At 40.4% G+C, this 72,089-nt stretch overlaps 1 protein-coding gene across 1 annotated transcript; it reads left to right on the forward strand.

Annotated features, from left to right (window-relative positions):
• The first annotated feature begins 14,891 nt into the window (after positions 1–14,891).
• LOC146703494 (heparan sulfate glucosamine 3-O-sulfotransferase 3A1-like) lies at positions 14,892–53,418 on the forward strand. Its single transcript, XM_085466746.1, has 2 exons — positions 14,892–15,755; positions 52,609–53,418. The coding sequence occupies exons 1-2, from the start codon at positions 15,187–15,189 to the stop codon at positions 53,228–53,230; spliced, it is 1,191 nt and encodes a 396-aa protein (XP_085322872.1). The 5' UTR covers positions 14,892–15,186; the 3' UTR covers positions 53,231–53,418.
• The last annotated feature ends 18,671 nt before the right edge of the window (positions 53,419–72,089 follow it).

The following is a 72,089-nucleotide window of genomic DNA, read 5'->3' on the forward strand; positions in this document are numbered from 1 at the left end:
CAGTGATGTCACTATATTAGATTTCTACTGCACAACTATTACAAACTACAAAAACATTTATGATAATAGGATTGTTATGTTTACTAGAAACCTAAAAAAAACCCTCAAAAATAATTACTATCAGTCAGAACCATCCATTCACATTAACTTCATTAATTCAGTACATGCAGTCTTTACCTGCTTACAATGCAATACAATGGAATTGAAACAGCAAACAACCCAAGATCATCACACTACCACCACCGTGTTTCACTGTTGCTATGATGTTCTTATTATGAAATGCTTTGTTACTTTCACAACAGACATAACAGGATGCAAACCTTCCAAAAATGTTTACTTTTGTTTCATTAGTCCACACATTATTTCCCCAAAAGTCTAGTTGATCTTTTTTTGGCAAACATGAGCCTTTGAGTTCTTTGGTCAGCAGTGGTTTGTACCTACTAAATTCTTTTTGAACTTTTGTGTTGCATTATGTCTTTCCACATATGTTTGTCTGCATATTTGCAACAAAACTAATCCAGAGAAATTTAGTAACTTTTAGTTACTTGCATAAATGTACCATACTCTGGACTAAGCATATAGTGTGCACTCATCAGACACTTACATTTTATTAGTTCTGGGATGGACTTCCTTTCGCCTTCAAAACTGCCTTAATTCTTAATCTGTGAACAGACGTGGAAAGATGGGTACACAGTCATAAAGGGATGGAACTGTTGATACAGGGCAGGAAGACTCCACGCTTTTTTCATTTTATACACCAAATTCTGAACCTACCATCCAACTGTCATAACAGCAAATGAGACTCGGACCAGGTAATGTTTTTCCAGTCTTCTATTGTTCGATTTTTGTTAGTTCGTGCAAATTGTAGCCTCTGTTTTCCGTTCTCTGCTTCCTGTTGCTGTTGCCTTCCTATCAGCTTGAAGCAGTCTGGGCATTCTCCTCTGACCTCCGGCATCAACAAGGCATTTTTGTACAGAAAACTGCCGCACACTGGATATTTTCAGACCATTCTCTGTAAACCCAAGAGATGGTTGGGTTTTATAGTTTCCACTTCCACTTGTGGACGAGAAAACCACTTTAACTGATCCTGTGTATGTCACTCAGTCTAATTGGCAAGTGAGTCTCCTGGTATTGTTCCCACAGCAGCAGGAAAGTGTGCCCCGTTAGCCATGAAGTGTGTAGAAAAGCTTAGACTGCAACATAGTAGCTGAAAGTCTAAAGTCTTAGAAAGCCATAATAGTACTCATACTGGACAATTTATGACATCCTTATATGCATAATTAATGATGATATCGTTCATGGTTATGTTAAATACCAACACTGGATATCACGACTTCCCTGGAGGCAGCTTTCCTCAAGATGTAACAAAACAACAGTTAATTGTAACCATGTACTAGGGCATACAGTTAAGATTGAATCATGATCTTGGATTCTATTTATATCAAACTTGATTAAATCTCACAATGTTTAGGTGCTTTTAGGAAAGGACATCAGATCACAAAACACACTATATGGACAAAAATACTGGGCCACATACACATCACGCATACCAGAGATTATCAGCCATGGAAACCCATCACATGAAGCTCCCGGTGCACAGTTCTTCTGCTGATGTTGTGGTTTGGAACTCTGTAGTTATTGAGTGTTGGAGACTTTTATGCATCATGTGCCTCGGCACTCTGCATCCCTGGTCTGTAACTTTACATAGTCTGCCACTTAGTGTTTCCTAAACGCTTCCATGTTGCAATAATGTGACTTACAGTTGCTCGTGGAATAGCTAGGCGGGAAGAAATTTAACAAAGTGACTTATTGTAGCGGTGGCATCTAATTACCGAACAAATGCTCGAATTCAGTGAGCTCTTAGAAACCTTCACAAATGTTTGCAAAGGCAGATTGCACGGCAAGGGAACTGAACATATGTGAGGTGTGCCCCAAGACTTCTGTACATGAAGTGAATGTTGAAATGCAGCAGCGGGAAGCCAGTTGCTAAGATATTACACTGGATATGTGACTGTTTACACCAAAGTCATTAGGGTTCATGCTTTGGGTGCGATTGATATCAACAAAACATTTCATGGTAGTTTTGAATTCATACAAACACCACCAATCAAATGACTGACAAGAAAATAATATGAGGCCCTGCAACCCCACAATAGTGTCGGTGAATATATTGTCACAGCTTGTTATAATCAAAGCATCGCCAAAGTGGTGCCATCACAGACTAGAAGTCTGGCATCGAATTTCAAATTAATATATGCTTCTCTGTATTGAACAACAGTGTAGTAAACAGCACAGGACAGATACTGTACACTTCCAGGTGAATCCATCATGAAGTAATTAGATGTTAGAGTGAATCAACCAGCACTGTTAAAAGTTATTTTTACTGTCTGAGGTGATACACGACCATCCTAAAATAAAAGTCTTATCCTTCCTTTGCCTTGCTCGGTAAGTATATGGCTGTCCACATTTTCAAAGGCAAGATGGTAAATCAGCTGTGAAGACTGTGACAGCTGAGGATGTTGTGTGCGTCTCTTTATGTGTGTACATTTATGCACTGTACACATGTGCTCAAAGGTCCATATTTGCTTGTGTGTGTTTGAACTTGGCGTGGCGTCTAAGACCTGCAGACGAGACGGGGATTCATCCTGTCTGACTGCAGCTTATCACCGGATTGGCTGTCACTTAATGAGATATCAGCAACCCAGCATTTAAAATGTGGAGGACAGAAAATACATGCATACACAAACTGACTGTGGACTAACCAGTGATGTGTTTAGACAAGTTCAAAGTGTCTCAGTTAACAATGTTTTAGTCGAGACTGTCTAACATTGTTCCGCTGCTGATTCGCAGCTGTACCGAGTAAAGGAAAAAACAGATGGGCTATTCTATTCTGTTCTGCCTTACTTGCTTAAGACATGTTTTTATTTTCACTGTTTGCAGGATGAATTTGAGATCCATCATGCTGAGGTTCCTCTGAGCTCACTCTGACTTTTGTCATTACAAAGGGAAGAAGCAGGACAACAAATGGTTGTAGTTCAATGAGCCATGTAGTCCAATGATCTTTCTAATAGCAAAGAATGCCCAAGCCACAGTGACAGCGGGTGACAGTCCACATTCAGAGGCTCATCCCCATTAACCCTCACTCTGCCTGTATACTCCATTCCTCTGTAGGCTGGGTGTCAAGCCTATGTGAAATGTGATGTATTAGGTGCCAGCAGGTAAGCATAGGCTCTCCAAAATGTTATTAGGGCTCACTGCAGCAGGATTTAATGGGGGATCCAAGTAAAGAATAAACGCTAGGCATGCTGGAGTTGGTGGATTACTGTGGAAGGACATTCTTTCCAAAGAATAAGCAACTAAAAGAAGGATGCTGACAACTGCTGCGAGATCCCAGTTGATGCAAAAGGCCCTAAAGAGTGAAGAGAGCTAAAGGCTTTGTTTGAAGAATGGAAAAATGCATGTGTGTGTTTGTAAAGCTGATGTTTTTCCAGCCCATGTGGAGCCGTCATAGTCCTGTCTGTGACCTCTGTCGTGAAGCAAGTGACTGCCTGCAAAATTGATGCAATGCCAGGAGACAGCAGATGTTTGACTGACAAGGGGGACTGGTAGCTGTAGAATAGAATAACAGCGGTTAGATTTTGGTTTGAGATTGCTCAGGGTTTATGGAATAGATTCTCAAATATTCCAGTAATTTTCCACAAGGGTCAGACAGATATGAAATACTTCTGGTATATGTTAAGACTAATGTTAGTTTTGCACAAATACTCAAATTTGCTCAGTTTATGTAAATGCAAAATTATATTTGTTCAACCTTTGCTGTTATTAATGACCATAGCTGACAAATCAGACAGCCTTGTTACCCTTTAAATTCCACATGGCCACCCATCATCCTCATGAATCATAGCTAACAAACTCTAAGCTGTCCTAAATGCACTGGACATGTAAGACACCCATGAAAAGCCACATCCAAACACACACTGACATAAAGTCCCAGGTGCCTGTGCAGAATGACATCACATTGCCTGAACACAATGAGGACTTTCAGAGGTGCCGGTGGGTGAGAACCGTCAGCAAAACAAGCTCCGAACCATACATCAGAAATAAAGAAAGGAGAAAAAAAAAGGTCCCTTCTAAATAGTATGGAAAGTGGAGATGAGAGCCAAAGCAGTTCACAAGCAGCTGAATCCAGTTAACGCCTGGAAAAAATTATAGAAACATTTGACGGGAGAGGAGGGGGCACCAGTGTCTGACAATTTGGAGAGGTGTGTGTGTGTGTGTGTGTGTGTGTGTGTGTGTGTGTGTGTGTGTGTGTGTGTGCTGACAGCTGAGGGGGGTATACATATTCAAAGAAACAACATTCTTTCTCACAACGTGACTCTGTGTAGTCACGGACTTCTGGCCTTGTCTATTTTTTGATTCCGAGTCTCTGGAAACAACCGGGTGTTTGTGTGCGAGCCATAAGCTGTCAGCTTTACCTTATTAAAATGTCATTGACTCTTAAACTGCAAATTTATGCAGTGTTAACCAGCGCCTGATGGCAGAGCTCACATATAGTTTCGTTCTGGCGGGCAGGCTGAGTCAGACAGACTGTGTCAACCAGAGATAAGCTTTATTACACAATGTATGCACAGGGCCCGTTTGATTGATGCTTCTCCATTATTATTATGTTCTGGCAAGGTAATGTATTCCAGACTTCCATAAAAGACCAGCTTTAAATTAGTTGTGTCAAATTGTGGCGGCAGAGGTGTTGGCCCTATCTCTCCCATCTGTACTTCGAAATGAGGTTGTGCTGACATTGTGGTGGGGGGCAGAGGTGATGTTCGATGCAGTTCAGGAGCGGGAGATTCAGCTATCCTGGATTTCTTTCCCATTAAATGATAGCCCCCCGCCCTACCCGTCTCTATGTAAAGTAGTCTTTCACTCCTTACAATTTTTGGGTATCAATTAAAAAAAAAAAAAAAAAGAGCATGTACTTGTTAGCTTCCTCTGAGTGCTTGCTGATATGCTAAGGCTAATAGGAAAGATAGGTAAGGTACATTTCAAACACTAAAACATCCAGTTTTGCTTATTCTTTCCTGGGCATCACAAGCATCTGAATTATCCCACTAATTAGCAATGCGACTGATTCCTTTCACCCATCTGGATTCCCCCATGCTCATTACAAATGATGGGTAGCTGACACAACCTTGGCCAGACTTTGATTTTATCTCTCCCTGTCATCTTACCAGCAGTAATAATGATCGGAAAGGCTGTGTTACAAGACTATATTTTATTCTCATTTCACCCCTTTGGCAACTCATCAAGGTTAGAATGGATCTAAGATACTGTGTATGTGTGGAATGTAACAGTTTTGCCAGATTGAGAAATGGAAGAAAACTGAGATTCCCCCAGTACCCAAATGCACAGATATACACAACGCATTGTTGTACCATTGTAGTCTGTGTGAGTGGACATTTGGGTTGTTGAGGTGAATGCCACTGGGAAACCTCCACATACCTAACTTTTAGCCCAGATGTGCTCGAGTTGTCAGAGTGATCACATCTGTCTTGATGTGTGGGTGTTTAAATGTGTCTAACTTTGTATAAATATGTCTCTGTGTTAGTTTCCCAACATATGTGGCTGTCTATATGTTTGTCTGAGAGTATACTATTTGTCCCCAGTCTCATTGCTGCTGATGGATCTCAGTTAATGTTTAGCAGCAAAGGGACTCATCTGTTAATAGCCTTAGCAGTTTCACCACTTTAAGTGTCTAGCCTTTAGAGGGGTGATTACAGTTCGGCTGAGCAATATTTAATGCTTTAATGCATTTACTTACTCAGCAGTGATTAACTTTAACTGACTTTGTTGTAAAGGTAGGCATTTAAAGACGCTATTCCGCTTTCTGAACCACTGGATGAAATGCTGAAGCATAAGCACTGCGTCTCCCCACTCTCTTCCCATTGCATTTATAACTAGCAAGGTGGTGCACATGAGTACCAAAGACAAAAAACAAACAAACAAAAAAACCCACAAAAAGAAAAATAGTTCAGTCTATGTAGACAATGTAAAAATGCTTCAAATGGTTGTGATGTGCATTACGCCATGTGCCAAATCTGCAGTTCTTCCCTTTTCTTGTTGATTCACTGTTTGTATCTCTGCCCTGCAAGCCCTAAACCTGCTGTAATATAAACTCTTATCTTAAAAACATCCCAAAATGTAAAAATGTGGACCCAAAAGCAGACTTAATACTCAAAGTAAAGCAAAGAGAAACAATCCAGCAGTACAAGACTGCAAACAAACTAACAGAACCCAGGAACTTGCTCAGGGACACAATAAAGAGAACAACATATGACCTCATGAAGACAGGACTACTTACACAGAAGGGGCAGATTGTGGATGTGGGGACAGCTGGAAGAACGACACACAGGTGCAGAAAATCAAGACAATCAGAAGTGGCATGTAAAACTCAAAGCAGCTCACAAAGAACAGCTAACTTTCAAAATAAAACAGGAAACAACCCCAAATATAACTACTAAACCCAGTAACAAATAACTCACAACAAGATGAAGTGATAGGAAAGGAGAGGATGCTGGGATTTAAACTTGAGACGGAATTTAAGCAACACAGTAGTTTGTAACATAATCATGACCTCTATCAATTTGTGTTTCTTGACATGGATTTCCCTGTGTTTCCCAAGATTAATTTCATCCCCTTAAATAAGATTTTCCATCTGTCTCATATATACTGACTCATGTCCATATAAAATTATGCTCCACATTGAAAACACAAAAAGGTCCATATTTGGAAGCTGGAGGGATCAGTGGTGGAGTGATTAATTTTGCCACTTACAGCATTGTTGAAGTGATGTCACTCTGATTTAAGTGATATGTATGTTTATGTCGGGGGGAAGAAAAGGGGATTTAAATTATTTTGAATGTGGCACGGTTGTTGGCGCCAGTTGGGCTACTTTTGAGCATTTCTGAAACTTCCGATCTTTTGGGATTTTCCCACACAACCATGTCCAAGGTTTCCAGTGAATGTTCCAAAAAAGAAAAAAAAACAGCAAACAGTTCCCTGTCTGAAATGCCTTGTTGATGACAGAGGTCAGACGAGAATGACCAGACTGCTATGAGCTGATAGAAAGGCAACAGTAACTCTAATAACTACTTGTTATAACCATAGATACAGAAGAGCATCTTTGAACACATCATACCTTAAAGCAGAGGGGCTACAGAAGCAGCAGAAGAGCACACCGGCTCCCACTCGTGCCAGTTAAGAAACGGAAACTGAGACTACAAATCACACAGACTCACCAAAGACTTTATTTCAAACCAGTTTTTAGGTTAGTCATCAATTATTTAGTTTTTACATACAACATAACTGGAGGTCTGATATTTTAGTGGCTATTGTACGCAGCAACTCTAATAGGATGTGACACTCAATAAAAAAGCAATAATTTTTAATCCAAAAGTATCATTTTCAAGCGGTGACGCTAAATAGATAATAAAAAATGATTATGCACAAAGCTAACAGGGTGTTTTTCATGCTGCAACTCTTATTAACGAGTCATTCAAGGCAGAAATTTAATTAGACTTTTGAGGTACCTGGGGGGAAAAAAGACGTCATTTAATAGCAAAAGCCTGAGATCATCTTAGGAGGCACCACCAGGCCAGCTACTGACACTAACAAAGTAGATTTCATTCCAAGATCTTCTTTGATGTATATATTGCCAGTGTTGGGTTAGAGGTTACCTCTTCACCTACGCATGAAGTATGAAAAAAAAAAAAGCACAGCCCTATGAGCAGTGGGAAGTTTATTGTTCAACTGACAAAGAAAAATCACCTCGGAACAGATTTCCTCCTCATCAACCCTCCTAAGTAATTTAATTTAAAATGGGAGTTTGTGGTTATATGAAATATTTAGTCATACTTACCTCCTTTGACTTTATCTAATGTGACATATAATCTGATAGCTGCCTCGCAGATACTGTTTTAATCATTGCCAATAAACTTTTTAATAAATTTAAGATGTTCTGTATAAGTCTTCAACAGGCCCACCCAGGACATCTGGTGGCGACATCAGAAGTAAGCTGATCTCTTTAAACGTCACCCCAAAACATACTCACGGACACGCTCTCACTGCCAGTCATCCCAGTTCTCATGACCTTGCTGACGAGGAGTACCAAACTCAGGTGTTTTCAGAGTGTGTGGTTTCCAGCCGGGCTGCTGCTCAGATGAAGAAAAAAAAATGTCTTCTATATAACAGCTTTAAAACGTTTACTTTAATATATGAGCACATCTCACAGATGGCTTAGGAAAAGATGGAATATTTGTGGAGTAAAATGTTAAGAGATAAATATCTTTCCAGTTACTTCAGCCGTCCATTTGTCATTAGCAACTAAGCTCTCTCTAGAGGTAAGGCAATATCCACCATATCCAGTACTGCAGGCTTGTCTGTTGATGCATCTCCATTCATAAACTCTTTAGAGTGCTCATTAATGGGACGGCGGGTGGGCTACGATCTCCAAACCAGTCTTTTTCCATACATCAAGCTGCACACCTTCAGGTTTTCTGCCATGACAGCAGCCTGTCACCCTCTGCTTTGCTTTCACAAAGAATTAATTTAACTATGCACAATAATCACACAACCTGACGTCTTGTTTGTTTTGGATGTTGTTCTGACTCTCGGATGTCCATTGGGGGAAAGGCTGGGTTACACTCACATATCATGTGGGTTGAGGACCACACAAAACCGAGCTGATTCATAAACAGAAGTGTCAAGACTGATTGATATCACTTCCAAGGAAAAACAGGTGAGAGGGAACAAGAACAGGCACAAGATGATATTGCTAGTGATTTGTATCTACTGTGCAACTCTGAGAATTGCTTAAAATGGGTGTGATTGCTATGACATCATCAAAAACATGAATTAAGTCCCAGTTGTGGTTGCACAACATGCCTTAAAACCACAACATTGCATATTCACTCCTGGTGCTAATATAATTTCCATATGTTCCGTGATACTGTATTTTGTCAATTACTTGACATGAATCATGGTTGAGTGCCAACAAAAAGACAGATTCTGCTCTGCATATATTGCAAATACATCAGGTCAGAGATATTCGGTGGGACACGAAAAAAAAAAAATAGAAAAGTCATACCATTGTTGCACCCATGCAGAAAAACACCTGATTCAACAAATGGTTTCTTTAATTCTTTTTCTTGGGTTCCATCATGGCGTTAAGACAGAAAACAGCATGAAGATATTTTGGCCAGATTGTAGGCCCTAACCTCATATTCCACACAATTTCAAGCTCAGTTAGCAACATGGTTAATTCGTACTCACAGTTGGTAGAGCTATGCTTTGTGATTACACTGCCCTGTGGAGGCTAAAACAACCCACAGCTTAGCTGTCGTCTTTGAATGTATGAGCAGATACTAATCTGCAGGAAATGGCAGATCAGACTTTCACATATTGCTTTTTAATGAACACAGCATGTTGTCCAATGATGCTCTAATGGGCTCATGTGATGCATCATCAGTGCTGGTCATTTGGACACCAATATCAATCCCATATTACCCAGCACCATCTCCACATTTTGGCCTCATCCCAGGAACTAAGCAGTGTCAGGACATCAACAGAGTAAGACTTTGTGAGTCTTTTCTATATCGATGTTGTCCACCAGAATGGTTGTAAATGGTAATGCTGAGGAATGAAAAAGAATAAAAGACACCTAAAGTGTCAGGGAACACTTTAAGAAATAAATATCACAAAGTGCTTCAGAACAGAAATACTCCAAAAAACAAAAGAAAGAGTTAGTAAAAAGTAAGCAAGTTTCAAAAGATGTAATTTTAGCTGCTTTTTAAAAGAGATCAAAGAGTCCAAAGATCTCGGGCTCATAGCGAGCGAGTTCTAGAGTCTCGGGGCCATTGTTGCAAAAGCTCTGTCTTCTTTAGTTCACAGCCTTCCATGATGCACAGCAAGCAGGCCCTGATCACATGACCTCAGGGACCTGCTGGGGTTGTATGGATGTAAAAGTTCACCGAATGTGCTGGTGCTTGTAAGTCAAAACCAAAATCTTAAGTTAAGTAGACTCTGAAGTTAATGGAGAGCCAGTGCAGCTAAATGTATGAAGTGATGTGCAAATACGATCCGAGATCATGCTAAATACACTCATCTCTGTCACTTAGAACAGCTTTGGTCATTCCAGGTTAATTCCTTTATTTGTGTTTAGATTCTTGCTTGTCTGGCTGGTTTCAAGTGAAATCTACTCAGTTAATAAACTATAAGACTGCATACTTCTTTGTGTATAGTAAACTGAATTTGATGTGATTTGTTGGAGTTATTTACTTAGTTGCAGGCCGACTGCCACATCTGCAGAACCTTCATCTGACCCCAGCATGCTTCAGTTTTTGATTGTTGCTCAGTATTCAGTGTTATAGATAAATACTGGAGATTACAAACCAAGTCTTCAGGGGCTTTAAGTACTGAGAATACACCTCATGTTGAAACAGTGGAGAGTTTAATCCCTGCTACAAATTTCCCATGTGGAGCATTTCTAGGTTATATTTCATACTCAGTGCACTGACATGCCTTGACCATGATTTTATTTTCCAACTGAGCAAAGATTATTCTGGACAGTTGTTCTGGACAATTAACCTTGTTTTACCCACACCAGCCTGATTACCGAAAGTCAAGAGATCTGGACACGCAGCCACGCAACTGTCTGACCCTGTCAGTCCCCTCCCCTCCCCTCCCCATCCTGCCTGCCTCTCTCATAATCAGTTGCATCCTGCTGCCTCTTGGAGGAAGGAATGTGACACAGAATGAAGCGCTCCATACACAAACTCCAGGATGAGTTATTTCAGTTAGAGTGCACGTCGTTAAGTTTGAATTTATCACCTCCCATTGCCCAAATGTTTGTTTGGCTTTGTTTTAAAATATAAATGACGATAGTTTTGTAGGATATTTAAAAACCTGAGTTTTACAATATTCCCTTTAAAATAATGCTAACATCTATAAATCAAAATGCATTTTTACTGTACGTGTGATGTCCTCCTTTTCTGCTGCTGCTGCTCCAAACATTATCAAACAAAGCTCTGACAATAATGCTTTGATGAGTGGAGAGTAATTACTCGTGTGCTTTATTCAAATTGGATGTATGTTGACATTTTGAGTCTGTTCAGAGAAATAACCCACTTCAGATGAGCATTAATCTGATTAAGAGCACAATTTATTTGGGTTTCCGTGCTCAATAGAAACCCTTCCTGCGCTGCTCACGGCCTGCCAATAGACCAGAAGAGCCCAACCACTATGAATGGCCAACAGCTGTGTATATAGAGGGAGCACATTTCCCCTCGCGCTGAGGAAATAAAACACCCTGTTTCAGGTAAACACTGAGTCAGAGCTCACACAGCATACACATATGTGCAAGGACAGCATTTTAAATTTGCATGCATTATGTAATATTAAAAATGTGTTGCTTATGAGAATTGGTGAATGTCGCTATATTTGAATATATACAATAGGTTGTCATTATATTTACAGTCTGTATGTTTTATGTTTCTACTAATTTATCTAATTGAGCCCCTAAGTGGGTAATGCCACTTCAGTTTCTCTCAAAATGAGATGGTTTTAGGGGACAAACATTTGGTGCCAAGGCGCTTTGCTTGTGTGGAAACTTTTTAACACCGGTTGCAGTTCAAGCACGTCATAAATTATCTCCATACAATTTCCACTTGTAAAACATTTTTACTCACTGCATCTGCTTGTAGCCGTGTTTGCCTGGTGAAACATTATACTTTTGTGACAATATTTCAATATCTATCTCACTCTCTTATCCATTAAAAGAAGACTTCTAATTCCAGTCTAAAAAGAAATATTGTACTGTGAATTCAAAATTAATTTAAAAAAAAAGAATTTTATCACCACAGGTTTCAGGTCAAAAAAATGTAAAGCTGTAATACTGGCAGTAAAGATGTCTCCTCTAAACTGGCAGCCCCCAAACCTCAATTCATAAACCTGTCTTGAGATTATGTGTATGGTTGAGACACACAGTCTAACTACTTGGCCAGCTAAGCAATGGAAACAGTTCCTGCATGAGTATATTCTCACCGTTGATGGTGCATTTGAGAGAGCTAATGCACTAGCCTCGGTATGGTTAATACATTTCTATGAAACAACAATCAGAAACACATAGCCCCGCCATTCCTTATTTGGTTTGTCCCCTGGCGCATGCTAGCTTTCTCACAGCATTTCTTGGGAGTTTATCCATTATGCAAAGTAAAAATGCAAGAATATATTCAAAGCATAACAAACAGTTTGTGTTTGTGCTCCCTTTTTAAACTTGAAACCCTAAAATCTACATCCAAGATTCCACAAAGGCTGCGTCAGTGCAACCATAGTGGTGCAATTTGGATAAATGGTGAAGATGAAAGCAGAATTACGTTTTTACATGCCTTCCAGACTGCTTGCACATTTTTCTAAAAGCACCAATGTCTGGGTGTGTAATTACACACCAAATGCTGTTTTTTGGGGTTTTTTTTGGCTTTTTGTTTTTTTTAATGGAAGTATGTGTCGGCACACAAACATTAGTCCCGACTCAAAGTAGGCACAGGATACGCCCATGAAAGAGCTCTTGCTCAGGAGCTGCTGATGACAACAGCAGTATCAGAATAATCAACGACTTTGAATTAGTGATTCCTAGCTTAGTTGGTTTAATGAAACATGATATGCCTTATGAAATGTATTTCCCCTTGTCACAAGTTTAATATGTGTGATGTATTGAGCTAATATGAGCTCCCTTCCTCAAACTGTGTAGTAACTTAAAACACATAAAACCTTGGAAAAAGACATTTTTAAGAACTGCCTTGACTGTTTTTGTTCCTTTTATTCTTCTCCCTTGTCTACCTCCATTAAAGCTGATATAAGAGAACATCAAATAGTCATCTTTTAAGAGCCCATTAAAACCAAATAATCAAAATTATCGTGTCAATTCAATTCTATCGTATTCCATAAATAAATTATTATTCCAAAAAATAGTTAATTATTACTTAAGTAAATGTGTTCAAATTGTATCTATGGTACCTTTAAGGGACACATTCACATACATTAGTTACATGAGTTTTTCTGTTTTATGCCATTATTTTTGCCACATTTCAGCAGGAAGTATAGACTTTACTCTATTGATTTCACAATGATCCAAAAAAAAAAAAAAGAAAAGAAAAAAAATACAAATATTAAACCATTTGATTGTTTAAGGATTAACTGCCCAATATTAGATGAAAATATTTTTTAAAAAATAACACTAAAATATATATTTTTTTACACATTAATGAATCAGTGCGAAGCTGCTATTTTATATATATATATATATATATATATATATATATATATATATATATATATATATATATATATATATATATATATATATATATATATATATATAAATTATTCCAAGGGGACATTCTGCTGTATTTTGAGAAAGCAAATTATTACTTTGCTAGTAGTACTTTTACACTTTGTGTTTCACTCAAACACTAAGTAATGTTTTGAATGTAAGATTTTAGTTATAACAATGTTTTCTAACATATGATTATTTTTTTACTACGATTATGGATCGTCTAACTGCTGCATAAAACTGCTGGACTAAAAGTGTGAGACTACAGATTTTATAAGCACTGCTTTGTGTGGACATGTATTTTGGATTATCTATTTTCCCATTAATCATGTGTGACCCCTCGGATTTATCTTGTGACCTCTGGTCTTGGAGCAATTTTGGGGAGGTGTGTAAATAAATAAATCTAAAAACTTTGAGCATTTTGATTGTCCTGAGACCATTCTCTATTTGAGCATCATTATTTTAACAGTGTCCGTCTATGATAAACAGAAATGTGAAGCCATTTGACCCCTGCTAGGGAATGCTGGGAGTCATAATGGTTGGTTTGAAGGGGTTGGACATCCCTCCAATGTCAGAGAGACAGAGAAAAGACACGGGGTGTGGTTGGTTAAATGCGAGACACCCCCTTTGTACTGTTTCAACAACATGGGGGGACATCTGGCACTGGCAATACTGCCCAGTGTTGAGGTCTCCATCGGCTTTCTCAAGCAGTGAGCTGTGCAGCATTGAAGCACTGCCTGCACATTCTCATGCTAATACCCAAAAGGCAGGAGCAGATGTGAAACATTTGGTTCTGTTCTTGTTCACTTGTAAAGAAATAATGTGTCCCGTTATCATTATTTCACTTTTTTTGTTCTTCTATGTGTTATAAAAAGGAGTTCATGGCGGAGGCCATCTTCTTTGGTGGCCCCACTTAGGTTGCATGTCTCCCTCTCACTGGCAGAAAAAAGTGAGTGTCTTGGGGATTTGAGGAGTGATTTTGTCATCTGGGTAGATGCTGCCACAGTAATTTTAGAGGGAATGGTGCACTTAACATTTGCAAAATTGCTCCTGCAAGCATGACAGACGAAGTAGTGTGTGTTTAGCTTAATGTGTGTTTCAAACCTTCAAGAGTTTATTATTATGCATTATAATGTTTTGAGAATTTGACTGTATTTTACTAGTTATAGTGTATATGATCATTCTTTTAAAACTCAGAAAATGACCTTAAGGAGGTTAGGCTTATTTAAGCCTAACCTCCTTAAGGTCCTTTCGCGAATCTCTTTGTACTTTTTTCTACCGTGTATTTTAGTGTGTAGCATTCCCCCTGTCGGATAATTTTAACTTTAATTTGCACATGCAGATGCCATCTAATTTCGCAGAGTGGCTGCGCAACAGTGTCCCCGCCCCCACCTGGAATATCATTGGCTCCTATCTGCTTCTCTCTTGATATTATTGGCCAGAGAGGTGCCTCTCAAGAAACTTGACGTGCGAGACAAGTTTACAACTCTATACACGTGCTGCTGGTATGTCAGGGAGAGATGTGGTAGCATCCTTTACAGAGCAAGGATAGCACAGACTTTATTACCTGTGTGTATGATTCGCTGTACGCTCACCTTTCAGGGGATACTGTGGAACAGTTATTGGGGCAAGTTCTTAACACCTGTTCACAGCAGGCATCCATCATTTGGCACTTTTGGAGGAGATTGAGGTGTTATCCACAGCTTACTGTGGATGTAGACACTTTAGTTCCTTCATGGCAAGAAGACTCAGTGATGTGCGCCTAGCATGGCTGTGGCTCCTGCACCGACCACCAAGGGACCGGTATGGCTTTTAGCCGCATCACTAAACTGGACCCCCCGTCCCGAGGCATCTTCAGGAAAGCGGTGGTCATGCTGTGCTCCCTCCTCGCCTCTTTTTTCCTCCTGCACCTCCTCACCGAAAGCTGCACCACCACCACCGGCAACTCACCGCCCAGAGGCTCCTCTAGTCGGACTGCTGGTCTTTTCGAGGACCTGAGTTCGCTGAGGACCAAGAGACTGGTATATGAATGGACTGGCGGATCGGAGTTGAACCGCTACGGGACCGCCGCGCGCACCTCACAGGTCCTCGCGGATGAGCGCGCGACGCAGGATTCGGAACTGCCCGAAGAGGCTCTCGTGCTGCCACCTCCGGATTTAGTAGTTTCCAGGAGAGTGTCGCCCAGGTTCGCAGGTAAAGTCAGTCCGCTCGGGGAGGGGAGCAAGAAGCTACCTCAGGCTCTCATCATCGGGGTAAAGAAAGGAGGGACCCGGGCTCTGCTTGAGTTTCTTCGGGTTCATCCTGACATCAGAGCCGTGGGAGCCGAGCCGCACTTCTTCGACCGAAACTACCACAACGGGATGGAGTGGTACAGGTGAATATTTAATAAAGTAAATTTTTTTTATAAAGAGAGAGAGAAAACACACACTCACACACACAATTTAAACACTTCAGTTAATATTACGCCTGAACATTCCCCAACTTTATTATCAGTCTCATTGAAATCTGTGCAATGTTTTCGGTCATTAAATTGCCACGATGATAGATTGTGTTTTTCCAGCATTTTATTTCCCCCCACAACCACATCACTGATAAAGGCTGTTCCTCATAACCCAGAAATCTTTATTTAACATCTCAGCTTTTATAGAGGTAGCCTAATTGCAGCTGGAATAAGCACTGAGGACAGTCTGTTGATTTATGAAAGCTACATTAGGCCTGTTTTCATTAGATGTTATCGGGCTGCTCATTTTGTTTCACATTTTGGGGTTGACTGCCTTTTAAGTTGCTTTGGTTCGAGCCATAGTGGAGTCAGAGTTTAAGGCTTCATTAGGCTGGGAAATAAGACAAGGGTAAATCAAAGTATTTAAAAAAAATCAGAGTGTTGAGGAGTAATTTTCTCTTAGCGCTTAAAATCAATTTCTTTCACCTTTAATAATTTAGTAGTGAATACTTTAATGTATGTGGTAAGTTCAGCGAAGACCTTAAAGTTAATTATTTATCAAGGGGATTTAAAAAACAAAAAACTCAGACATGAGGCTTTATCCAAGATTGTCAGTCTCATGTGCTTTTATAAAAACCCAGAGAAAGTGAAAAACTCTTCATCAACAAAAGCTGAAACAAAAACAATTTACTGAAGAAAAATTACAGCAGTGAAGGTTTTTGACTGTGTTTTTGTGGCATCAGGACAAAGTTTGTCCGTGTGTGTAATAAAAAATAAATAACTTTGAATGTTAAAAAAAAACAAAGACAAAAAATAAACAAATAAAAACCCACAACTTCCTTGCCTTGCCGACGTTTTCTTTCTTTTTCTCAACACGCAGCATTACTTGAGTGTTAATTCTGATCACTTTAAATCTTGTCTGGCAAAAGTGGAAGTCTAAACACCGATCCCGCATAAACACACTACCCTCCTTCAATGTCTCAATTTCCCAGTGACGGAGTGCGATGCGTTTTTCTCACTCAAGTCAAATTTGTGATTGATTTCATCTGTCAGTGCGAGTGTGTGTGAGTGAGTGTTTTGTGTTCACATTTCCACAGGCCTGTGGGGAATAATGGCTCTTCCTCTCAGTGGTTCTCTGTGTAATGGGGCATTGCCGACATTGCGGCTCTGTTATTAAGAAGGATTAGGGCCATAATGAAAGGTTACCTGAGTGTCTCAGGAGGTATAATTCACCTTTTGATTGAGTTAGCACTACACGCAGCACCCTCTAAAAGCCTGGAGACAAAACTTTAACTCTCACCAACAACTCCCTCCAGACCCTTCTCCTTTTCACCCTCCCACCCTTCCTCCCCCAAACACTCTGGCTTTCTCCCATCTCCCACTCACACACCTCCCTCTTTGTGCCTCTCTGAGAGTGAACATTCTCTTTTTGCCATCACTCTTTCACACCCTTCTGTTTACCTATTCATCCATTGTGAGGTTTTATATCCATAAGGGTCCCATCTATCCCGAGGAGTTGCCAAGATTCTCTGGAATTTGGACCGTGCCTCCAAGGACAGACCTTAGTGCCGGTTCGCCTTAATGCTGCCCATTTAAAACAGAAAGACCCTTGAAATGAAAGAGGCATAAATAACTGTTACAACAGCATGGCCCACTCTACGGGAGTTCATCTTGTCAGCTCTCCTCTACAGTCTGAGAATCTTCCTGTTTTGTGGGTTTTTGGAAGCGTTTGATTGAGCTGAATCCATTTGAAGTTGCTGGCCCGAGGTCATCTGAAGGTGTTTTTGTGCACTTCGGAAGCACTTGTTGAAACAGGGGAATCGATTTGATTGCTAAAGTCTGCCATCCCCTCTTGAAAATCGGTGCAGCCTCTGTGCCTCGGAGCTACTGTCATTTTACTAATGGTTATAAGATTTCAACGCTGTGGGAATGTTTAAAACATGTCTGACATGCAATAGGCTGAAATCTTTGTGCCAGGACTACACTGCTTGGTGGACAACCCCCCCCCCCCCACACACACACCCCAAAAACTGTTGGTGTTTGTAGAAAACAGGACTTGATTTGTGTGACTAATCACTGTGTCCAATTTCTTGAATTATGTGATTCTTTTCATTAGCAACAGTGAATACTTAAAACACTGGGGCTTCCATTTTAGAAGACTTTGTTTATTGTCAAGGACGCCATGTGTCTTCAGTGTGAATCCCTCGTCTCTGTCTCCTAAGGGAATGCGTGGAACGTATTTTAACACCTCTAAGCTCTTAATGTGACATGGCAACATCTCTGGCATCCTTTTCCAGCTTTCCCAGAATTATACTTGTCTGGCTTGTTCTTGGAATTTCCTTCTACTGCCCTAAAAAGTTGGTTCCGCACCAAAAGATATGATGCAAAAATCTGTCTACCAGGAAAGATAAAAGTTTTAGTATTGACACCACAGCTGTACGAGCATGAAACATGGGGGGGGGGGGGGGTTTAAACTTGTAACTTCACCGCATTTCCAAAAAACTGAGTATTTTTGCAAAATTATGACTCACCATCTCCACTTGTTTAGATTCTGGTTGGGTGTTTTTGGGTGTTCCCAGCTAGCTTATCCAACTTGTTGACCTTACCTCAGTTAGAATGAAATGGAATATATTATAATAATAGATTTAAAGCAAAAACATATTTTCTTTAGCTTTTTTAATAAATAAAATATCTGGTTTTTCATGCACCGCTCGTCCACAGGAGCATTTCAGATGTCTCAGCTGTGTCCTCGTGGTAGATTTGGGTCTTTTGTTGTACAAGAAACTAACACCCAGCCCAATTGCACAGCCAGTCAGTGTTACATTTCACTACACATTACTCTGAATAACCACACACAACCTATTAGGCTTTTGTTGTGGAAATGGACACTCAGAGTGAACAAGGAGGTCAAGCACAAGTACTCTGAAGTAAAGCAGAGGTCCGCGCTACAGAGTAGTCACTATTATGTTTTTGCCCTACTTAGGTTACTGAACACCCAAGCTTTCACCTGTCTAGACCCTGCCATTGCAGTTTTTTGTTTGATGTCCACAGACCGGTTGGATTAGGCTTCACCTGATCCCTTAATGGGTTAATTACCCTTCCTACAAACATGTGTGACCACAAGGGCATGGGTAAACACAAGGGCAATGTGCCGCCAGCTCTGCTGCACATATATTCATATTACAAAGGTATTCAGTGGAGAAATGCAGGATTTCGTCTTTAAAGCACTAACACGGACACACAGGGCCAAAAACTGGCAGCTTATGTATCAGCAAATTTTTGAAGTCTCCGTCTATGATTTTTCTCATACGTGTAATACTTAAAGCCACGAGAAAGCAAATGAAAACATTATGCTCGGATTTAAAAAAAAAAGCAAAGCTAAAAAGAAACACATTAAATTAGGGGGTTTCCCCGTTCATAAAACTGGCCATATTTGAAAGGAAGTTCTGTAATGGCTATAAAACAGGTTTTAATCATAAAAGCAGTGACCCAGCGGGGACTTCTGTTAGAAACGAGCCGTGTTTTGTAGCCTGATATGTGTTTCTTTGCCGTACGGCGGTCACAGTAGAGACGGGAATGAACATGGAACAAGTAAAATATTCTCGTTCTGTTTTGAATACACTTAAAGGTCCAGATGTAAATGTGTGTCGTGATAACATGCGTCCTTTCTACATTTTAATCCCCTGAATGCAATGGACTTTATTAGTTTTTAAAATTGATTACAATTTTCTGTATTAGGTTACTCATCTTGAAACTCCATTTGTTAAAATAAAATTTAAAAAGTGAAGTCTGATGGTGAAAAGCTAGTAAATTCCCAGGAATTGAAATGAGGCCAACTTCCAACTTTGTTCTTTCCAGTGTGTTTACAATGGGTTTCAGTGAGTTGTGTGGCAGAGTTTAAACTACAGTCCTGTTTGCTGCTGCCTGATATTCCCTCTTTCCCTCTGAGAGTGAAGCAGCTTGGGGGAACTAGTGGAAAGAATGACACGGCTCAAAAAGGGAGAGGTTAGCTGTTAATAAAAAAAAAAAAACTGTCTGTCAGCATCTTTAGCCTGTCACAAATTCATACAATTTAGCAAGTATAAAAAATGGAAATTGGATAAAAAACAAAACAAAACATAAAACTTGCAAACATTTTGTTTTGTGCCTGGATCAGCTGGAAGATGAGGAAAAACATGTGTGAGAGCGTGTATACATTTATATTTATGTGCAACTTTAAATACTTTTAAGTGTATCCCGGTCAGGAATGACATGTTCGTCCAAGTCGTAAATAAATCTGCTCACTTGAAAATAATTCGGTTCATGCCACCCACTAGCTTTGCACCTCTGTGTATACCGATTCTACTTCACTTGCCTATCTGGAATTTTGCAATATGATCGGATTTGAAATGTCCTAGACCGTTTGTCTGGCCTTATTAGTCTCTGTGTGCGACATTTAAAAATATATCAATATGGTCTCTTTATAGATGCTTTGAAAGGAGCAATTTGTTGTATCTATTCTCCAAGGCACTGTGAAGATTTTAAAAACAGATTTCAACCATTTCCTCAAATGGAATTCCTGTTTGATTTATCTTGTTTTGACGCCACATTGGAAAATACTAAGCAGTTATAAGTTACCTTGTTAAAGGGCTGTGGAAATTACTGATTTTCTGATGTGGTTAGACATTTTTCGTCATAATTAGACATAATTAGACGTAAGAGTGGAACTTAGTTTGGTAGGGAACGTTTTTTTCCTGCCCAACATAGAAAAATTATACATAAAACTGCTTTACAGTTGGTTTAGCTTGTGAGTTTAAATTTAAATATTTTATTTTATATTATTTTTATTATTTTATATTATATTTTAAGGACTGAATGATTGTAATTTCAGCATAAATCTTCACAAAAGCGTGTTTTAAGGGTTTGTTTTTCCTAGAGCAGAAGTACATTTGCAACATAAAGGCAGGTTTGCCAGAGGCAGGTGGAGTGGAGGGGACGCACAGAGGTGGAGGGGTCATGGCTGAGGTTGTAGAGGGCACACACTCCCACATAGTGGACGTAACATGATCACCAGAGACCTGAGTATGAGCTCTGAGCTGCCTTTGGATTGTGAAAGTGATTATCGTGTGGTATAATTGTAAAACTGGGACGGTCACCTCCTCCCGAAGGCATGCAGCGCACATTGACAGTCCCCCCCTCATCCCCCTCTCGCCAACTTCTTGACCTCCGCCACCCCCTCTAACATCTTTACTTGGCCTTAGCAGCTGACCCTATGGGGCCCCGTGAAGGGGAGGTAGATAGAAGCAAGGGAAATATCCAAAGTAGTGCCTGTCAGCAGCTGCCCTGTGGCATCCTGGGAATCTGCCCTCCAATGGGTGGGTGAGGACAGGCAGCAGGTGCAGGGTGCTCAGCAGACACCACCTGGAGCTCCACTAGGCACTCGCACCTGATGTATTCACCTGACGCACCTAAAATAAGTTGCGTTTGCCGTCTTCTTGAAAGCTAGCAAAGATGAAGGAAGCTTGGAAGTTTCTTTGTTTTAAATATTTCAGGTGTCACAGACCTCTTAGAGCTTTAATGAGCATGTGCGGAAAGGGAGGGTGATTGATCGCAGTCAGGAAGGTCAGCCTCAGAATGTGCCACCCTCAGAGTTCATAAAGCCAACAGATGGTAATGTAACACTGGAGTCAGATTACATTGTTTCTAGGATTCTGTTGTTTGTTCACATTTGGGTTTATGTGTACACAAGTCAGCAACCTGTTTGACCCTGTTGTATCTCAGGCCTGTTCAGCTTAGCAGCTGTTGGCCTTTTTACGAGGTATTCAACCGTACATTAGACAATTATTCTGGGATTCAGATTTCAAAAGGAATACTTGTGTCGTTTTTTTTTTTATCGTGCTTGACTGTACTAATATACGTTGCACTGTAAACCTGTGAAGCTCTGTAATCACTTCTATCGCTGTATTGTACAGTTGAGATGGTTGACCTTTTCAAAGCATTTTGTTTTAACTCTGAAGGCCGCTGTTCTATTTTCAGCTAATATACCTGAAGCCCTTTGCCGGTTTAATGCTTTAACAGCAATGCCCATGAATGTCAGTGATGTTTATTTTCCTTCAACTCCATGGAAACCTGCCAGGTAATGTTTTCTAACATCGCAGCAGTTTTGCCTCCAGGCACTCTGCTGAGCAGTATGACTGAAAGGATGGGGAAAAAAGTCATGTTTGCAATTTTCTTTCTGTACTACATTTGTGTTTTTTTCTTTTTCCTTCTTCATGGCACTTCAAGGTTGATGGAAGTTAAGAGTTATCCTTCCTTGAACAAAGAAAGACTGTAACCCTATCATTTGGCGCTGAAGAGTCAAGGGGTTTTAGACTAGACCGTCAGCTCTCTTCATAGAAACGAGGTAAACAAACCACAAAACAACCTCCAGAATTCATGCATATTAAGATTTTTAGAGGATTTGCCAGAGTGCTTTAGGATTTTAGAAACGTGCAGCCAAAACCGTGTTATTTGGGCACAGAAGGGCTTGGGAAATGATGCATGGATTGAGCATGTACGTGTTACAGCCCTCAGTAGTGCGGATTGGCAGGGTAAACCAACGCCTCTGTGATGGATCTCTCTTTCCCATCTCGCAGGCTACAGATTTATCACAGGACAGGGAGCCTTCTATATTGTCCGCTAGAGAGAACAAGACAGACAGACAGAAAGAGAGGGGGAACCACCGCTATGGAAAGCCTGGGAACCAATAAAAAGAAGGAAGCCCTCTCCTCCTGGGTCCTCCATTTTACGTTCCAACTGTAGCGTTTTTTCTGCCATTTTCTGGCAAAAATCTCAGACTGGTATTTGAAGTCCATGTAAATTAAAAGAAATCCCTACAAATTCTAAGTGTTTATAGTGCTTGCATTCAAGGACATTGGATGTTCATCTTTCCACCCTTTTGCTTGTGTTCGCTTAGCAGGAAAGCCTTTTTGTATTTTCAAGTGTCTTATTTTAAGCTTGCTGGCTCACTTGGAATCGTTTCCCTTTCTGCCTCTGTGCTTAAAGGCATTGACTTTGTCACACTTGCCATGTGTGCTATCTGCAGCTGCTTGTGTGGTGATAGGATGGCACCAAACAACCTTTTCCCCCTCTCCATCGGGGGCTTGGCCAGTGCCAGTCGCTTTGGCAGAGTTTGCCTTGCAGACATGCAGGGGCAATGCCAGACGGCACCTCCGGCACAACTTTAGTTTGACTGCCCAACCTCTGCCTCCATGCAGAACATTGAATTACACTGTCAGTATACTTAATGCGCACATGTGTGCTTGTCTGGGTGTTTGAGCCATCTAAAATGAGGGATTGGCATTTTTTTGGCATAGCCAGTTAAGAGGCCAACACATCATTTACTTCAGATGTTATTTTCAGGCTTTCAGCACTTCTGTATCCAGTGTATTTGGTATATTCCTGCTAGATATTGAACAAAGAAGTGTATGGTAGTGATGAGTGAAATAAAACATGCAGAAGATTAGGGTTTGGCAGTACTATAGACCAGGACCAGAAATCCTGCACAATTTTTAAAATAGCTAATAATGGAGGTGCTGAATGGAGAGAGAATGGCAGCCTGGCATATAATCTGACTTGAGAGCTACTTTATTCAGACAGAAGCACCCCAGATCCATTGCATGTGCGGTTTTGAGAAATCTACCTGGTTTCTCAAGGAGGAATCCAGCTGTTCAAACAAACGCTTTACGTGAAGTCTTTTGTATTTCAATTTTAAAAGGTTGCATGTCACAAAAGAGCCATTCATTATATAATGCAGCGGGATTTGTCTTTACAAATCATCGAATAAAATGTATCACAAATTTTCTATGACCTCATACAGAGCCTAGGCTTCAACTCTCAAGTCAAACAAGAGTCATTATAATCACAGGTATACCGTTTTTAAATTTGCTCATTTAGAGAAAAGATGGCACACAGGCTTTTGCTAACTATCGGCCCGATGTCTGGCAGCTTGATTAAGGAGAGGAATGTGTTAGAAAATGAGTTTGCCAGCCAAGACCCGTTTATTGATAGATGGAGTGCAACAGCACAACCTGCGTCTTTTTACATAAAATGGAAGAGGGTGATAAAGGGTCTGTGTAGCGCAGAGCCCGTGATTGATGTGCCCACAGGGGAGTGCAGAGAAGCCACACAGTAATTCAATTAATCTTAACCTGAACACTAGTAATTGCTACTGTAACTAGGTCTGACTGTACATTAGACAGGAGGAAGATTGCTGTCAAAGAAACATGTTTAGCTAATAGAAGTAGGAAGGAACATTCCCATTGCTCCCATTGCTTTAAAAAAAGAGCTTTTTAAAAAAAAATGGAGTGGAGTTTAATAAACTCAGCTGTCTGCTCCTTGCTATCTTAAATATAACAGGACACCGGAGTATATTCTCGAGCATCTCACACTTCTGATAATAAGTTGTCTGCTTGACGTTTATTCAGCTGTGTAAAAACTATAACTTTAATCTCAGCCAAACCGATTCACTCAGGAACAAATAAGATACTAAAAAAAAGCCAAATAATAACATTTTGAAGTTATCTAAGTGACTTATATATGTTTAACCTGAGTAGCGAAAGACTGCAGTGGGTTTGAAAACGATTTGCCGGGAGTCCGGTGTTCTCACCGGCTCTAGTGAGCCTTTTCACCGGCTAACTATTGAGCTAGTGGGTAATAGACGTCTCCGAAAACGTCGGAGCGCTTTTGAAAATATGTGGTGTCTTGATAAACTGAGCAGATATTTGAGGTTTACACAGCTACATTCTCGCCTGAAAATATGTTAAACATTTATTTTGTGACCCAGAAAGAATGATAAGAGTAATATTAACACTAACTAGCTGCCGCCATTGTTGGAAACTGAGCTGGGCCGCGCTATGAATTCTGGGACACAGCTGCTTCTTCTTCGGGGTTTAACGGCAGCTGGCATCCTTGTACATGCAGTGCTGCCATCTCCTGTTTCAGTCCATTATTACACTCTTAAATCCTACTACTTATTCCTGCGTCTTTTGGGATCTAACAAAGCTTCAAATGACGCGTCGACTATTAAATTAGTCGTCGACGAATAGTCGACGTAATCGTGACTAGTCGACTAATCGTGGCAGCCCTAGTTGTGGACAATAAGTAAGAGATGAAACGTGGCAGGGAAAATGAGGATTCAAATTTTAGTAGAAGCTTTACATTACATCAGTTACCTATAAAGAAAATGTCCTTTTGAGAAGCTGTCAATTCAGTTTCAATTCAACTCAGTTTTATTTATACGGAAATGCAAATCACTGTTGTATTTCTGCTGTTGTGAGATAAAGTACAGCATTTGTCACCTCAAGCTGCTTTATATTGTAAGGTAAGTAACCTATAATAATAAACCCCAACAATTAAATGACCCCCTATGAGCAAGCAAGCACTTGGCGACAGTGGGAAAGAACAACTCCCTTTCAACAGGAAGAAACCTCTGGCAGAACCAGGCTCAGGGAGGGGCAGCCATCTGCCGCCCTGTTGGGACTGATGGGAGGAAGACAGGGCAAAAGACACTGTAAAAGACATCCAGAGATTAATCATCACACATTTAAACTTCTGCTCCACATCGAAATTAGGCAGTTGAGGTGCTTCTGTAATATTGTGAAGTTCCTTGAGGACATCAGTGTTTTAAGTTCTGGCTATTTCAATTAAAAGCATTTTTTTTCTCCTAATGTCTTATATCCATTAAATACATGTATTGAGATTTAATGAAGTGACTTTTCCACAGAGCCAGGTTACCTGCGTCTTCCTGTTTTGGCTAACACACAACTTAACAGACGAGCGTGACAGCCGTATTGATTTTCTCTGCTGAAACACCGACAAACCACAGCAGAAGGCCCCATTTTCAAATCCTCGGCTTCATGTTGTGCCTTTCTGCTCGTCATCAGATAAACAAAAAGTGTAGTGTTTTATATTCTTTTGTGATCAAATCAGTGTATTGTTTTTCTTTTCTCTTGTGACTACCCCCTATTGAGGTCTACACCAAAGGTTTTTGGATTGTCAGAAATCTTTTGAGATGCACCCTGAGATATTGACCCTATTATTTCCTGTAGGAGCAGAGCAGTACTTTGAAGGTGTTGATCCATAAAGACAGAAAGACAAGACTTCTTTATGGGCTGGTTTTATGCATTCTCTGGAAACTGGATAGCTCGCGAACAGCAAGATAAATCAAGTTAACAGTAAAATCTATTTTTCTTACCCTCCTATGTCCCATTCCTTTGCCAGACCTATTTCTTTTGTTCAGTACGCCTCTGAAGAGCATTAGTCCTCGTCACTTAATTCGAAGCGAGGGGGTCACCGAGCTCCAGATACAATGCTAAGCATTTGTAAAAACTGACCGTGTTAAATCAATAGCTTATGTTTCATTTCTGCGTTATTGCAGTCATTTTTATTTACGCAGCTGGCTAGAGCTGGGTCAACCACGGTCAGTTTGGACTAAGGGTGTAACAACATTGTAGAGCCTGTGGGACTTGTCATGAGCCCAAGTCATTTTAACCGTCAAACATGTGGTTGGGCTGGGGCTCATTATATCATTATGTTGTCAGGGTGATTGTTTATCCTGACATCTTCGTCTCACATAGACACATCCTACCATACAGTCGTATCATCAATAGGCGGAGCAAGCCACCAACATAGACAGATGTACAAGATATACCATGCAGTGTCTTCTCTAATAAGATGGTAGCTGTTCTTTATCCACTGCAGTTCGTACTGCTGCTCCTCAAACAGGCTACCATCAATTATTAATCCAGCCAATTAGCAAGTCTGCATTATTCACCAGGAACCTGTGATCACATCCATTAACTTCACTGTCTCCCCTATTGTGGCTCTCCCAAATGGCAGTCACACATTCCACAGTTCCTCCTACCCAGCTGACGTACTGTAGTGTATTTGTATTTATGCTGTATTACTTTCTTCACCTCTTCTTATTACACGTCACACTCTGCACATACTCAGTAATCCCAAAGTAGTGTAACTTTTGTTTTGTTGGGCCAATCAAATAAAGAAACACCCTTTTAATGCTTCCTTTTAAGGTGTTCTAAGCCTTGGTAAAGACTTATTTGTAGTGGTATTACTGTGCTAAATTCACAAATAAAAAAGGAAAGATATTGGAAATGTAGGATGAATAAACATATTACAATTCATTAAAGTGTTATTACAATATACACGTAACTGATAAAAATTTATAGACAATCGATACGTCTGACTAAACTGTGTGCATCATTAGCACAGAATGTAAAGTTAACATGATGTTTTTTTTGCACAGACTTTCAACTGTTCACACAAGAGGATCAGTTCAGAATATCTTTGCTTTCTCACATGTAGCATGCAGCAGGGGTTCACTTCAGAGGCATTCGCACTACAGGAAATACTCTGGGTATTTAGGCAAGGGAGCTGCCTGGGTAGAATGTGCATGAATGTAGCATGCACGATGCACACACACTAGTAGCAAATGCCTGCGCTACTCTCACATCAGCACAGTCCAACATTACATGGACGTTTTACCAATGTCCCATACTGACTGCAAGTGAAAACAGTTCTACTGTGTGGTAAAGTATAGTATAGTATATAGTAGTGCATCAAGTAAGTAAGTGAGCCTTACTTTATTATGTATAAGTAAAACCTTTAAAAAAATGTAGGTCTCTTTTATTCTTATAGATAGATAATATAATCTTGAGTTTATAGATTATTCATTAATGATGATAATAATGATAATAATAATAATAATAATAAGACTTCTAAGAGCTAGTAGTGTGACAATCACTATCTTTGCTGTTATGGAATTCTACCATAGATTTCCCATAATGCATGGACCTTTAATGAGAATAAAGCAAAAGCTCACCAATTAATTTTTGCTGATTAAAACAAGACGAATAAAGTAAATCAGGGGCAAAAATTAATACCCGCTGTCACAAAAAGAAAACAAAAACACATAACTCCTATCCAACTCCATTTGTATTTTCTTCTGAAAAGGAAGTCATGCATTTTCATGTCCGTCCGCTATTTCCCTGAGCTCTATAAACAAAGAGGCAACACTGCTTGTCACTGGGATTTATGGACCCTCAAATCGCAGAACAAAATCACTTCCCGTTTTTCCTGTGTTTACCGGACACACAAGCAGGCGGCTGCACATTTGATAAAAAAGTGATTTATTTTCATTTTGCTTATCTGCTTAATTGATGTCCGCCAGGCCTCCCTGACAGTCATAATTTCATTATACAAACAATTTAGAGAAGTTTGATTAACACAAATGAGAGTTCAGGGGCACTGCCGGTTTCCATGTTACCCTACACATGCTTTTCTTCACACTGACTCCGTCTGGCTCGGCCCGCATACTTGAGTTATAAATAACAACTCCTTATCACAATAAACAGGAGGAACAAAATAAATCTGCACTCACGATGAAATGTCGCTGTGCCACTTTAAATCCTCTTGCTGGAGCCACACGTTTATATGGTGAGAATGTGTGTCGCCATGCTGTAATTTTACATATGTTTCGCACCCAGCTGAGATTTAGTTCACTCAAAGGAGCCCATATGTGGCTGCTTCAAAATCTTGAACAAGCTTCTCATTGAGACACAACTGCATTGATTTTCTTGTTCGGGATTCACCACAGCTATTGATTTAGGGCTCTTCTGAGACAACAGCGTGATTAGGCCTATATTGTGAAGGGTTCGCCCCACTATTGCCTCATTGATAGGCCTGTGCTTTTTTTTTTTTTTTAGCCCCACCAAGTGTTACACAAGCACTAATGGAGAGACCTAAACACACGTACACTGCGCATATATATGCACAGACTCAGCGGCTGTCGTGGGCAGGTCTGTTTCTGACATCCCATTTATTACATCATATTATTTTCCACTCAGCCCAGCAGCAGTGGATATTCTTTTTCACCACCCTGTTTTTGCTCGTATGGGTTTTTTTTTCCCCCTCCTCTTTCTTGTATCCAACTAGCTTTAAAACAGGGTCGGCTCTGGCAAGGCGTAAATCCAGCTAAAGGGTTTTCCCCCTCGCCCATAAAGCTTTTACTCCAGGCAGTCGAGTGATTCTAGCTCTTCCCAATGAACTCCTGAATGCACATTGTAGCAAAAGTGGGTTTTTGGAAGAGATTTTTTGAGTCTCTAGGTGAATGTGTAAAACATGCACTTGCAGACGGTTGCTTTAAATGTAATAGGTTCGCATTCAAGACACACATGAGCAGATAAACTTAAAATTTACACTTTAACAAATATGGTTAAATACTGCGAGCTACAATCTAAAACTTATATTTCTGCAGAGCATGAAGTCTCACGGAAATGCTAATTTCTTTTTTGTTTTAAATCGTTACTTTAAAGATGCTGTGATGGTTAAGTTGTTTTGAATGTGTGATGTGGTTTAAGCCTTTGTGTTCCTGAAAACTTGAATTTATGTTTAGCAAGGATTGCGCCTCCATGTCTGTGACTTTTATAACAATTAATCTCATCTGCCAGTGTTATTCAGTTGTTAAACTACAACAATAGCAGCATTCCTGCCTCGGAACAATGCAGAGAATAATGGAATTGCTACTAAGCTGATTTAAAAGTTTAGTTTAAGAAAGACAAGAAAATGATTTTGTGGTACGTGGCAAGAAATATAGCCAAATGTGTTTGTGGTGATTATAGTAAGAACACTAAAATAACAGCATAATTGCAACTAAACAACTAACAGTATTAAAGCTTGTATTCCTTACATCACCCTAATGTAACATTTTTTTTATTGCAAAGAACTCCTGTTGTAATTTATAGCAGGTCCACTGTAAAATAGCAGTTTAATGCTAGCTGTCAATAATCTTATAGTGGATTTGATGCAGTGTTTAGATACAGTTACACAGGTTTTTTTAAAGGAAGCATTCACTGTCATTAAGTCTTTTATTGAAGTCCTGTTGTTTGCACCACATTTTATTTATGCCACAATTTATTCTATGGGTATACAACTGAACTACAGGCCTGTAATGTAAATGCAAATGTGATTGAAAGGGGTTCATAATAACTCCCATTTCAACTGTCATGAATATGAATTGCATTAATGTGCATTTAGTTTTGGTTTGCTTCTTTTTGTATGTGAATGTGGACTCTTGAACGATCGTACACGCCCAGCCCCTCCTCGTTATTGTCTTACACCCAATTTATTTATTTTCTTATTGCGCTGCGGACAGGCTATATTTATTCGTGGCGCAGCCTCTATCTGCATGTGAGGCGCATCAGTCATTCAAGGCTGGAAGAGTTTGACTCAATAACAGTGCAAATATCCAGCCATTATCTCTCTGCGGAGTACTCCCTCAATGTTAATGTGTTTTTAGGACGATTACATCAATGTGAAATATTGAAAAATAACCAGATTGATAACATGAATCATCAAGCCTGTGTCTCCGCCCCCTTAAACACCTCATTTAGCATCTCCATGGCAACATGCCGGTAATTGCCTACATGGGCATTGCAACATCCCTCATGGAGTTAACTGTTAATCTATAGCTGCTCAAGTGTATGAGCCTCAGGCTTCCAGGTCAGCTTCAAGACTCATGTATTTAAACAGGAGATATGCAGTGCTTAACAAATGTATTAGACCAATGTCACAACTGCCCTAATTTAAAAGTATTGATAATTGGCAAATCATTTTATTTTTAATGCTAAAACAGAATTAAAAACAGAAAAAAACAACAGTAAAGCACATTATTATTTTTTAAATGACGATGCCAAATTACAGTTACTTACAGATGTGTATTAAAAGAATTCAGTTGTTATGATTGATTCATTTCTGACTTCTCAGAGAAGTACAGTGTGTCACTTCAAGGTCAGTTCAATTTTATTTATACAGCACCAAATCACAACAATCATCTGAAGGCGCTTTATATTATATTAAAGAAAGTGTACTTTATTGATCCCTGTGGGGAAATTCCTCTCTGCATTTAACCCATTCACTCAGTGAAGCAGTCATTAGGCGCCCGGGGAGCAGTGTGTAAGGACGGTACCTTGCTCAGGGGTACCTCAGGATAGCTGTTCAGGGGAATCGAACCCCCGACCTTCCAATCATGGGGCCACCACTCTACCTATTGAGCTATCCCTGCAATAATGCATACAGAGAAAAAAAACCCAACAATCATATGACCCCCTAGGAGCAAGTTTGGTGACAGTGGGAAGGAAAAACTCCCTTTTAATAGGCAGAAACTTTAAGGAGAACTCTGCTCACGGAGGGGCGGCCATCTTCCGCAACTGGTTGGGGTGAGAGAAGGAAGACAGGGCAAATGAAATGCTGTGGAAGAGAACCAGAGATTAACAACAAGTAGTGATTAAATGCAGAGAGGTCCATTAAGACATAGTGAGTGAGAAAGGTGACTGAAGAAGAAATACTCAATGCATCATGGGAATCTCCCAGCAGCCTATGCCTATTACAGCATAACTAAGGGAGGATTCAGGGTCACCTGATCCAGCCCTAACTATATGCTTTATCGAAAAGGAAAGTTTTAAGCCTAATCTTAAAAGTAGCGTGTCCATTTCCCGAATCCAAACTGGAAGCTGGTTCCATAGAAAAGGGCCTGAAAACTGAAGGCTCTCCCTCCCAGTCTACTTTTAAAAACTCTAGGAATAACAAGTAAGCTTTCTGTGTGAGAGTGAAGTGCTCTAATGAAGTGATATGGTACCATAAGGTCATTAAGATAAATTGTGGCCTGATTATTCAAGACCTTGTATGTGAAGAGCAGGATTTTGAATTTAATTCAGACGTAGCTATAAAAACATGAATTAATTTTTTGCCAACATTGCTTTTAGTCTTTAACAAGTTTTAAATGTTTTATAAAATATTTGTGTTTTTATGACAGGTGGTCTAATCTAATAAATTTGTCAAGCACTATATTCTGGGTTCACTCTTCATCCCTGCCACTATAATTGCACTTATTTACTTAAAGATTTGACCAAACCATTAAACTGTATGGGGAGTCTCTTAGCAGTGCAATATCCCTGATGCTAGATAATATAATCTAGACTCCAAACATTTTTATTATTATTTAATAATAATAATAATACTAATAATAATAATAAATCATCGTCATCATCATTATTAATTCAGTTAACCTAATATTCAAGTGACTACTAAAGTAATAGGTCATTTTAATGAACTAGTTCACAGACCAATTCGCCACATTAGCAGGATCATTCTCAGAAAGAAATACCAAGTGTAGCATTGCTTTGTAAAGTACTGTTACGTCCCTCTGCAGCTTCTAATCGTCTCAGTGTTTTCAGCTGGTGCTAATTGGCCACACCTAGTCAGGTGTGGATAAAAGCATACCTGAAGCAAGCTTTCCGGCAGTGCACTAGTCTTTGCCTTGGTGGCACCAGCCATTTTAGCCAACCTGGTTTTCCATTTTAGGATGAAACCTCTTCTCACCCACACTCTGTTGTTCGTCTCCTTTTTTTTTATGTTGCGGCTTTTGAGCCGGGTCGTAACATAAGTGGTGGCACGTCCGGGATCTTTGGACATTTTAGTGGAGACTGAATATCAGTCTTTTGTTTTGCTTTTAAGTGGGTGAGTGATGGTGTTCACTGTAATTGAGCAAACTCCCTTTAGTAAGTGTGTTTCAGCTGGGTGGCTGTGCTGCCCTTCCATCGAAGCACTTGTTTGTTGTTTTGCTTTGTTTTAGTTTATTGTGTTTGGTGGCTATCCTGGGTGGGGGTACGCTTCAGAGTTTGGTAGGAGACTATATCTGGTCTGCTGCCTGCTCTCGAGTTCGCGTTTAAAGTTGCCTCGAGCCTGGTACACCACTGAAGACTAGGGTAGGAAAAGTAAGGGTCTACAGCAAGCTGCCACCCTGGCAGATGAGTTTAGGCTGACTCACAAAGCAAGTGCTGTAGGACAGGATATCCCTCTGCACTATAGCGCATCCTGGACAGGTGAGAGTGGGCCAGCTAAGAAGGAAAACGCAGTTATGGTGTTAAGACCTAGGCCCAAACTGTGTTTTTTCTGTCACAAGCCTGGCCATGTGGTTGCCAATTGTGTCAAACTGGCACTCAAACAGAAAGCCCACTCAACACAAAAGGGGCCTGTTTTGAGAAAAGTCAGTCGTGGCTCTCAAACTGACAAGCTTGCCAGGCCTACGGAAAGGCTAAACCTGGAGCACAATTGCTCGGTAGCACCCCGTAATCAGTGTACGAGGCCAACTAACCCTGAGCTGCCGCTGGTTGATCCTTTCTCCGGTTCATGTTCAAAACCACCCTTCAGATCTGCACCCCTTGCTAACAAGTATGTCTGTGTTTCAGCGAAGCCCGCTAGCTGCCTGCTGGGTTCTCCACACGTGATAGTTCGAAGCCCTGGCTATCCCATGGGACACTGTTTCGAGGGTTTGGGGCCACTCTCTGGGAATGTTGTGAACCCACTGAGATGGGATTGGCAGTTTCCGCAGGCAATGCCTAACCGGTGCTATGGGGTTTGGTAGGTGGAAAGCCTGCAAAATTCGTCATGAAACGGTTATGGACTCATTTTTGGTTATGGTAATTTGACAAACCATGGGTTTGCATTTATGGGAGGGGGTGTTACGGCCCTAGCAGGGCCTCTCTCTCTCCTGAGGGTGCCTGTGTGGGCGTGTCCCACTACCTCCTGCCTGAGGTGCCACCTTTCCCTCCTGTACAGCTGACTCCCATCAGCAATTAAGGGTATTTAAGCCCAGAGCAGGGTGAGCTCTGGGCCAGAGTGCCATTTGTGTGGTTTACAGCTAGTGAGGTGAGTGTTTTTTGTGGTGTTTCCAGCTAGTGAGTGGCGTTTTCCTTTTGACTTTATGCTTTATTGACCAACGCCTGAGTTTTGTTTGTGTTACTTTTATGGTGATAGCGGCTTGTCCGTCTCTTTTAGTTTAATTACTTCAATTTAACTGTTTCGCCTCTTGACTCCTTTTTCTGACCCGGTCACTTTTGTTACTTCCCCCTCCCCGCCTAGACCCCCCAGGGGAACGTAACAAGTACCTTTGGTATCTTGTTGTCATGAATTTCAAAAAATATGTCTAGACAAAACGCAATGTGGAGTGTAACCTTGTGCAAATGCAGTCACTGAAGTGTGCCAACCCTAAATATTCGTCAATGAAATACCTGCTTCTTGGAGTGGCTGTAGCTTAGGAGGTAGAGCAGGTCAGCTGCTTATTGGAAGGTTGGCGGTTTGATCCCTGGCTCCCCCAGTTTGCATGTCAAACATCTTTAGGCAAGATACTAACCCCGACTGTTATCTATGCTTTCAGGAAGCACTGAAAGCATAGATAACAGTGCTTGTGTGAATGGATGTGTATGGCTGAATGCGGAGTGTTGTATAGAGCGCTTTGAATATTCCAGGAGTGTAGAAAAGCACTATATAAGAATCTGTACATTTACCGTTATACCATTCCAAGAGTAACCAGTAGCTGGGACAGAAATATGTGTTCAGAAATTTTCAAAGCCCTAAAAATTTGCTTACTTTTCTCCAAATTTTCCCCCTGTCTATATATATATATATATATATATATATATATATATATATATATATATATATATATATATATATATATATATATATATATATATATATATATATATATAAAAGCAAATTTGAATTATGCCCCCCCAACTCCCCATTTCTGATCGTCAGTGGTGTCAGGAGAGTTCAAAGTTTCACGACACAGTGTCTAGCAAAAGTAACTGTTTTGCATTTGTATTCCTTCGCATTGTTGCATAAACTTTGTTTGTAACTGCTCTGGGAAAACAATTTGCTTCACTGAGAGATCACATTATCCTGCACCAGCAGTTCATTGGTTCGTCTGCACACCTATATTAAATATGGAGGGGATCAAAACAAACTCTCTCATTAGGCCTCTTGGCAATAAAATATTCACCTTTTACTTTCTGGTATGAAAAATGCATAAGTAAAAGACTTTTTTGGAAATAGGGAAATAAAACAGGGAAAAAATTAAATATAGACCTCTTACTTAATTTTAAAAAAGGTACATCATTCAGGTTGCTTTGTGTCACTTTTGTCTCTTTACTCAAAATCACTTTCAACCGATTGGCCTTGTTAGCAGTGAGAAAAAATAAACCTCCACTACAGCATAGGCATTGTTCTAACCCCGACAACGAGGTTCTGCCCTGTAATTACATTCTATTTCTAAAACCATCCGTCTTTGCTCACAGAGAGCTGACAGGCTAAAACATTAGCACGTTGTCGGCGTCTCCTCAGTTCTCTGTTACACTTCATATTATCTTGTACCCTCAACTCAGCTTCCCAGATGGAGTTACCGCTCGGCAGTCTGGGGGGAAAAAAAGGTGTTTTCATGTTACACAGTCAGTTTAACTTAGCCACAATGGAGCCTCCCGTTTTCTCACTGGGGGTCTGTGGAATTCTGGGTCACAGCCCAGCCTCAGGCAACCACTGGCTCCACTTTAGCCATTCTGTGTCGTTTTAGCTCCTGTGACATTCCACAATGGGTCATTTTTCACCTTTTCTTTCAGCGACAACCTGTTCTCCATCCCGCCCCACCTCACTAGCACCGCTTACAATCACCATCAGCGTGTGCAACTGTTGCTGATAGCATACCAGCCTCGCACATCTCAGCATCACCTATTCGTTATGCACGGCACTGCTGCCTCAACAGAAAGGAGTGGCGCAAAGTTCCATTTTCTCCAGGCTATTTATTTAATGGATAATGCAAGGGACGTAAAATGGAAATCACGCATTCGACCATGGCTTTAACACTGGCTCCTCCCTGCCTGCCTTCCTGAACTGCATTCATTCTCACACCAGATGAACATAAATCATTTTGGTAACTTGCTATTACCAAGCTCATTATTTATTCTCCTGGATGTTTAAGGGGAAGAATAAAAAAATATATAAAATATTTAAAGCTCCTAGATGTGAGGAAGGGAACATAACCTTCATCTGCTGCTGTCTGTGTCGGTCTGGCACTAAAATTAAGAGGAAAAAAACGAAAAGATTGTGTGAGCATGTACATGTCAAAAGAAGTGATAAGGGAGAGCATTCATATATGCTAATCCCTGCCCCTCTCTGCTTCTTCTGTGGTGGCAGTGCAACGCAGAGGGTGCAAGCTGTGCTGGTGTGCTCTCCTTGTGGTTTGGCACAGCGATGAGGAGAGCAATGTGATGTGCCAGGCGCTTTGTATTCTAAGCCTGGGAGTAGAGGGATGGAGGCAGGAAGAAGGGGGGGAGGAGGGAGAAAATGAAATAGGAAGAGGAGACAGGGAGGAAGAGAGCACAGAGACAGTGTAATCACTTTTACACCCCCCGATACTGCTGTCCGCCTGACACTTGACTCTTACCCCAAGCCTTTTCTGCACTCCCCTCTACAATATCTCACACTGTCTGTGTGCCTTTCCCTTTTTACTCAGTCTAAACAGAAACTTGAGCTCACACGTTTTGGAAGTATTGCTTTTGTCCAGGTCTGTTTTGCTATCTTGTAACTTTTTTTGTTAATTTAGGTAAGCTTAGTTTCCATGTGCTTCCAGAGCTTTTTAAAGTGAACTCAAATATTTGGGTTTCATTATGTTCAAACTATCAAATTTCATATGGAAATTATGTTTTACTGCCTTTTGCCCCCTCCTGCGTATAGGTCCTGAGACAAAGCAGTGTAAGAAAATGAATGCGGTTCTGTACGATGGCATCTGAAACCAACACCGGCTCTCTGCTGTGAGGTAGTCCTAAATGTCTGAGAGAAAAATACAATGATGTTCTGAGTTCACAGCGAAACAATCTGCTAGCCTGTCTACTCCAGCTCTGTTGGCTGAGATTCTACCTGACTAATTTTGGCTTCTCTATATGCTTGCATTTGAACAGAACAATGACTCCTTTTCAGAAGTTGTTCTATTTTAGAAAATCCCAGGCGGTTTACAGTCAGAGTTCTCAGAAGTATGCCAACAAGACTCAGACTTGGGTTTTCAACCTGTCAAGTTCTTACTTTAATTGTGGATGTGGTACAGTATGATGTTGAGTTCAGTTATCCCGCTGTATTATCGTCTGTGCATCGATGTGCTTACCTGTGCAGTGGGCATGAGATGAAAATGCTGTTAAAGATTAAAGCAGACTCGCTTAAGAGTTTTCAGGATGCATGAGACATCTTCACAAGCTTTTCATCTTGAGTGGTTAAAGTGAGCAAACTGTCTAATGCAGAACCAACAACACACATGCACACTTAACCACAGTCCTGGCCACACCCAGCTCTTCCTCATTTCTTCCCTTTCTCTTGCCCCTTGATTAAATCTCTTTTTCCCCTAAAGTTCAAGTCTTGTCTGTACAACTAAAACCTAATTTTATCCCTCTATAGTTTTCTAAAAACTGATCAAAAGAACTGATCAGCACTAACTCACATATTCTTCCATGATGAGGTACATGCCTTTTTTTTTTTTTTTTAAATCAAACCCTCATATACTAATTGTGTATTCATCTGTGGCTGAAGGTAGTGCCTAACTAATGCATTTTGCAAGGAAAAAAAAAAAAAAAAGAGTGCAGAGCTACTTTACTTAGATATTAAAGGACTTTGGGCTGAGAGCCACAGAGTCGGAAAGCTGGTAACTGATGAGAGATAAAAGCATTGTTACATTGGCAGATGTATCCTCAAATTTGAATGATAAACAGCCACACAGCCTTCTTAAATGCTCTATAGGCAACCATGACACTAATCATTCATATGCAAGATCCCCGCTGGGTGTTAGTGGACTGTTCTGGTGAAACATAAGCCAAATCAAGACATACTACCATGTGTATTACAGTATAATGGGAAACAGATGTGGGGCAAAACTTAAAAGGATTAAAAGTAGCTCAGAAGTTTTAATTGTTCAACTGCCAGAGTTTGAAATAAGCTCCAGTTTATCAAGCCCCAACTGTCCCTAGACATTTATGCTAGAAAAAGTGTTAGGTAAGGGTTACAATACACACTGACAAAAGTTATGATAATTAATATGAGAATAGACATACAGTACACATACAAAAAAATAGTATTAGCAATGAAAAGACAGTATCAGTGCAGAAGAAGCATTTTCTAGTGTAGGCCAAATAAGCTTTTAAGTTCCTCAGTGTTTAGGGGGACTACCCGGTAGGTGGACTGATATACACTGCTCATAAAAATAAAGGGAACACTTAAACAACACAATGTAACTTCAAGTCAAACTTTTGTGAAATCAAACTGTCCACCTAAGAAGCAACACTGATTGACAATCAATTTCACATGCTGTTGTGCAAATGGAATAGACAACAGGCATGCAAGACATCCCCAATAAAGGAGTGTTTCTGCAGGTGGTGACCACAGGACCTATGCTTTCTGACTGATGTTTTGGTCACTTTTGAGTGCTGGTGGCGATTTCACTCTAGTATGTGATGGAGTCTACAACCCACACAAGTGGCTCAGGTAGTGCAGCTCATCCAGGATGGCACATCAATGCAAACTGTGGCAAGAAGGTTTGCTGTGTCTCTCAACGTTGTGTCCAGAGGATGGAGGCACTACCAGAAGACAGGCCAGTACATCAGGAGATGTGGAGGAGGCCGTAGGAGGGCAACAACCCCCTAGCATGACCGCTACCTCCGCCTTTGTGCAAGGAGGAACCGGAGGAGCACTGCCAGAGGGGTGGCATGAGGGCCCGAGGTCCACAGGTGGGAGTTGTGCTTACGGCCCAACACCGTGCAGGACGTTTGGCATTTGCCAGAGAACACCAAGACTGGCAACTTCGCCACTGGCACCCTCTGCTCTTCACAGATGAAAGCAGGTTCACACTGAGCACATATGACAGACGTGACAGTCTGGAGACGCCGTGGAGAACGTTCTGCTGCCTGCAACGTCCTCCAGCATGACCTGTTTGGCAGTGAGTCAGTAATGGTGTGGGGTGGCATTTCTTCGGAGGGGCTGCACAGCCCTCCATGTGCTCGCCTGCGGTAGCCTGACTGCCATTCGGTACTCACATTTGAGAAAGGAAAGGGTTGCTGTTATGGCAACTCCCCCAAAAGTCTTGGTGGAACCTCAGGAGCCTCCTACTTTAGCTTGTTTTTAACCCGTGTCGCGAGACTTCAGTGAATCTAGTGGTAATGCCAGACTTAAGGTTCATCTAGCTCGCCTCCGGCTGGAAGCACGGGAAGGGCAGCCAGTGCGTAAAGCAGAGTTTGATCTCAAACTCCAGATTTGCCAGTTGGAGATAGAAGCTGGAGAAGGAAGTCAAGCAGCTTCACATCACAATCAAAGATTTCGAAAGTTTGGTTACCAGTCAGCAGTCTGAGAAGACAAAATGAAATAACAAGGCCATCAAGCTGAAATTGAGGACACCCTTATAAAAGGGAATTCACCTGTGGCTAGAGGCAGTTCTCTCCTCCTCCTCCTTGCTAAAGATCATTTGCCACATGCGTTGAGCTGCCCCGGAGCATTTCATTTGTTTGTGTAAAGTTTGTGGTGGGAGTTAGAGGACTAGGTAAGTCTGGGGGACCCTGTACATTTCCTCACGTAGGATGTTTTCTGTTAAACACACTAGGTAAGTAGGTTGGTGCCACCCATGTAATGTTTGAGCAGGGACGTGCAGAGAGGTTTAAAGGGGCGGGTGCTCAAAGTTAAAAAGGGGCACATTGAACCAGGCTGAATAACAACAACACACATTCATCAAGAATCTAATATGGGAAGGGCGGGGCTGTGTTGATCTGAGACTGTAGACATTAAAAAGTCCACAGGAGAGATGGTAGCTGATTAAACAAGTGTCATGAGATAATAACAAAATGCAAAGATTGGTGACAGCGCTTGGAACCATAAGGCAACAAAAAACTGTGACATAAACTCGGCTCTGCCTGTGAATCACTCTTTGCTTCTCTTCTTCCTTCCTTCCCATCATTTCATATATCACTCTCCACTTGCTGTCCATCTGAGAACAAGGCACAACTTGCTATTGCAATAAACTATAATCTAATTATCCACACCTAACAACTCTTGCACTTAATCTATAATAAAATGATGACAGAAAAATGTTATAGCACTGCCTTTAGTAGCCTCATACAGCGCCTACTGTTTCCTCCTCATGTCCTTACCAGCCATGTCTGCACAATGTTATATCATGAGTAATATTTTTTTAAATCCAGCTAAATAAAACACACACATGCACACACAGTGACATTTTAGACCTTCTTCAGAATACTGTATATACTATGGGCATCATGGTGCTGATCCAGAATCCTTACATTATTATTCATTACTAGAGCTACAATAATAAAGCAATGAGGAGGGGGAAGTAATAAATATGAAATAATGTATTTATGATGATTCCATTTGTTTCACTATCCACTCTGTGCAGGGCAAAGCTTATTACATGTTTAAACTGTAGAGATACAATCATTTTACTGCTGTAAAATCCAACTTTTGTCTTATTTAAAATATAAATCTAATATAATCTGCTTCTTAATGTATGTTTTTTAAAATACAGCTTGTGTTTTTTAATATATTATAATTATAATAATTATTATGTGGACATGCATATTAGATCGTTTTTTAGTGAAATATAATCCCTCCAGAAAGGCAGGAAATGCCCAGAAACTTACTTTAAAACTAAATATGTTCTAAATACTTTAAAACTAAATATGTTCCCTAAAACGGTGACAGAGCTACAGACCCATGACAGCCTTACACAGGTAGCCAGCAGCTATGACCAGCACTACTTGTGCAGTTAATAAAAGGACAGGTAATGTTTGTCGCGCTGTTGCACACACAGCACGCTCGTTTGTTTCAGTTCGTCAGTTGCAACAAGACAACTTACCAACGTGTACGTAATAAGCTAATACTCCTGTGTGCTACACACTACAGTGTACGCTGTACACCTACTTACTGGTTGTGTCGCATCAGTCTGTGTCTCTGAGTTAACTTGTGTTTCTCCTACAGCTCCGGACCGCAAAAAATGCGCGTGCTCTTTGTGAGCTCGTTCCCGGCTCGTAACCAGCGCGTTCTGCCGTCGAGGGCGATCATTGGTTAATAGTGATCATGTGACTGATGCAAGCCAGATCCTTTTATTTAGCAAAACTGTGATTAATAGTTAAATATTATTGTTGAGGGGCACAGACAGGACTCCGCACGCACACACACATAAAAAAATAAATAAAAATTTTTTAAAAGTTGCCTCAACAAAAGGGCACTTTGGGCACTCATCAGGAAAGGGGCGGGTGCTCAAGCCCCTCTAGCCCCCCCCTCTGCACGTCCCTGTGTTTGAGCTTATTTTGTGAGTTGAGGATTAGGGCTTTGTTTCTTTTGTTTCTCTCTTAAAGTAAAGCTCAGCTTTCTGGGTTTGTCTTTTTGGTGTTTTTCTTCGGCACAACCAAACGCTCCCTTTCTCCCCCACATTGTTGTATGGCTTTGAGACTTTTTTTTGTTGAGAAATTAACCATTAAAACTCTTTTGCTACAACAGTTGTACTGACCTATTGAAGTTGTTGTGTTACCCCCTCCTGCCAACGAGAAGGCATAACACAAGATTGTCATATCTCTGTTAAGACTCAGAACTTGGTCAGCCTATTTTTTCCCCCTTTTATTTTAGAAATATCAGTATCTATATTAGTCTTATCCCATTTCGGCTCTACTACACAGGTCTATAAACAGCTGCCAAAACATATTTGGTGACTGATTTTAGAATTTTTTTTTATTTTAATTGTATTTTTTTTAAGCACATCTAGCTAAAGGGCCAGTGACCTCATGCCATCGTAAAAAGTCGGTCTGTCGATCGAAAAGTAATACTCCTCAGAGTATTGGAAGAGTATTGGTGAAACTTGCAGGGATCACCTAATGGGTCTATACCCAAATTGTGGTCAACAATCGCTAAATCCCAACTGTGTCATTGATGTTCTGCTTATCTTTATCTAGCATGGGGGTCCTCCCAGAAGGCTGACCAGTTACAGCATCAATTCAGATTTTAAGACAGTCTCAAGCCCTGCTGTCTGTTTTGGGATGCAGTTTGTTCACTGTAATCTGGAGTCTCAGTCCAACTAGTGCTTGCAGCAAGTTTATATGCAAGCTCACCAAGACTGCAGAGCAGAACAAGGATGACTGTTGCCAGCTGCAGTCCAGAAGGATGGCGGTGGGGTCTGTCTGTAGGACTCACTGGGGAAGCGCCTGAATATTTTACTCAGATTTTTTAATTTGTCACAAAATGCTCAGCATTGAAATGTTGGCACAAAACTTCCTTATATAGTATTCATTAATAATTCATCTAAGAAAGCATCAGTGTGTCTTCTCAGACGCATGAACACACCTTTACATCTGCCACAACTTGAATCTAGTTCTTTGGGAAACACTACACAATGATCAGAGTTTGATGACCAAGTGGTGTTCCTGTACGCGAAACATCTTAATGTCACGTTTCCTTACAATGGTAACTATAATGAAACTGTCATCTCTCGTTACAAGGCTGTTTTTTGATGATAAAGAAAGGGCCATGCCCAAAAGGAGTAAGGTATATAGAGAAGAGAATAAGAGAAAATGAATTTATAGAGCCGTTTCTCGATTGTAGGCCGCAAATTAAAAACCTTTTACAAATGTAAATTTTTGAGTGAGCTCCAGAAATGTTCAGGAAATTTAGCATTGTTGTATCTATGCCTTCGCGAACAGAAAGGATTGTCTTTTTGCCAATCCAATGTATTTGTCGTTGTGTTCATAGAAGGGTCTGTAGTTATCAGAGTTTAGCCTTTATATGTTCAAATCACAAGCCTTTGTCTGTTTTCTGTGTCGTAATATCTGAACTAATTTTTTCTGCAAGAGCAGCATGGAGGCATGCAGGCGGGATCTCTGCCAGCAAAGATGTGGCTTGTAACAGCTCTCTTTTTAGTGACAGTCTATGGCATATTCAGCATCCTCAAATGTTTATATTGAATGTTTCAGAAGCTTGAAAATCACCATGGCAATGGTTCCAAAGACAAAAGCCCTAGCCTTTTGTCATGGGTAATTATCACAGAGTAGGCCCCTTAAAGCCTTCCATTTGGCTCTGAACAAATTCACATTTAATTTTGCTCTCATGCATTTGACACAGGGCTTTTTTGTATTCAAATCAGGCTTAGATGTAGAATTTAAATATTGACTGAAATGAGTTCTGTTTGACGCAAGTAGTTCTTTCTGCTTTTTCTTTCTCCAGATTATTTCGATATTTGGAACCATGGAGAAGGGATAAGAAGGGCTATAGAAAGGCCACTTGAAATTTCCTAACGAAGCCACCTTCCCCATATAAGTGAACATTCGAAAACACAATACCTTGAAAATGAGCTTTGGTATTAAACCCAAGTTTAGGTGTCTTATCTCCCACTAGCTGCTGAGTCTCTAAAAGCTGACTTAGCAGAATGAAGAATAACTGCGAGCTTTTGCCAAAGCCGATCCCACTGAAGTGTCATTTCCACACGCTCTGTTTTAAACTCCATGTAACTTCAAATAAGTAGGTCAGAGAAATATGAAAAAAAGTGCTGTGGGGGAATCGACTCAGAGCTACATACAATGTGATGACATTATGTACAATATAGAGATACATCTTAGGTTATATTTAATGGTTAGGTTCTCCAGCAATTTGGTTTAATTGAACATGAATCACTAAATGCAAAATTAAGCCCCATGTCTGTTGGCTGCTCTCAGTTTGTGTTGGTTTTTCAGGCTCTCAAAGCAATAATCAGAATTGGTTCCACATCACCCAGCTGCTTCGGACGCAAACTTTAATTTTACAAACCAAAAATTTCTTGTTATAGGAAAAAGGTTGTGGTTTGGATTAAAATATACCCCTTCATAGCATTGATCATTAACTTACCCGGTGTGTTTAATTGTGACATTGGGGGGTCTTTTTATAAACTTCTATGTGATGATTGGAAATGAGACCCATTTCAGAATGGCCTTTATCCAGTATATGACATCACCACAGGGCACATGCGCATCTGCCAGGAGAAGTAGAATGACTGGCTAGAACCATGAGGAGACATGTAAAGTTTTGTCTTAATGTTATAAAATTATAAAGAGAAATTACACTATTTGTATATAAAGTGTAAACTAATTAAAGAGTGAGAAATCTTTACGTGCATTAACCTTTGTTTTTATTTTATTTTCATTTCATCACAATGTTCAACCTTTTTGCTTAACCTGGATTAGCAGCACAACAGAAATAAATTTTTTGACAAGTTAATTCAACCTTGTCTTTGATTCAGATTGTAATAGCTCAACAATTAGAATATGCATATAAAGATATACAAGCATTTGAAAAAGGAAAATCAAGTATATCTCATGATTCAAAAGCTTAAAGAAAACATTGGCAACAATAACTTGAAGAAATCATTTATGTTTCGAGTTTCCAGGAATTTTTATGCAGATCTCTTTTAAGGTCCGGCCGCAGCAGGTTTGAGGTCTGGGCCATTTCCACACGTTGATTCTTCTCTTTTTTTAGCCATTCTGTTGTAGAGTTATCAGTGTACTTGAGATCATTGTCCTGCCTTTTACCCTGTTTCAGCCCAGCTTTAGCGGCCTCTTAGATTGCCTCACGTTTAACTCTAAAGTACTTTGGTATACAGGAGTTCATGTAGGCGTGTGAGTGTGACTGCAAAACAAGAACAAATAATCATTCCTCGACCACTGTGATTGACATTTGGTATTATATTTGTGAAGTGTGTTTTGATATGCTGTGTTTGGTTTTTGCAAAACATAGTGCTGTGCATTATGTTTAGATATCGCTACATTGGTCTCATCTGTCCAAAAGACAGACAAAAGTCTTCTGGTTTGGTCAGATGCAAACCAAAGCTGTGCTACCTTGCTCTTTTGCTCCTTGCTCAAGAGGCTTTTCTCCTGTCAGCAGTTCTAAAAAAAGCCGTACCTGTTAACTCTTTCTCTAATTACATTGTCATGCTAACTGCGGCCTGTGGAGTCTGAGATGTAGCTCTTGGTCTTATTGCGATTTTTCTAAGCATTGCTTGAGTTGACTTTGCTAGGGTGTTCAGCCCTGTTAAGATTTTGGCATTGTTTTAACATACACACCTGAGTTCTCTGAATAAGTAAACTGCCCAAACCTCTGCTTTTATAGGTGCTCACACATGCTGAGGATCAGTTAATCAAGTGCATTTGATTACGAGCACCTGGCTGCAATTTATTCTCTTAATCTCTATAGACGCTGCAACAGTTTATGTAGTTTTTTTTAGAGGTCTGCACATAGTCCTGTCAAACCTTTGTTTTTCACCTTACTGTATAGAAGAATAAAACACTAGCAGACAGATTATAAGTCAGCATGTGGATAAGCCATCCTACCTAAATGAGTTTATATGGCAATAAAGCAAAAGTGAGTGATCTTCTGTCCTTCATCACCCTGACGCTCATTCATTTCCTTACCTCACCTCCTCTCTGCTCATGTGCAATCTGGATGTTGAAGCCTGAAATGTTTCTTGAATGCCTCCTGCAACCTCTTTGCCTCCCTCAGTAACTCTTCCAAACGCCGTTAGAAAGGTTCAATAATTCACAAGCTAGTTGCCATAAGGATAAAGCTTATTTTTTCCCCCCATATGCAATAAACTGGAGGACACTCAGCACCAGCGAAAAAAAGAGAGAAGGATTCTGTTAAAAATACTGCTGACAAATTTATAAGAACATATTGCAAAGCTGAGCCTATAAATTTTTTACTAAATCGTATGGTGGTTGTTGTATGGAAAGGAAAAAAAAAAAGGAGGAAAACCTCACGGCTCAGTAGTAGGGCGAGTGTCCAGCAGAGAGATTTATTTACACAAGATTATATGAAAAAAGAAAAGTTTTTACTACAGTGCATGATACAATATTATTCTTGTAGTCTATTTATAATCAGGTTCACTCAGTAACAACTTGCAGTGGTCTGATTTTTTTTCTTTACAGGCATTATTTATGAGGTCTCTAATATTTAAATGTGTATAACATTTTCCAAGTTCAGCCTGACATTATATGAATTGCAATGGAAATAGGCCAGCATATATTTTTTCAGATTTTATGTATGAGAGTAGAAAAAAAACATGTTCAAGTGCTTTAACCAGTCTATTTATAGCCAGCGTGACTGGATCTTAAGTTTTTTTGCTTTATTGTTTCCCTCACCATCTCCGTTAAGGAGCGGCTGAAAGTTTTATTCTTCAGTTTTTTCAGTGAGAAGTTATTAACAACAAATATTTTTATAGACCTCTTTGATATTAACCAATATTTTTATATTTTAATATTTCAACCTAATTTCCTGCTTTCTTCTCCCCAACAGAGCCACTACATGACTGTTCATATCCCTTTCATCTACTAATTTTCAAGCAGACAGTACATTTCCTATTTTTTTAAAAGTTGCCATTTTACTTAATTCATTTAAACTTTTCTTCTTTCCACCATGACGCTGTTATCTTGTGCGTCCCCAGTGTCCTGCAGAGTTTCTTTCCTTTCCGACTTACTCTTTATCAAAACCTTGTCATTTCCCAGCAGAGAATAGTTGACTATGTCCTCCCATTTGTTTTTCCAAGAATAGACTATGCTGTTATCTGGAAATTGTATGTCTCTCAGAATTACTTCCTGCGTCTTACGGTTCCCATGGATCACTTTGGTGTAGCTCTTTATTTATTAGACAGGTGGATAATTTTGATGTAGTCTGTGCTTTTACAAATCATAATCCCAATTGTGTTTTTTCCCTCTTTTTTTTTTTAGTTGAAATCAGTGTAACCAGCTTCATTATATGAACGTATTTTGGTCAAGAGATTTACTCAAGGATATTTGTGACTGCAGTAAAGACAAAAAAAAAAAAACACAAAAGAAGGTTAGAAATGATGAAAAATAACTTTTTATTTAAATTAGGAAACTGTCTTTATGTTGAGGGGATGCACACTATAGCATGAATCCCCTGTCTATGACAGGGGTGGGTAACTCCAGGCCTCATGAGTGGTGTGCTGCAGCTTTTAGACATCACCCTGGGTCAACACACCTGAATCAAATGATTAGTTCATTACCAGGCCTCTGGAGAACTTCAAGACATGTTGAGGAGGCAATTTAGCCATTTAAATCAGCTGTGTTGGATCAAGGTCACATCTAAAACCTGCAGGACACCGGCCCTTGAGGCCTGGAGTTGGACACTCCTGGTCTATGAGAAACACAAAACCAGAAATACACACATACACAAAAGTTAACACCTGACCCCCTACTCACACTTGCCCTCTGTTGCCATGGTGAAACAAAGTGAGGTCTTAAGACTGTAAGTGCAGGGAGCCAGGCAAAAGTGACATTATATGGGATTATTCTAAATCCAATAGAGGGGGGAAAAAGGATCAGGTAGATCCTTCAGGACCTGGGATTTAAAAGGACAATAATTCTGACTGGGACTTGCTGGGAGGATAACACCTGTAATCTCTCCATGATAAGTAGTTGTATTTCTTACACCAAACCTTCTGGAGCTGAAAAATTAGGGCAAATGCAGAAATTCTAAAACTGTATTTCCTCAAACAGCCACTAGAGACTGGCTTCAGAACCAGGTTTACTACCAGTTATGATAGAGCTTCAGTTTAAAATTCTCAAATTTAGAATAGTAGTAAACATATTAATGCCTTGGCATGAACAAGTCTGCACCTTTTTTAAGTGAATGACATTCTAATATTGTTTCATGTGTATGCTAGCAGGTATCAACTGAGCTAGTTAATATCAAATTAAAGCTAGCTAAACTTGACTTAAACTTCATCCTCTTGAACAAAAGTGTTTGCTTATGGCTCCGTAAAACACTTGTTCTTTAACTCTGTACAGAACTGGTGCTATATGAATAAAATAAATTAATTTAAGATATGATATCATGTGGGTACTCCCATCCTTTATATACAGTTCTTGATTAGCCTCCACTTAGTAAAGTCTGAAACATTTTACTTCACACTACTACCATTAAACATTTCATTAATACTAAGGGAGGTGATCCGGAGTTTAAAGAAAACATTATTTTGCCATTCATTGTTTTTCCTATGGGATCTTAGAGAAATTTGCACAACAACATCCCGCCTCACGAGTTTCTTCTCGGATGCCTTTATGTTGTCAGCCTTGCCAGCGATTACAGCCCGCAGGGCAGGTAAAGGGCTGTGTTGTTGCAGAAGGTTGACAGAGAAGAAAAGCTCTGGGCTCAAAGGAATGGGCCTTCCCCTCACCGCACAGCAGCCATTACTCTAAATCACCCCCCTTTTTCCTCCTCCTCCTCCTTTATCCCTGACCTCCGTTAGAATTCACTGACCTGGAAAATATCTGGTGAGTCCAAGCCACCAAGAGCGGCACTGGCCCTAGCGTCGCCTGCAAACAGCAGAAATATTGAGCCAATTACAAGATTATTATCTGGTGGTAGTGGCAGGGGAACACAGTGGGAGTGTATTTATGCCTGCCAGTGCTCCCTGCTGAAAGAGGAAAAATGAATCAGAGGCTTTTGGGAGAGAAGTGGACAGTACTCATTCCCACTTGCCTTTATTTCTTTACAACTCCCGTTTATTAACAGACTTTGGCTCCCATCCAAGCCCCTTTCTAAAAGGTCAAAGATAACACCAGGAAATGGCCCTTTTGGAGCTGATAGTTTGTTAGTATTTTCACCTGGCTAATTCATATGCCGTGCTGTCATATTGTGTGTGCACCTGATTTACAGTAAATATGACCTATGACACATTCAGACTTTTTTTCACCATTTATTTAAGAGACATGAGTCACAGCCTGGATATGAGGGCAGAGCTGAGTCGGTTTGCAAGTGTAATTTGTTCAGCAGGGAAGGGAAAGCATTGATGCATCAGGCCCTTTATTCCAAAGTGGTTGCTTTATAGACAAGCTTACAAAGGGCACATTTAGTGATCTACTGCCTGTTACTGTGTACATTGGATTTGGTTTTTTAATAGGGAATAGAGTTTCCTGAAAGAATCCTGGCCTCTCTTTCCAGCTAGTTAGTTCCATATGAGAGGAATGACGTACATTTACAACTTGTATCATGTTCTGTCATGTCTACAAACTGTTTGTTTGTCATCTTCTAAACATTGTAGTCAGCCTTTGTATTTTTTCTTGTTTTGTCTTCTGTACTCAAACGTATGCCAAAGCATTGAATTTGATTTAAAGGGAAGCCTGGGTTTGCGTGCTCCGTTTCGTATTTCATTTTGGGTCTGCATCTTGTTTCACAAGTCGATCCCACTGCCTGCGTTTCATGCGTCAGTATGCTTAGGGAGTCGTTTTTTAGCAGTGTGATGAAGACATCAAAGCAGAATCTGGAACTGCAGTAAATCTCAAGCACTTGGACGGTTTGTCATCTGTTACATCACCTACCACTGCCAGTAAAGTTTCATTAGAAAGCGCTGCATGCTTCTTCTCTAGAATGGAAAGAAATGTCCTACTACAGTTCCCCTACTGTAAAAAAAAATTATTTCCCCAAGTAAAACTTTAATGTTGAGAATTAAAGTTCTTCTCTTTATATAACTTTACTGTGTATTAGTCACATTATTGGTTAGACCTTTGACAGCTTTGAGGATTTGTTTTGGAGGTCATCACAAGTACAAAATCTGTGACACCACTCCAAGATACACCAGATGAGCATGGATTTTCTTAATGATCTCTGCAAGCACAAAAACATGCCTGATCTACTCGAGTTGCATTGTGGGTAATATAGACAAAAAGAGAATTGGTTGGAATTAAAGTAACAGAAACTGGCTCTGCTGCATCATTTCATATAGATGCAAATCTGGCTGCAGCCTACTGCTTATCCAGAGTTGGGTCACAGTGGCAACAGTCCTTCTCCTCAGTAATGCCCACAAAGCCATGAGATGGATAAACATTTAACTGAGTTCTGGGTTTAGCCTGGGCGTCTGACCTACTAATTGTGCCCTCTAGACTCCCAGGAGAAGTTGCAAAAAGGTAACAAGCGATGGCTTGGTTTCAAACTGCCTCTGCATATTTAGACTTGTTACCTTTACTTGACTCTTTAAAAGTAATTAATTTTAGCCACTTGTAACCACAGTTGCATTCAGTTGGTCGGTACTCAGAGCTCTGAGAGGCACATAAACAAGAACCCATGATAAGTAAAATCCTTTGCTTAGAGTAAATGGTGTAGCTGTGTAAGTTAGCCAAAGCTAAATTTGGGAAAACCTGGAATAAGTGTTCAAAGTTCATTTTTCAAACAGAAACAAATATGCTGTTTAATCAGTATTGCATTTTTCAGGTGACTATAAAATTTATATCACTCTGACTACTACTTTATGACGTCTCTATTTTAACTTCCAAACATGGCTGTCTTCATGTAATCTACATTACACCATGCCACATCCCTCCCTGTCTCCGAAAATTCCCCCCACTGTTTCGAGTGGCCTCGCAGCACCACACCACTGCTGTTAGCGCATCGACCACAGGACCAGCTCAACGCACACCATGAAATATGGATGCTTCCTTTAGTACAGACTCATTTCTTTTTCATAACGCAGTAATGTTCTCTTTTGCGTCGGAAACCTGTGAGGACTGCTTTGGAAGGTTGGTGGTTCCCAAATCAGCATGTTCCCGATGTAGGCAGGAAGACATTCTGAGTGTCTGCCTGCATGCCAGCGTCTGGAAGTCCTCTTTTATCAATAAATAGTCTCAATGTTCTCCATCAGTGACTTGTCAGCTCTGCAGCCTTTGTAATCCCTGATGGCATTGATTTTGTTTCAAAGTACTATTATACTGCCTCGCTCTGGACTCTCGGTGCGATGGGGCAGAGCTAATGCGAGAGGAAAGGAGCCTTGTCTGGGATCCTCTTTACACAGCTGTAGGAGAGGTCGCAGTTACTGAGAGGACTCCGGAGGTCAGCTGACGGTCAGTGTTGCAGGAAGATGTCGAGACATCGGTGCACCTGTGTTGACGCTGTTGCTCTTATCGACCACATCCTGCTTGTCCCCACTGTGCTGACCTCGTGAATCGTCCCTCAAAGAGGGGATTCACTCAGGATACTGGATGTGTTTTGACATTGGCCTGAAGGTATTGACTTGTAGCTCTTAGATCCATTTCACCTCACACACTGAGATCAGCCAGCAGCTGTTTTAAAACCTGAGACAACCATAAAGAAAACTGACAATGCCATTCTTGTTCTGTCATTTCGGTGATCCAACCTGCAGCAGCTTTACTCACAAAAACAGTACATTCAGCAGCTTTACCTAGTTTACTGTTTTCATTATGCTTATAGTATGTTTTCTTTTACAACTATTGCTGCATATTATAAAAAATCTATTCGAAAAGTTTGAGCGTGCACACATTTATTCCAATTTCCATGCACTTTCCTGTACCTGTGCAGATGGCAGATTAATCTAAATCTGAATCTTCAGGCCGTAACAGCGACAGATCCGACAGATCTTTAATGTCTGCACCTGTTATCTGTTCGTTGTCAACCCACCAGTTAGAGCATTTGATCAGAAAGAGCTTGTATTTGTCATTATAAAGAGTAATTGCAAACAGCCCCGAGCAAAAACAGCCATCACATTCATCTCGGCTAGTGTCTTTTAGAAATGCACTCTGTTTGTTTAGCGCTCCGTCTCGGCAAACATGCCCTCTGTCTTATTTCATACTGTGCATGCTAAACGGAGCATGATTGTATACCAGTGTCTTAGCAAGGATGAAAAACGGTGCCTGTCACATCAGAAATTAAAACGTGCCTACTGTCAGGCAGAAGCTGCACTGTGATTGTATATGTTACTATGTATTTTACTACATGGTATTACACGCAACAGATTCAGTTGTCGAGCACTCTCCAGAAATTTATGAGGACCACCCTCTTTGATGGTCTTCTGTCACAGGTGGGAAACTTCATCTACCTTGGGAACAGGCCGGGCCACTTAGTCGGTGCCAGTCCTTGCTTTACGCAGCAGCCAAGCAGATGAATAATTGACACTTGCATTCTGTACTTTGGTGAATTTTAAAGCTGTATTCTGCAGAGACTCTAAATGGTAGAGGGAGGGTGCGTTAATCATTCATGGGCTGCTTTTACCCACTTTTGCTTAAGGTCGCTGTCCTGAAGGCGGCTGGACAGAAGGAGAGTGGAGGTAGAGAGATGTGAAAGAAAATGGTGAAAAGATGCCATTTATAACTACGACCAAATATTATAATTTCAGGGATTGCTCTAGCTGAACTTTATCACCAGGATTTCATTTCATTTAGGATCAGTATGTGGCTATGCATTGTGTTCAGATTGCTCAAGTGGAACCATTTATATGAGAAATTTTCCAAATTATGCTTGAAATAAACATAATGTTGAACCATATGTGAACCTTGTGAGGAGGAAAAAAAGTCTCCCTATCCACTTGAATGGATTTTTTGGATACTTTTTTTTCCCATTTGTTGAAAAAGAATGGCAAGAAGGTGATCATACTGCGAGGGCATTGAGTATTAATATTTTATAACTGGCATTACCATAGTAGAGGTATAGAGATTGACATTCTCTCTTTTTTGCTCTGGACAAGAGTGAGGAATACCCCCTTTCAAATGCACCCAAGGGAGAGCCCCCTCTTTTATAACCACACCACATCTCTTTACATCCAGAGGCGTTCCTGAAAGCGGAGCTGCGGCAAACCTGCCAATCAACATTTGGTCACGCATGAGAGAAATCCAATAAATAAACTTCTGCAACCAAACTGTTACTAGTGTTATTCTTGATTGATTGGATTCAATGTTTTTGATGACTTAGCTGGAGTTCGTCCAGTTTTAATGTTTATTGTTGTAAGAGCGGTTGTGTAACTGCGACAGTTGCTTAGTAGGTTTCGGTGAAGAGTGCAGGTCAAATAAATATTTCACTTCCTTTTTTCTCTCTCACTATTTTCTCTTCTCAGAGAGCTGATGCCCAAGACCCTGGAGGGTCAAATCACAATGGAGAAAACTCCTAGCTACTTTGTGACCAGGGAAGCTCCTGCCCGAATCTCCGCCATGTCCCGGAACACCAAGCTGATCGTCGTAGTGAGGGATCCTGTCACTAGAGCTATCTCCGACTACACACAGACACTGTCTAAGAAGCCTGACATTCCCTCGTTTGAGAGCCTCACCTTTAAAAACAGGACTACAGGGCTCATTGACACATCATGGAGCGCCATCCAGATTGGCATCTACGCCAAGCACCTGGACAACTGGCTGCAGTACTTCCCCATGGAGCAGATCCTGTTTGTGAGCGGCGAGCGTTTGATCAGCGACCCAGCTGGAGAGCTGGGCCGTGTGCAAGACTTTCTCGGGCTCAAGAGGATCATCACAGACAAACATTTTTATTTCAACCAGACCAAGGGATTCCCGTGCCTGAAGAAAGCAGAAGGCAGCAGCAAGCCCCACTGCCTTGGAAAAACCAAAGGGCGAACCCATCCAAACATTGACCCTGAGGTGGTGCAGAGACTACGAGACTTCTACAGGCCCTTCAACATGAAGTTCTACCAGATGACAGGAAGATTTTTTGGTTGGGATGACTGAATGTTTAGTTTAGTTTTGGTTTTTTCTCGTGAAGTTGAGAACTATCAGACTGCAAAGGATCACAACTGACAGAAAATCAATATAAGATTCTGAGAATAAAGTTTTGTTGTTATGAGAATAAAGTTTTAATTACAATAACATAGTTATTGGGGGAAAAAAGGCTACTTTGGCAAAAAAAAAAAAAAAAAAGTCATGGATAATTCCAAACATATATAATTATCATATTAAATTTAGTTTATTAAAAAAATTATATAGAAATATTTATATTTTAAAAAATATTACCAAAAACCTTCTTGATTGTTTCAGAGGCTAACAGATTGCAGCGTTGCCTGTGGAAGACCCCAGCTTATCTCTAAACACTCACCAAACATTTACTGAGAAGAAAACATTCTGCTTCAAAGCATCTTCATTACAAACTGCATGAGATGGCTGCCACTCGCTAGCGACCTAAGCAGTTGCAACACATGGCTGTGAACTGAGCCTGGTTAGAAGGAAACAATATACTGATTTAAAAGAAGTGATAGCTTTTATTAGTTAACTTACATATGCATCATCTGGTATTTGTTTTTTACGAGTACCTTACTGAGGGTGATACAAAATGGTATAAGAAAAAAAACAAACTTTTTTTCTGCTACTTTTGTTCAAAAACCATGGAGATTCCTTACACTTTCTCTAAATATTATTTCCCTAGTGGTTTTTAACCCCTTATAAATGGCATAGCTTTATGCTAATTTTGTATTTTTCTCAAATTAGTGCAAATTAATATTCAAAATTAAAATAACTATATATGTAAAATTATTATAATAATTATTATTATATTATCAATATTAGTATTGCCACTTTTAATGCCTAATTTTGTTTTTTTGCCGAGATATGACATTTTTTCCTAATAGGTTTGAAGAATATTTACACTTTTTCAAAGAACCAGTACTTTTATTCACTCGTTTGCTTACCGTTCTCTTAGATTCCCAAATCTGTTCTCCAAGTCTTGTATTTTTTTTTTCCAAACAGTGTTTCCACCACTCCATCCTCAGCATTAATACACTAGCAGCAATACAGGGCTGTTAAAAAAGATCAAGATGCCCTATCTCACCTCAGTGGCAGTTTTGATATGCAATATTTCTCTGCTACATTTTCCATCCTCAGAACTCGTTGTGATCCACGCTCATGGAGATGTTTTCTTCAAAAAAAAAAAAAAAAAAAAAAGAGTGAGTTGTTGGAGGATTTGCATCATATCTGCCTGCATTATCTGGGGAAACTTTTTTTCTTTCACGTTGCAAGTCCTCGGCTGTGAAATGGAAATTATTGTGTGCTGTGCTTCCGCAAGAGGATGGGTAAAATCCCATAGTGTCCAGGAGCTTCTGATAAAAACTAATGCCATATATTAAACATGACTGCTTTAAAATGTTCACATTTTTTCTAGCAAAAGTAATATGAAAAGATAAAACATAGTTATTTTTTGAAATGTATTTATTCGAGAGGTACACGAGAAGCAAGTATGCATTTTGAGCAACTCCTCGGTGAGTGTGTCCTCATTTATTATTATGTTTTCCATGCTTTTAGAGTTTTGTTTGTTTTATACTGTGTGCGCTAAAAAATTGTTATCCTCGTTTTAATTTCAGGTCGTTCATTTCATTATGTATTTACTATACATGGATGAATGTGGTGTTGGAACACTTTCAGTTCCAGAGTTGTGAGTTTGTTATTTCAAGGGTCGTTTACCCACCTTCAGTTAATGAAGCTGCAAGCAAAGATAGCACTCACTGTTATTCAAGAGACATAGACTCCGATGGAGGAAAAGGGCCTTCCCAAACTGTGACTCAGATTTCCTCAACATGCCTCCTTGTGTATTGAATACACTTAATGTCACTGGCCTTCCTTGCCTTGAGGCAGTGTGTGTGTGTGTGTGTGTGTGTGTGTGTGTGTGTGTGTGTGTGTGTGTGTGTGTGTGTGTGTGTGGACACTGTGCTAAACCCAGGGAGCATGAGAACAATGACTGAGTTGTTGTGTTCCTTCTTTGTCCACTTGTATTGTGAGCTACTTTCTGAAAGCAGATGTGCCTCAAAAGATAACGCAATCAACAATGTTAACAATGTTATTTTCTGTGTGTGTGTGTGTTTGTGCGTGGTTGTGCAAGAGAGCTTCAGAGAAGAACCTTATATAGACTTTGGGGAGATTATGTAACAAATCTAACTTTATTGTTGCGACTGTTTCTTTCTTAAAGTGTTGAGTTTTTTTTCCGCACCCGTTGAATAAAAGATGTTATATGTAAATATTTTGTGTATCTGAACCTCTCTCTCTTTTTTTTTGGGGGGGGGGGGGGGGGGTGTCATGGCTGTAACTTCATTGCAAAAATCCAGGCATAAGGTGTATATCCACACTCATAAGGATGAGCCACTAAAGCTCAGCCTTCTACGGATTGATAACACCCATTGGTTCCTGCTTTCCCATCTGTTACACCTTCCCATATTGTCTCAGCTTATCTCTGCCCAGCCTCCATGGAAGAGTGTCAAAAGGAATTATTGGGGATTTTACAAGATGGTTAAAGTCTGACATCCTTTTTGGTGTGGGGAGCATTTTGAAAACTTAGGTACAAGCTTTTTTTTTGGAATAAAGCCCAGGAAGTTGAAGTAGTACCTGTGGGGTCCTTGGGTTGGAAAATGCATTTAGTTTGCATATGAAAAACAGAGCAAATAAACACCTGCACTACCTGGACACTTATTTTTTCTTTTAGTTTGCACATCCATAACTGTAAAACAAATATTGTGTGCTATGCTTCTTAAAGTGGTTTGGTGAAATCACATAGTGTCCAGGGGGTTTTGAAAAAACGCTAATGCCATGTATTAAACATAACTGCTTTACTTTTTTTTTTTTGCATTTTTCTAGCAAAAGTAATATAAAAAGATATTTTTCACATGTATTTATTCGAGAAGTACACGAACAGTAAGTATGCATTTTGAGCAGCTCCTTGGTGAGTTCTTCCTCTTTTATATTCTAGTGTGTTGGCAGCATCTTGAAGACTCAAGAAAAGGCTTATTGTAGAATAAAGTCCAGGAAGTTGAAGTAATTTTGGGGGGCTCTTTGGGTTGGAAACTGCATTTGCTTGCATTTGATGAATAAGGCTAAATGTGTTGCAATTTTGTTAATCCACAACAAACTTTGTTCGTCCATTCTGCATGTCAGAAATATCGCAGGTAAGGTTCTCGGCTCTGGTGCTTGCACAGAAACACTAAAGTTGGCCAGAAAAGAGAAAGACATCATTACTTGGATCAAGTCTGCTTTCACCAGGATACATGAAGAAGAAAATGCTGAATGTGGAGATTGTGAACCATGTTCAAAATCTGATAAATGCATTTAACACGCTATTGTAACCTAAGCTTGCACCTCCCGAAGCTTATCCATTGTGCATGCCAACTTTTTAGGCATCTGGGTTAATACACACATCACTGATGGCCGGTTAAACTTGTGACACACCCAACAAATAAAAGCAAAGGTTCTTCGATCTACTGTGCCTACTGTTTCAAAGAAGCCTGCTGTGCGAAACATTGCTTTAACCCTTGTTTCGATGTTCTGCAAAACAGGTGAGCTTTCATCTTATAGGAGTCTGAAACAAGTACAGTACCCTTATAACCTCTAAATTACAGGAGCACACAGTGCTTGTCGACTCTTGTTCTTTTGCATTTTGCTGGCATGCATTGTTTGACAGCTAGTACAGATTAAAGGATGTCAGACTTTCTCTAAGATCTCATGACTGTGGCACCAATGCACAAATAACAGAGTGACAATAAACAGAATGCTGAGTTTTAAAAAGCTTCTGTAACAAGCCTTCCCCTGGTTTAAACCCAAGAACTTCCAAGCCAGTACCCAACCATTTGGACTGCTTTTAACTCGGGGAAAGTGCCAAGTGTGGTAAGGCAGAAAGAGATGTGTGGTATATGTTGGAGAATATGCTGATTCTGAGCGTCATGTTTAATGTTTTAATTAATGCTTTTCCAGAGTTGACTTGTTAAAATGTATCTAATGAGTGACAGTTTAAGCAACATTATAACTTAACTGTGTAAGTAATTATTCTTTCATATTGCGAAAGTGGAGAAGAGGAATCAGCATCTGTACTGCCAGTGGGAGAGTAATGTGTTGCAGCCCACTGCGGAGTTGTTTTCTTCGTTGTCATCTTTAATTTTAGTTTTTCATTTTAAAGTTACTTTCATAGTATATGTTTCATGTTTAGCCATTTTTTATTCCTTTTCTTAGACTTGAGGTTTTCTTCAGTTTTTACCCATTTCTGTAAAGAAAAGAGAAACAAAAAATCACTGCTGTTTCTACTGAAACAATGTCATATTTCAAAGTGGACCATCCAATAAAAATGTGCTTCATCTGTTCCAGATACATGTCCATCACGTTATGGAGTGTGATTATTTTGTGCAAATGAACCCCAAAAAAGTGTTCTATCTGTACATTGACTGCACGGCTTTAATAAAAGCCATAACAAACATCCATAAAGCATCCATTTATCCAGTCAGAGAGGCAGGGTGCACCTATCTGTCACATGGCTAACACCTCTTTTTGAAAAAAGACAGAGGTGACTGAAAAGCTTCTAAAGAATAAAGAATTGAATTCACTGTAGTGCTAACTTTTGGGAAACACATGTCAAGCCTATTTTCAGCCTGACAAATAACCCCTTTTGGCCTCTGACAGCAATAGGGACTGGTTTCTGCTGTTCTTTGTGATGGTTTTAAGGTAAAACTGAAGGCTTGAAATGGCCAACATGCTTCTGTCTAGCTACAGAGTAACAGTAGACTGAATGTATAAACAGTGTATCAGTCAGAGCCCGTGCCTGAAGGGACAGTCTCCCTTTTTCTTCCACACCTCTGTCTTTTCTTTCCTCTTCTACTGCACCTGCATGTTTTTCTTTGCTCTTAGCCTTTTCCTCCCACAGTCTGCTGATTGATTTGGAGAAATTGCACTCTCAAGCATTTATGAACCGTGATGAGAGGAGGAAACCTGTTGAAAGTCTCTGAAAATCTCTGAAGGAGATTGTCAGTGTGCTGAAAATGATGTTGTGACTTCGACGACCTGCGCAGTGTCACGGGAGCAAGGGGGAAGCGGAGGCTGATGTCCATTTGTTGACTCGTTCAATTTGCTTGTTATTCCTTCCTGAGTGGGTCAGCAGGTCCTCCTTAGTGACGGTTCCTCACAGTAATAAACAGAGACAGTTTTCATCCATCAGCTCAATTCTCCAAAGCTTAGTATGAAAGACGCCGACATCTGCTGTGGGACAACATACAGACCACCCTTGCCAGAGTTGTATTCAGCTCGATATCAATGGCACAATTCTGGAGGGAACTTTAAGTCTGTCTTTTGAAAAACAGCTGACCGCATGCGGTGAGATTTTTTTTGTTTTTTTGAGGGTGCGGCAGGCTGCTGCAGAAAGACAGGCATTTCTGGTAGCGTTGCAAATCTCTTTGATCGTCTTTTTCTTTCTTCTTATATTTCATCCTTTATGGTTATTATCCTCATTCCATCATAATAGCATTACGTGCCTCACAAACACACGCAGGAGCACCTGCGTGGAGTCACCTGCGCACAATTAGCTCGCAGCCCACTCGACTTAAAGTAAGCCACCTAAACCTTCTTTCATCCAGATCCCTCTGTCCACACACGCAAATCTGAGCCTGTTTTTGCACACAACAGACGGTACCGAAGCACAGCTAAAGATGGCTGGACTGAGTGTGCTTGTGTGCTTGCATGTTAAGTGCCCTAAGCATCATATAGGCCATGTAAAATGTTGAAGTAAAGGGATCAGAGAGATTACTTTGAAGAGGAAGGCAGCAGTGGGAGAATTTGCACACACCCAGGATCGTTTCTACAACTTCCCGTCAATCACATGCACATATATGCAGATGTGGCTTCACTCTGTGCCGTAAACGTATGAAATCACTCACGCATACATACACACTGACCTATTGATTTCCACACTTGAGCACAGTCACCACCCACTTCTGCCCTGCGGTGAGACATGGAGGGGATCAGATCTGTTTTCTTTGGTTCCCAGAAGAGAAGCCCTTAATCCCTGGCCTAGTCTGGGCAAATATATCCACCAGGCACGCTCCACACACAGTCTTAATCAAAACAGCCGGGGGGCAATAGAGTTGTCTTTTCAGTTTCAAGTTTGCTTTATCTATCATAGACTGAAAAGGATATCCAAATTTCAAAAAAAGACTTTCTCACGTGGTCTATTACTCTCAGATTGAACGAATATACCTGTGTTTTATACTAACTTCCCAGGAGTGCAGGTGATCATGTGATTTATAGTTATGACGGATAATAACCATCAATATTTTCTCTGGAGATGAAAGTGCTTCACGACTTTCTTTTTCATATCCTCCAAGCTGTCATTACTTTATTTTATTTTGACCCTCACTGAAGTTTTTCATTGTGACAGAACAGAGAGACTGTGGCCTGCAAAAGACATACAGAAAGAAATGTTTAGCTATGCTGCAGCAAAATTGCTGGCTTTATGTTTAAAGACATTCTCATGAAAATGACCAATTGTTTGTTCGTGATGAAAAGGCATTTTTACCAATGGTTTGCATGCTAGTAATAAAGCAAGGCACTGCTCTTTGAACTGTCACTTCTGTGCCCACAGTACAGCAGACAACTCACAAAATTAGCAATTAAGATTGTCTGGGAGCAGGACTCTTTCCAGACATATGTGTTTTGACTTCGAAGTTTTCACGCATCCCTCCTTAAGAGAACCTCCTTCAAAAGGGTTGCTGCTTTTCAAAGGGTGATAATTGATCTTGACACGTGGTTAAAGATGTGCTCATGTTAAGCTCAAATTTTCCTTCCTTTGAAAGAAAAGCAGGGTGACAGAACTCTAAACAAGATGACCAGATTGTCTTAGGGGTAAAGCCAAAATGTTGTTCTGTGAGCCGTGCCACCACACTGGAACCTTTTTCTTATAGAAGCATGAAGTGCATTTGCATGAATGCTACATTAAGGTCAGAGTTCTGTAGTTTTGGGATAATCCTTTTGAGTGTTTTGCAAATGTAAATGTGGAAGCAGTTTCTAAAAGCCAAATAGACTCGGTGGGTTAATCAGGGAACAAAGGGGGCAGCATCTGAAAACCTCTGGGGTTATTTTTTGGGACTTGTGATGTAGCCAACAGATACCTTCATGTTGCAGGTGGTAAATATTGCATATGTGTGGAAGAAACAAAAAAGCTTGTCATCAGATGATAGTCAGTGATTCCAAGGTTTAGGATTTCCCCACTCTCACACCCACATGAACTCAATTTAGGCCTGTGTAAGCTTTTATCAACGTCTCATTCTCTTTTTCATGCACACACACGCTTTAGTAAAAGCTCTGAGAACTTGAGGGGTTCGTGATTTTTATGCATTTTATAGCTTAACTGGGTTGGTTCTTGGAAGCTGGGACACACTGCTTTCTTCTTATTATAAATACTGGAAGTTGGGTCTATGCAAAGTTTAAAAATGCTCCTATAATCTGCTCCTTGAAGCTCACTTGCTATGATAAAGCGAGTATAACAGTGGCTATGTCCATCTTTTATACAACTTATGTTGTTCTCAACAGACACTTTTCCTCTTCATTTATATTTTCTTTTTGGACCTCTTTCGTGACTTCTTGACCCTTTTTGCACAAGTTATTCCTGTTTATGCTTGTGTTAAACTGTAAAAGCAATTGCACAAAAGTACAAATTGTTCTGTTTGTTCTTTTGAGATAGTAAAAAGGAGGTACATACCCAGAGACAGTGGGGGCAGAGTTGGATAAAGACCACTAGTTGTTTTAGAAGGAAATTAGCCTGTGTGGCCTGAAACAAATAGCTCTAAATAAATCATCACACACTTATTCCCATTCAGTGCACATCCTCTGTTTGCCTTATGAATAAATAAGAACTCGGTCCTGTTTACCTCCCACTCATTACAGACACTGGCCCATCACACTTGGAGGCCCTTACACAAACACACATACGGGCTGTATTATTGCCGAAAAACACGTCCTCTGAGGCTCTTTGAGCTCCTTATTGTTCTCGTTCAAAAAAAAGAAAGCTCCCAAAATTGTCCCCTTGTCTACTTCATACACACAACAAACTAACAATCAGTCAGCCAGTGCTTACCCTTGCAGTCTAAAGTTCGTCTTTTCTGCCTTTTTTTTTTCAACACAGAAAAAATCGAAACACACCGAGAGTACACACCAAAGCAAAAGGAGCTTGTTAATAATTGAAGTTGTCAGAGTGCCACAGTGCTGAGTGAAGGGACAGCATGCAAACACCACAGAAGAAAAGTCAAGGTTCCACTAAGTAATTATTTATCACCCAAGGCTATAGCTGTGGAGACAAAGTGTTACTGGAGAGTGCCAACATGATGAACTATCCTACAGGAGACCCTTATGAGGTGTTACAGACAGATTCAATATTACCTTTCAGACTGTATATTTTGGTGGAGAAGGTCATACTTAGGGTTGATGTCAAGATAAAGAACAAGCAATGGGAAATTTGAACAGTTGGTCCTCCACCGCCATGAAAGAGGCTCATTTGTCTCCATGAACAACTAAATTAAGTTTAGCCCATTGACTTTTTTTTGTGTTAGATTAGTGATAGCATGCAATCTGCGGCATATAAAACTTTGTGTGTTTTTGCCGGACCACTCCCTGTTCTGTCACTGAACCCACTGATTTCTCCACCCGTTTATTCAAATGGGAGTGCCAAAGGGGTCAGTGCATGAAGTACGCACCAGCTCTGCTACGAGCAGAGGCCCTTGGACTCACAAATATGACAGGTATGGCAGTTTGTTACCCTTTTCTAAAGAACTGTGTTGCCATTGAGGTTTAGGTGTGCACAGGTGATGGATCTGTTTCTGGGGATGCCATAGTAATCAGCGAGGTTGCATAGAGGATCATTTACACATGCTGTCAAATATTTCCCCAAACACTGACCGTTTTAAGGTGCATTTAAGTGTGATGTATTGCTACACATAATGCCGCCTGGCCCTTAAAAAACAGTCATAAACCGTGTTGACATTCCTTCACATGGTGCTTTTTTTTCTTAGCACGCTTTGTGGTCACGCTGATACATGGTGTGTAACCTTTATTTAACTTGGGGAAACCTCAATGAGATGATAAATAATATTGTTTAAAGACTCTCCTGGTCACAGAGTGAAGGTATTTTGCAAGTACCGGCCAAAGAAGAATTAGCATCTTATAAAATTTCAGAAGTTAAACCAACTTGTGTCCACATTTCAAAGTCATGGGGTTCAAACCTAATAGTGGTATTACCTTCTGCAAAAAAAAAAAAAAAGAAGAAGCTAAAAGTGAAGAGAGCACAACAGTGCCAAAGACAGAAGTTTCTCTAATGGCCACTTTAAAATCAATCCTCAAAGGCTCCCATGAGAAAGTGCATAACTTTACAGCTGAAATAAATATGCGCACTGCGTGCTATGAAGCAGTTTTTGTCTCTATAGCTTTATTTCCCGCCCTTCATTTGAATAATGGGGTGGCAATCAGATGCCAAGTCACTGCAATCTATAGGCAGCTGCTGGTTTATAAATGTTTGTAATTTCAGCCTGATAAAAAATCTTAGTTGCCAAATACATTATGACAAATGATGGCGCTATACTGTCAGCTGCTTCTCCAATGAATCTCTAATTCTCTGAAAAGGCTCTTTCTCCACTTTTTCGGACTGCTCCGCAGCTTCAGTCAATTCAGTGCAGAAGCACACAAGTGTAGAAACACCTCCAGTTTGCAGAAGGTCTAGAGAGAAAAAAAAGACACTAATGTGCACTGGTATGGTCCAAGATGGTGGAGTTAGTATCCATGCAACTGTGGAACAGAACCCCAAAGAAGGAACTGGGTGAGTTGCAGACAGTTGTAGCAAGCTAGCAAGCCAGAAGGTAAGGACTAGGCCTGATCTTTCAAAATAAGAGAGGTTTATTTTTATTTTTCATTCAACCTTTATGTATACAGGAAGTACCACTGAGACTCAATGTCTCATTTACAAGAGAAACCTCATAAAATTGTCTATTAGTAAAGTGACCACCAGTTCAATTTTACCAATGAAACCACATTAAAGAGAGCTAAAGGTATAAAATACATTTACTGTCATGAGCTACACACCTCTTTGGAAACAGAGAAGAAACAGACAATTGAAGATAAACCCTGGTGAAGCAACATTACCTTCAAAACCAACGTCAAGATGCTGTAATTGTATGTTTGTCCAGTTCATTTATTGCAAGATACAGCCTGTTTTATGCAGCTACATAATGAGATTACAAAAGGTACATAGCAAATTAATATAATGTATGGTTCAAGGCACCAGCTACTTGCAGCACAATACTTGCACTCTGCTGCTGCCCATTTAAAATGCAAACATTGCCAAGCAGGTGGGTAACATGGACCTCTATTGCCTTATGACTTTTGGTGAAACTGAGCACTGGCAGGTGAAAAGAAACACCTGCCAATACCATGTGCAGCTAGAAAATGGCCCAGGCAACCACCCCTAGGCCAGCAGCAGAATGAAACAGGTTGCGGTGAATAGAAAACTGGCCAGATCACACTGAGAGAACTCGCACACAAAGACAGTTCAACCCTAAAACCACCTTGAACACAGCCTAATCTAAAGCCCCATAGCGCTGCCACACAACTGAGACTGCATTCAGTTTCTACAGCAATGTATGGTCTCCGACAGAGAGCCCTGTGTGCATGAGTAGACTGTAGTATGAGTCCGAATAGGATACTGTTGGCATTTGCATCTGTATCTACACACGTGTGCAACACTGACTGAGTGTTTGTGTGCGTCAGGTAAGTTATCCAGGTGGATGGCAGCAGAGGGGCTCGGGTGTCCTGTTTCAGGCAGCAGCTGGTGAGCGAAGCCTGGCCGAGGTCACCCTCGGGGACCCTGCCCCCTCGTCACCTACTCCCTCTCCACATTCACCCTGTCATAGTCATCTGATCTCATTTCTGCATGCATGGGAACAGCAGCTTTCCTGCACGACAATAGAGCTCCTTTAATTATCACGGACAGTGCCCTCGCTCAAGTGATGACAGCTAAAATGTACGGCCCAGTCATGAGACGAGCAGTTCAGGCATGTAGCTTCAGAGGCATGGTGATAACTGATCACGTTGTAGAACTGTGTACGCAATACAAAGGCCATGCAGGTCCTTAGTGTTACTTTTAGCCCTGATTACCACGCTGTCAAAGCCTCATACAGTGGGAATATTGCAAATGAATACAGATATATCTGGGTGTCAGTGGGGCTTTATCCATTTCTGGCAAATCCTTTGTGTCTTTGATCATTTTTGGATCATCTAACTAACTTCTTCAACCTCGTAGACTAGGGCATGTACCCTAAAAAGGGGGGATATGTGTAGGGAGCATACTGGAGTTCTTAATGTGAAACAGGGTTAATTTGTTCGGCCTCATTTCCTTTGCTGACAATTTGTCCACATTAAGATAACAACATAAAGACAGGATGACACAGAAGCATGGAAGAATGCAGAGTGTGTTATTATAATAATGACATAAGTCAAAGCTTTAAAAAGAGCTGGCTGCCACGAGTTCCTCAGCTCATGCAGTCAGGTCTATCCATACCAAAGGGAGAGGTTCAGGAGGATGCTGTATGTGGGACAAATTAAACAGGCTTTATACTCTGGGTTTTAAAGCATGGCCTCTTCAGCTCACCAAGGAAATTGAGTTTGTGACCGAAAAAATGCACTTTCCTCTTAACCCCCTGACCAACCGTCACAGACACACAAACTTTCTCTTTGAAGGCTAAACGGGCAGAAACGAGGGAGGATTGGCTGTTCTGGGGAGTTATGGAGGCCCTGATCCTATTACCCGCCCCCCTGAAAAATGTGTGTGCAGGCCCCAGGAGCTTTTAACCTTTCGCTGCTCTGCGCTTTGATTCATGGGGGCGGTGGTGCTCTCTGTGAGTGTTTTTGTCAGTAGTGCACTGGCCACTGGAAAATGTGGAGCCAGTGGTTTTTGGCCACAAAGTAAGTCTGACTCTGTCTTGTCTATGAGTCGAGGGATTCCCGGTGTCCAGAGAAAAGAAGGAGAAGGGAATCAGGAAGGCCCACTTAATCCTGCTGACAAACAGACACGAACAGCACTGATCGGCTTTCAGCTTATTTAAAGGGAAAAAAGGCTTTAATGAAGCAGATCTCATGCTGCAAAATATGGTTGATAGTCTCAGTTTGGAGTGTCATCACAGAGCTACGTTTTTACATTGGAGAAACTTGCAAGTCAATGGCTGGCATGTAGTCAAAGAGGAGACAAAGAGACTAACATTCTAACATTAAAGAGCAATGCTGTAATAAAATGAGAGAGACACACACAGATATATGAAGAAAACTGCCTCCTGACAAACATGTTTATTTGATAAGAATCCTGAATGATTCATTTCAGTCAGGACTTGAGAGAGAGCGCAGGTTTGTTTCCAAACAAAGATGTCTCATCAGTCAGTCAGGAAATTGGGACACAGTCATTGGAAATGAAGTGTATTTGTCATAGGATTTGGTTGAGAGTGTAAACTGCACAAGAAAATAAAGGCAGATGAAGAAGCTAAAAAAGGATATGAAGGAATTAATATGGGCACTACATATCTATGAATAAATACAACTGATGATGCTGTTATGTTTGCAGAATATATGCAAGGGACTTGACTTCCTATTACATTTTGCTGTTTGGTAAATGGAATTTATTGATCCCATTTGCGATTCTTAGCTATAACTGAATTAATTCTGTTTAATACCAAGAGCCAAGAACTTAAAAAAAAAAAAAAGCTGACATAAGAAGGTATGGCATCTCCCAAAACTTGAAGGCACGCTTTTTTGTTGCCAGCCAACAAAGAAGAGCCTTTAAGCAGAGCCAATATTTCATGACAATCACACATTCGTTGTCCTCAGCGATATCTACGTGTGTGGCAGTTCTTAAGTCCCCGTGCACCTCAGCTAACGTGTTGGTTCAAATACCGCAGCGAAGCTCTGAAAACAGGCATTAAAGTAGCCTAAATCCCCCAAGTAGCTGTGTGCTTAGCGTGGTCTCTGAAAGGTATCCAGCCGTTTATGTGAAACCCAAGCACTTCTTGATCAAAGGTTTTCAGAAGACTGTGAGGTGAATGAGGAACCTTGTAGAAATCTCAGTTGATTACGTTGGTTTTTTTTTTCAGTCAGCACTAGAGATGGAGAGTATGTGTGAGTTTAGTGTCTCTAAAGACAGGAATCTTTCACCAGGGAGAACAGATTAACACATCAGATCCAGCCTTTCAATCAGCTGGGAGTTAATGGAGCGATAGAAAACGTCTGTGCACTGGCTGCCCTCGCACGAGCAGTCTCTTTTGCACAATCCCATAGACACACTGTAGGCCAGTTTGACAAAATAAGACAAAGCTTGAATTTATTATTTTATTCACAAATAATAAAGCAGAGACAGATTATGTTTCATTAAAAAGAAAACAAGAAAATCAGTAGGACTGACTGAAGTTCATATAAAAGATGAAATGTTATGTGAACCATCCATCAACAATCCAGCCATCCATCTTCTTGTCCCATATAATCTTAGCAGACTGTTAAAATGCAAGGCTAATACTTCTCAGTTATGCTGACCGAAGAACTGAAGTCTGCAAAGCTCTTGACAGTAGTTGCAGCAGAGTGAGTTTGTGTTTGCACAAACTTGAACTTTGACCTCTTCCAGCGGGCTCATGACCCCTCTCACTGACCCATCAACAAACTAATTTGTCAACAGTGACCTTCCAAGTCTGAACCAGACACTATGACCTGCCTGTTCCAGCCAACAGAGATTGTTTTTCCTCACAATCAATAAGAGAACTTTACTTAAATGAGAAAAAGACTCTAAAGCACTAAACCATGACACTTTTTTATGCACATACCTGCTTTTTTTGTACACATTGCATCAGCACACACTCGTTTTAAAAAGCTTTAAGCACTGATTTGTATACTTTTACTTTTGTATTTGTATTTTAATGTTTCCATGGCAGCAGGAATTTAGCTTTAAGGTACTGTAGTATAAAAGTCATACCCAAGGTGGCGATACTTTAAAACACTGCAGCAAAACACCGCCTGTTGGTTTGTTTACATCAAAGTATTTATCAGTTATCATTATAAACAGCATAAAAAATTACAGTGCCTTTATTTATTTCTAACAATATATCACAAATTTGGTGCATTTGTTCTGTGAATCACTTGTAAGTGATATAATTAATTCATTTTTATTTATGCACCACCAGTTAACAACATGTTTTATACAGGACTAGAGAAAAGGCCATGAATCCAATGATGGGCAACAGTGAGAAGGAAGAACTCTATTTTAACAGGAAGAGACGTCAACAAAACCAAGATCAGGGAGGAGCAAATATCTGTTATAAGCAGCTGGGAGGAGGAGGAAGCGCAAAGAGACTCCAAATGTTAAACGGGGCAAAACACAAACTTCAAATTATCAATAATCAATATTTCAAATGATATTGCTAAAAAAAAGAAAAGAAAAAAAACTGTCTGGATTTAATCAAACCACATTGATAAAATCCTTCCACTGGATGATATCAGTAGTGTGCTTCAGCTGGCAGCATGTTATTTAACCCCAACTGATGCTCATTTCTTAAACAACCATGCCAGAAAACATATCTGAAACAATATTACTCCATCTCAGAACGGTGAACTTGTTGGCCTGTATCAAGTAAAGAAAACATCTAAGGAAACTGATTAAAAAGGGGAGAGAGGGTGGGGCACGTAAATGAGAACGAACAACTTGTAGAACTGGGGGAACATATATAGATGAGAACCGGAAGGAGCGTGTTTGGAGGCGTGGTCCCACTCCTGAAATTCAGATGCTTAATCTCCAGTTGGTGAAATCAAAAATCATAAATTCAATAGGGAAAATAAGAGCATTTTTACATGTTGTGCAGGCTTAAGAAACTCAGTTATTGAGGCTAACTGAAACAACAACAACAAAAAGCTTAGGTTTGCTAGTGATAGTAATAAAGATCGGACACTAGGGCAATGGAAAAAGGTCATGTGGTCTAATGAGTCCAGATTTACGAGAGAGATTGATGTATTACAGTTAGAAGAGAGGCAGATGAATGCATCCACCATACCTTGTGCCTACCGCACACGCCTATGCAGGGCAATGTTATAATCTGGGGTGTCTTCAGTTGATCAGGTATAGGTTCAGAAAAATTATGTGCCCAGAAGAATTAAGTCAGCTGACTACCTTAACACTCTGAATAACCAGGTTTATCCATGGATGGATTCGATGTTTCCTTTCCTAATGGCGTATTCCAATGTAATGCCAGAATTCATCAGCTTATAGTTGTGAAGAAGTGGTTCAGAAAGCTTGAGATCTTAAGGTGGTCCAACAAAATATTAGACTGTTCATGAATAAATGCCTCAGTTTATGCACCAACAAAGTTAGCTACTTTCAGTTGCTCTCTTGTCACAAGGGGTCGCAGAAAGCGTTAGCGCCACATGTTTGATTTGGCAGTTTTACACTGGATGCCATTCCTGGCACAAGCACAACGGGGATCTGTGAACCGGGTAAGAGAGACTTCATAAATCACTGTTGAATATAATAAGAGTTACAAATTGTGTGCTGCCTTACAAAAGTGTTGAGGTGATTAAAGTATATTAGTAGTAATGCTAAATAATGCTTTGATTACGCTGTTTATCTTGTGAAGCCTTTTGTTTAATATTTGGTAAGATCACACATGTGGAAAACAGGGGGATACTTGAAGCTTTGTGGAAAATAGAAGCAGAAATGGGTGCAAGAGATAAAAACTGCTTATGGCATCTAGGAGGAAGTCGAATCTATGTGGAGTTACAGCCACCCTGGACCTTGGACTTACTGGTGCAGCTACAAACCAGCTTGCTTGAGGCCAGCTGTGGAAACACTACTGTGACCTGAAATATCACCGATACCCTCTTTATGAATTTATGTTATGCAAGAGAATTAAATCTAAGAAAAATTGATAGTATATTAACAGAGTAATAAATGTTCCTTTTCTTTGTTCATCCTCGCCACTCGTGCACAATTTCTCTTTCTGTTTTCATCCTCAGCTTCCATCCCCCTGCTGCCTTGCTGACAGAATATTGCCAATAAAATGACAAACCTATTAATCTAGCTGCTCTTACCGTTCCTTAATCTCAAACACCACAGGGGCTAATGGCATCATTAATGGGTAGTAAGCTCAATGACAAGTGTAAAATGTTGAAAACAGGACATGCAGGAAGGTGCGCAATGTCTCAAGTCCACTGCAGCTCACCCCGGTTGGTTGGAAACAGTGCTTTGCAGCCGTCACTTACTGCTGCTCTAAGCTAATGACCTGAAGCCTGTGATTTAGTCTGTTGTTCCTGGAGCTGGATATGATTGCACTAAGCAGCACAGTGGTGTTAGCTCTTATCAAGCATAAAGTATGCACACACACACATGCACACATACACATACTCAGATATATGCAACTTGTGGTGTAGAAGGTTAGTTGTGCGGTGCCAGTGCCTCCTTGGCATGTGTCAGTGTTCAACAACAGATGGAGACCGCCTGCATTAACGCTGATGGTAGAGTGACTCTCTGAGGACTCGTTCCACTCATTCTCTTGTTTTAAGCGCTACAGAATAAAAAAAAGAAGCAGTATTTCAAAATTGTCAAAGCTGCAGAGGGGACTGTGTGAAAATGTGATAAGACAAAACAACTGCACTAAGCACCAGGGCACAAAGGAGATTCTGGAAGGTATAAAGACAGACCTCTCTGTGTTTGAGTCCTGACAGATTTTGTTTGCGAGTGATGTCAGGAAATAAACTGGACAGAAATACTGAGGGCAGGATGCAATTTAGAAGTTTAACAAAACAGAGTCCTTTAACCAATCCCTACAATTTTGGAGATGTATAAAATTGTTGGGCGTTGAGGGAAGTCTGGCCTTTGATTTTGCACTTTACTGCAAATCAAACATAATTTTTTTTATTAATTTGAGACAATAAGTTATTGCTTTTTTTAAATAAAGTATTTTCACTTCACTTTTTGCATTAGCTCTGTGATCTTGCCATAAAGGAGACAACCAATGAAAAAAAACATAGCGCTGTGCCCCCACATGGCTTGTGGCAAACTGCAAACGGGACTTCTTATGGTTTTCTGTTAACAATGGCTTTCTTCTTGCCACTCTTCCGTAAAGGCCCACTTTGTGCAGTGCACGACTAATAGCTGTCCTATGGACAGATTCCCCCACCTGAGCTGTAGATCTCTGCAGCTCGCTCAGAGTCACCATGGGCCTCTTGGCTGCATTTCTGATCAGCGCTCTCCTTGTTCGGCCTGTGAGTTTAGGTGGACGGCCTTGTCTTGGTAGGTTTACAGTTGTGCCATACTCTTTCCATTTCTGAATGATCGCTTGAACAGTGCTCCGTGGGATTTCAAGGCTTGGGGAATCTTTTTGTAGCCTAAGCCTGCTTTAAATTTCGGAATAACTTTATCCCTGACCTGTCTGGTGTGTTCTTTGGACTTCATGGTGTTGTTGCTCCCAATATTCTCTTAGACAACATCTACGGTCATCGCAGAGCAGCTGTATTTGTACTGACATTAGATTACACACAGGTGCATTCTATTTAGTCATTAGCACTCATCAGGCAATGTCTATGGGCAACTGACTGCACTGCAGAGACATACCCTAAAAGACTGGCAGCTGTAATTGCAGCAAAAGGTGGTTTTGACTCAGGGGGCTGAATAATTACACACACCCCACTTTGCAGTTATTTATTTGTAAAAAATGTTTGGAATCATGCATGATTTTCATTCCACTTCTCACGTGTACACCACTTTGTGTTGGTCTTTCACGTGGAATTCCAATAAAATTGATTCATGTTTGTGGCTGTAATGTGACAAAATGTGGGAAAGTTCAAGGGGGCAGAATACTTTTGCAAGCCACTGTATATGAAATATGAGTGAAAGCCAAAATGCACGTGCAAACTTCACACAGAAAGTCCACTGCTGGAATTTGAAAGGGGAAACGTTCTTAATGTGAGGTGACACTGTTAACCACTGCAAAATCATGCCACCTGAGCTATGTGCATCCCAGGCATACAGCTAAAACTGCGAGAAGAACGATAGCAGCAAGAGTGAAAGGAAAGGTTTAGGAGATGGTAGTGATGGTGGGGCTGAAGATGTTAAAATTTTCATTGAGTGTGACCAGAATTGACATCATTAGAAATGAATTTATCAGAGGGACACCTTGGGTTGAGTGATTTAGAGGCAGGGTTAGAGAGGCAAGGCTGAGAGGGTTTGGACATGTGCAAAAAAGGGATAGCAAAATATACTGGACAAAGGATGTTGCTGCTGTTATGCAGGAGAAAAAAGAGGAAGACCAAAGAGAAGATTCATGAATGTAGTGAAGTAGAACATGCAGAGGATTGGTGTGACAGAGGAGAATGTTAGGGACTGGATGAGATAAGCTAGTCAGATAATCTGCTGTGGCAACTCCCTAAAGGGACCAGCTGAAAGAAGAAGAAGAAAAAGAAGAAGCAGGTATTTGTCACTTGAGAGAGAAAAAATCCAGTGTTCTGTTGACAATTTCCTACATCTCAGCCTTCTTATTGCCTCTTATCAGCCTGTCATTTTGGGCAATGCTTAAAAAGCTGATGCTACTGTTTATACTAGCAGAATACTCAGCAGGTTTTCACTGGTATATTGCTGCATGTCAGGCCTGCATTTGACTAAAGCTGAACATGAACTTTAAAGGAAGGACTTGTTACAGAACAGGACACTACCTGCATATCAGCTAATGGCCAGAGAACAGCTAAACTGCTCAAAAGTTGTCAAAGTGAACATATGGATGTAGAGGTCAAGGGG

Source organism: Copadichromis virginalis, linkage group LG8, assembly GCF_057382275.1.
Source record: "Copadichromis virginalis isolate Kocher_CV1m ecotype Utaka linkage group LG8, C_Virginalis_male_GT1.1, whole genome shotgun sequence".
Classification (NCBI taxonomy): Eukaryota; Metazoa; Chordata; class Actinopteri; order Cichliformes; family Cichlidae; genus Copadichromis; species Copadichromis virginalis.

Excerpts from the sequence above, each read along its gene's own strand:
- LOC146703494 (XM_085466746.1), top strand. The coding sequence starts at position 15,187 with ATGGCTTTTAGCCGCATCACTAAACTGGACCCCCCGTCCCGAGGCATC. Across the intron at positions 15,756-52,608 it reads AACGGGATGGAGTGGTACAG|AGAGCTGATGCCCAAGACCC; the intron begins GTGAATATTTAA and ends TTCTCTTCTCAG.